The sequence below is a fragment of the Mya arenaria genome, chromosome 14 (genome assembly GCF_026914265.1).
Source record: "Mya arenaria isolate MELC-2E11 chromosome 14, ASM2691426v1".
NCBI classification, from domain to species: domain Eukaryota; kingdom Metazoa; phylum Mollusca; class Bivalvia; order Myida; family Myidae; genus Mya; species Mya arenaria.
Window position 1 is genome coordinate 38277251 of NC_069135.1, and position 72089 is coordinate 38349339.

General features: G+C 34.8%; 3 protein-coding genes, 1 long non-coding RNA gene and 1 pseudogene across 6 annotated transcripts; 1 reads left to right on the forward strand and 4 right to left on the reverse strand.

Annotated features, from left to right (window-relative positions):
• Positions 1-4879: 4879 nt before the first annotated feature.
• Positions 4880-7167, forward strand: LOC128216093 (uncharacterized; annotated as a pseudogene).
• Positions 7168-12380: 5213 nt separating this feature from the next.
• Positions 12381-36708, reverse strand: LOC128216094 (uncharacterized). The gene is made up of 14 exons (XM_052922683.1): positions 36436-36708; positions 33402-33497; positions 31991-32106; positions 31086-31193; positions 29861-30018; positions 26807-26820; positions 24721-24816; positions 22878-22993; positions 21738-21816; positions 16193-16330; positions 15237-15332; positions 14497-14612; positions 13895-14002; positions 12381-12690 (listed from the first exon to the last, which is right to left on the reverse strand). The coding sequence occupies exons 1-14, from the start codon at positions 36566-36568 to the stop codon at positions 12532-12534; spliced, it is 1533 nt and encodes a 510-aa protein (XP_052778643.1). The 5' UTR covers positions 36569-36708; the 3' UTR covers positions 12381-12531.
• Positions 20575-27749, reverse strand: LOC128218560 (S-crystallin 4-like). Its single transcript, XM_052926254.1, has 5 exons — positions 27581-27749; positions 24721-24816; positions 22878-22993; positions 21709-21816; positions 20575-20839 (listed from the first exon to the last, which is right to left on the reverse strand). Exons 1-5 carry the CDS (start codon positions 27711-27713, stop codon positions 20681-20683), a joined length of 612 nt encoding a protein of 203 aa, XP_052782214.1. The 5' UTR covers positions 27714-27749; the 3' UTR covers positions 20575-20680.
• Positions 36709-49808: 13100 nt separating the features above from the next.
• On the reverse strand, positions 49809-54019 carry LOC128218563 (uncharacterized). 2 transcript variants are annotated; one of them, XR_008258399.1, is made up of 5 exons: positions 53969-54019; positions 53621-53724; positions 52487-52564; positions 51482-51588; positions 49809-49835 (listed from the first exon to the last, which is right to left on the reverse strand). It is a non-coding gene; the product is annotated as an uncharacterized LOC128218563 (long non-coding RNA). The 2 variants fall into 2 exon arrangements; XR_008258398.1 differs by lacking the exon at positions 49809-49835 and having other exon boundaries at positions 51437-51588.
• Positions 54020-63247: 9228 nt separating this feature from the next.
• Positions 63248-66929, reverse strand: LOC128218556 (uncharacterized). 2 transcript variants are annotated; one of them, XM_052926249.1, is made up of 3 exons: positions 66432-66929; positions 65768-65931; positions 63248-64865 (listed from the first exon to the last, which is right to left on the reverse strand). In XM_052926249.1, the coding sequence occupies exons 1-3, from the start codon at positions 66492-66494 to the stop codon at positions 63482-63484; spliced, it is 1611 nt and encodes a 536-aa protein (XP_052782209.1). In that variant the 5' UTR covers positions 66495-66929; the 3' UTR covers positions 63248-63481. The 2 variants fall into 2 exon arrangements, with proteins under 2 accessions (XP_052782209.1, XP_052782208.1); XM_052926248.1 differs by having other exon boundaries at positions 65768-66929.
• Positions 66930-72089: the final 5160 nt, after the last annotated feature.

Below are 72089 nucleotides of genomic sequence, written 5' to 3' on the forward strand. Positions count from 1 at the left end.
GCCCTGCACAGGACTGGTGAGGTCGACTGCAAAAAGTAATGTATTGACTCAATCACTGGATAAACAATACCTGTGTGCATTACGGCCTTGAACAACCTCAGGGCTTATATTCAATGTAGGTCCTAATTGAATATAAGAACGATGTAGCTAATCGGATAAATTGTTATCAATTACTGACCGATATAATGAATGAAGTTAATACTGTGTGACCATAAGATTTACTTAAGTTGAATATTGAATACCACCCCTGGTGAAATTCAAGTCATACTAACATAATTATGTACAAATAAACATAAGGCACAGCTGCACCACGGAAGTGTCGACAGCTCATCTTCTTTGCAACACCGATATCTGGTGGAAGTGGCGTTTGATAGACTTGTAACTTCTTCGCATCATAGAAAAGAGGTGGAGCTGGCGTTTAGTAGGCGTTTAACTTCTTCGCATGACCGATAAGTGGTGGGGCTGGCGTTTAGTAGGCGTGTAACGTCTTTGCAACACCGATGATTGGTGGAGCTGGCGTTTAGTAGGCGTTTAACTGCTTCGCAACATCGATAAGTGGTAGGCGTGTAAATTCTTCGCAACATCGATAAGTGGTGGAGCTGGCGTTTAGTAGGCATGTAACGTCTTTGCATCACCGATGATTGGTGGAGCTGACGTTGAGTAGGCGTGTAACTTCTTCGCAACATAGATAAGTTGTGGAGATGGCGTTTAGTAGGCGTGTAACGTCTTTGCATTACCGATAATTGGTGGAACTGGCGTTTAGTACGCGTGTTACTTCTTTGCAACATCGATAAGTGGTGGAGCTAGCGTTTGGTAGGCGTGTAACTTCTTTGCAACATCGATAAGTGGTGGAGCTAGCGTTTGTAAGCGTGTAACTTCTTTGCAACATCGATAAGTGGTAGAGCTAGCGTTTGGTATGTGTGTAACTGGGTACTTCACGAAAGGAAAGTCAGTCAAGTTATTTAAAATATTAAATCATAATGATAAAAAATACGTATTTGTATTTGGTATTATAACAATATCAATCCGCATGTTTGATACCAATGCAATTAAAAACAACAAGACTAATTTTGATGCAAAGCATCAAAGACGTCGCGAATGTTGTTTAAACATGACTAAAAAGAACCAGATGCAGTTTAGTAGCTTACCATCACTTTCCAGTGATACTGGGATATTATCAGATGATAAATCTCGGTATCAAATGACCCGCTATTAATTGCCTATTGAAGGTAAGAGTTTTGGACAAAGATCTCTATTTGCAGACTTGTATTACAATAACATTATATCTAAGTGCCATCTCTTAATAGCCAATGGGCCATATAATCACGATTTCAAAAACTGGAGGGCACGAAATCGCTAGGGTACGGAATAACTTAGTTCCAATCTAATTCACACAAAAAAATATATCAAGAAACCTATATATACCTATTTGTTACCCTTTTTGCCTTTTAAGTTAACCTCACAATCACCAAAAAAGAAACAAAAAAATCTGCGTATGTATATGACATTAATTTATCGATTTTTTAATTATCAAAACTAATTTTGATTGTATTAATTAAAACATTAAGTGTCATAATAACTTTTTTACAAATATATTCCCCAAGTATAACATTAAAAAAATAATAAAATATTGAATAAAAGTTACTATATTCCAGATTTACAGTATGTTAAAATGTGTAATTTTAACCGGACTGTCTACCTATTGATACATGCGATGTATGTTTTTTTTAACATATTCAAAGTCATAGTAGATTATTGTGGACATTGATACTGGGCTTATCATTACCGGGTTTTTTAAGAGAGTATTATATTACCTACCGTGACGATAAACCCGGTATTAACATAATCTGGTGCCATAAACTGTGATACCGGCTTTTCCCAATATCGATAAAATGTACCGGGTTTTAGCCTTACCCCGGAAGTATCTTAACTGAAACACAGGTGGTTAGCGTGTGGTAATTTTTTTTTATCTATTTTTATATATAATATACTGAAAGGTAAACAACTCAATGTATGGGAAAATGATACCAACATTAATCTGACCGCTGTTTTTCCCTTAATTATGCACCGATTTTAACAAACAAGGTACTGTTACAAAGCTAACACATTTATCTACACAAAAACAATAGGCAATACTCCATTTTTTCAAACTACATACAAGTTTAAGCCTTCCAAACGTCCGAAATCGTAACTAGGAAAACATCTGATTGCATTTTGGTTCGTGGCTACAAAGGCTTAACATGCCATAGCCCGATGAATTGTAACGAAATTAGGGCGTGTGTAGATGCAAACGATGGAACACAATAAGTGTCCACCAGTAATAACTCATGATATCAACATACTAACTTTATACGGACCTTTTATTTGCAACGAAGCGATCGACGACAGCTACACCGCCATGTCAGTTTTATGCGCATGCGCAAATTTTTGTAACGAGTAATTTCATTGGTTGTCAACTGATAGCGTGTTGGGCCCGGCTTCGCTAATACATGTATGTATACAAGTGGGAATCATACTACCGGAAATAGAAAACTGAAAGTGAAAGTAGACGATTTGTTTATTGAAGAAATTTATAAACGACCAGTTGTTGCAACGGTATTTGTACAAAATGTGCGTTGTTACATGGTATGTATAAACTCAAATGCATGTGCAATAATATGTGATAAGAACAGTCAACAACCTCCACAATCGTTACAGTAAAATTTAACACCAGATCGATTAAATTTTTGCCACTTAAAATGATTTTGAAGGCCTGCACATTTACGATGTAGCCATCCATCACATCCGTCGCAGCTAATCCATTCAGTTAGATGCGGGGCCTGATACTCTGTCAATTTACATATTTTACAAGATTCAGTACTTTCATTGACATGACTGTGTTCTATTTCATTCACACTCAACACATTTATGTCATCTTCTGAACTGTCATTCAAGTCCTGTACTTTTCTTTTTGTGATACGGGATGATGCCCCGCCAACAGATCCACTGGAAGTTCCAGGCTTTGGCTCCTCATGCTGTAGTGTAGATGTTGGATGTTTAGATTTTGAGCCTTTTGAGGACACCCTGATCTGCTTTCGATGTGCCATTTTTTTCTCAACATTGAATGACTCCAGCATATCCTTCCTAAATTGATTTAGCATTACCATGAGAAAGAGTTTTATAATTTTTTTGTATATGGTTCCAATTATACTGTCATTTAATTTTCCACTTTGACAAGTTTCATCAAATTCTTCTTTTTGCAAAAAACTTTGTCTGACCACAGTACAAAATTGTTGATTAAGATCATTGTCACTAATAATGTTGTCTGTTAGAACCTGGTACAAATTGCTCCCATATTTATTCAAATGTTCATCAATTAAAAATTCTAAACACTTTTCAGTCAACCTTTGGAATACTGTAAACACCTGATCTGATATATTGGTAAGTGACCTATTTTGGACTTGCCTTCTACTAACATCTAGAAGTGACTGTGTGTTACTTGTGGTTTGTTGAATATAGTATTCTTCTACCTTTAGTGCATAACATTGACTGCTAACACAGCTTCGTGGTATTGGACCTGGCTGCTTTCATCTGTCTTGTACATATAACTAGTTTTCTTTTCCATGTACTTGTGTCTTACCTTTGCAACACAGTAACCTCCATTATATCTAACCCTTGCATCTGAACTATTAGTTACTTTTCTATCTGTTATCTTCCGGGCACTAACTGGAAATAGCTCAGCTTTTTTCCCTAGTATATATTTTCTTATCTGAACTGAGATATTAAAGCATATATGTAAGTGTTCTTCAGTAAAGATCACATTTTCAAAGAAATTTAGACAATTCATTCGAAACTCAGAACTTGTGTGATACTCATGCACTTTAGAGTAGAATTCTGTTTGCTGTTTACTTTGCACAGGTTTTGAAGGATCAATCTTTAAATCTTCAACCATTTTTGAGAGCTTAGTGTATTCTTGCTTACAGAATTGGATGTATTTAGTCTGATTTATTATTTTCAGTATATTGTTAGTGTTTAGCTGTTTAGTTGTTTGAACATTTTTACATTGAAGTGAACTCAACATGTCTTCAACATTTAAATCATTTGGTAGATCTGGTAAATCACTTGGAGTTGAATCAATCATACGGATCACATCATCAAACTCCAAGTCAAAATCCTCATCCTCCTGTACCTGCTCATCCAGTTCTGTCACTTCCTCAATAATTTCCTCCACTGTAAGGTTCTGTGCTGTCAGGGAACAGCTGTCTGTTAATCTGTGAAAATAAACTAGTTACTTTTAAAGTCTGCAGCAATTGTTAAAATGAAAACTTATTTAAACAGTTTATAGTGAACAATGGAGTCTGCAAATTTTTGCTCGATGATATGGATTTGCACTGGTGGCACATATAACTTAAATGTGAGGTAAAGGGTATCTCATATTTAATAAGTATAGAGGTTTTAACATTCAGATTTGAGTGCACAAACATGAATGAAATACTTTTAATTAGTATTTTATATAAATTGTAGAGATAAACTGTTGTATGTGCATTTTGGAGTTTTTATATATCAAAGACATGGCATAATATTAATGACATTTTTTTGGTGTCACAGACAAGACAATACTACATAAATTACATCTTACTCAATAGAAACATATTTAATGTTCATCAACCAGTGTAGATCCAGATCAGTCTGCACATTCCTCAAAATGATATTTTGTTTCTTTATTGTTGTCAATAAAAACATAACAAATATCAAGCATTCTGATTATAATCAAATACTGCATTTTTCATTACGAATCACATAATATTGTGTTTTCTATTTAAGGTTATTGACACGCATTGTGGAAGACACAAGTGGACGTGTGGAAGTCAATCATCTCTACGATGCATATCATTTTGAGATGCAGGAGTCCGGGTCAAGCCACGCAGCATCCAAACGTGTATTTGTGGACCATATCACAAAGGTTTATCCAAATGTAGGAAAGGAAAGGAAACAAAAATCCCGTAATTCCATGACAACCACATATATTGGGTTACGGTTGAAGCCAGTAGATATGAATGAAGTAGAACTATTTGATTTTGTCAAAGTGAAAGGAATACTGGAAACAACAGTGTGTACATCTATCAAAAGTGAATCAACAAGTGTTACTTGTGAAATTGACTCAAATACAAAAAGCAATGGCAACTGTATTAAAAAATGCATATTTTTCCAAAGTAATGGTGAATTTCAGCTTAGCATTAGTGGAACACAAATAGATCTAAATGCTGTAAACATTTCTAAAAACTACCAGTCCACTTCAGAATGTTTAAACACTGTTATTAAAGCAGTTCAATTAATTCCTCTGTGTGAAGGTGTGACTGTATCTAAAAATGTGTCTTTGACTAGATTTCATGTTCTGGAAAATATTACAGACAAATATGGTAACTGCAAAAGATCTGTAAGAACAAAACTTTGTAATAGGGTGATATCACTCAATGCTTTTAGCAGCACTTGTATTAAGTGTAAGAAGATGACAATGATAGGTCCAGAAAATGTGAGTGTTAATATGTCAGTGAATCAGGAAAATTGGAACAATAAAGAAAAGTTAGAATCATTAACATCAGCAACACATGACAATGACATGGAAATAAATGAAAATGTGAAAAAGCTTATACCAGGTGCAACAAAGGAAATGATCGAGCTTATTGTTAATCAAGCCAAAAATGCCGACAAAGACCCACGAGGAAGACGCTGGAGTGAAGGCATGATAAAGGTGTGTCTCCAGTGGTACTGCCGCAGCCCCCAGTCATATGAAAGTTTTCGGGAGAGTCAGTACCTGATCATGCCATCACAATCCACTCTTATTCAATACAAGAACCGTGTTAGGCAGCATGTTGGCTTCGACAAGGATATGCTAACATGGATGTTAGACGAAGCGAAACTGCGAAATCTTCTCCCAGAAGAATACTATGGGGGCATCATCATAGATGAAATGTCAATTCAAAGTGACATTCAAATGTGCAAGAATGGTGATGTTATTGAATTATCTGGCTTCACTGATTTAGGAGAAGAGGGAAACTTCTCGAACACTATGCGGAAAGGAAAAAATGAAAAGGTACTAGGTACACATGCCCTGCAATTTGTATTCCTTGGTATAAATGGCTTTCGCTTTCCATTTGCGCACTTTATTTCGGACGGTGTTCAAGCACCTGAGATTTATTCACTGTTCTGGGAAGCTGTTGACATTTTAAATTTGTATGGTTTTACCACATCTTACATTTGCATGGACGGTGCTCAGAGTAACAGAACATTCATGCATATGAATACAAGCTATGAGAAAAAATTCAAAACATGTTCTTCTTGTACATTTGGAGAAGTGGTTTTCATAATGGACTGTAAGCATGTGATAAAAAAGATCAGAAATAATGTGTTAAAAAGTGGTCAGCATAAAACCTCTACCAGATTATTAACTCTTCCCAGCCAGCACACAATTCAGTGGCAGATGTTCATAGACAGCTACAAATGGGACAAAACTAATGGCATAGCTCTTCACAGAAAACTAAGTGGTGACCATATTTTCCCTACAAACCAGCGGAGGAAGTTTTGGACAATGATATGCTTTATCTTATGTCACAGTATCAACAAACTCTGGGAGCAAATGGTTCAGTTTTAGATGGAGTAATCGACTTACTGAAACATACTTCAAAACTTATTGACATTTTTAAAGACATGCGTCCTATTAAATCACTGGATGATCAAAGACTACATGAACTTCTTGAAATTGCAAATTGGTTTCATGAATGGCAAGAATGTTCTTTAGGTGCTACAGCATTGTCTGCAAAGGAACGTCAGAAACAATTAATGTCACATCAGTGTCATGAGGACATACAATCATGCATAATTGGATTTTGTGAATTAGCAAAGGTCTTCATTACCCCAGGACTACTCAACTCGGATGTAATAGAAAATACATTTAACCAACAGAGGGCAACATATCATGGCGCAAATAGTAACCCTAATGCAAACCAGTATCGGCAGGCTCTAAATAGTATAATATTAGGACAAAATACAGTCTCTCAAAAAAGTAATGCTGGCAAAAATAAATATGCTGCTTCTCCATACAACTGTTCAATCAAAAAGACAGATACAGCTCGAAAACGAAAAGTTGAATCTACAGAATATAAGAAAATAAAAGTCATACGAGTGTGATTATTGTAGGAATTGTGTGCCACAAACTAAGTTTTGAGATAACTTTTTCATAAATCATGCCCATCTTGGAAGATTGAGTGACTGAGAAGTGAACTTAAGTGCATATGTACTGAAGTGGATATTATATATACATAGATACATCAAATGTGTTATGCTGCATGGGTAGCAAATTTCATTACATAACATTAAATCATTATGAGAATAATACATATGGATTGATAAAGGTCTATGAGAAGGCCTATGAGAAGGCCTGCAGCACTAAGTGACTACCCATTGTGTGGATACAGCCCCAGCTTAAGCAGCAAGATAAATGGTAAGTACCAGTACTTATATATTTGGTACACAATATTTACCTAGTTTCTTGACCGCAGCAACAACTTCTGTCATCATGTAGCACCCCAGACTCCTCACTCAGGAAGTTAATGACATCTGGTGGTTGAGGGATGACACATTTCTTCATATTAAAGTTTATAACTTGTAAGTTCTGTGAACTTCTGACACGTCCACGAACTTCTGCTACGCCTAGTTGTCCTGGCTTGAAAATCTGGTGACAATCAATCGCCACACTGAAACAGATACATATCATGTTAGAAATGAACAATTGATTTTATATTTTTCTTATTGACAAATTATGGTATATATATGTACAGTCATAATTAGGGGTAAAAGTGTTTTTTGGGGCAACACATCCCTGCCTAGCCAAAACGTGCGCCCCTAGGTGTTTAAGACACTACTTCAGAACTTTCTGATCTTTTCACCAAACCAAACATTATTTTAGGCCTTAATCAAGCCTTCACATTCAATGCAGTCTGATTGGGATAATGGGGACACTCAACTAGAGTGTAGCAGTTATTATGTATTACTGATTGATTAACAAACCTTTCTAGAGTCAGTCCCTGCGACTTATGTATACTAATTGCAAAACTTAGTTTGACTGGGTACTGCACTCTGGTGGCAACATCACAGTTCTTCCTTGGACTGAATACTGAAATTTAAAAGCATTTATTAGCCATTTTTCAAGAGCAAGTGAATATTGTGTACAAATATAATAATAAACTATGCGGTTCAAAGGCGCTAGGGACGTGTGTAACATAATTACTGATACTGTATTCGTACCCATATATCAGAGCAGCATTAACTTCGAAACTTTTAAGTAATTGAACCGGCTTAAAAATAGAAAATTAATTTATTTCAATAAGGTTCTTTGCGTTTCTGTTGGTAAGAAATTTTCAAGAGTTGTTGTGTAAATTAGCCATTTTCTGAAACAAAGCCATACATATTTATAATTATAGTCAATGACTGATGCTTTATTCTGGTAAATAATTTAAAATTTTGACTTTAAAAATGCTTACCGGAAAATTTCATCTTTTCAATAGGAACTTTAAGCTTGCATGAAGGAAAGTCTATAATTAGTCCATTTTCTGTGATGTCATGAACAGTTCCTTGTAGCCCATTAACAAGTTTACCTGTTAAGTTTCGAATTAGGATAATAGGTGCACCCTTTTTAAGCCACAATTTTTTTGGAGCTAGCATTTGATTTAAATGTTTTCTATCACCATTATCTTCGGACACAAATTCATACATTGCACCGGGAAAATCTTCATTTTTTTTCTGTTGTATGTGTCTACTTGGTCGTTTCTAGCAAAAAGCTTGATGGTATCTGTTCTTGCAGGGATACTTCTGTTTAAACTGGTTAGGAACTTTTCTGTTTCATTTGTTATTGTTCCAACTGATACCTCATGGATAGCTTTGATAAGTTGTGGGTCTGATTGTCGATTCATTTGTGTGAGCACAACTCTGTGAGTTAATAATCTGCTAAACAGTTCACTTTTAAAGCAAAATTCCCCAGATTCAGCATATAAGTAGTTTGGCACTGGTGGTAACTGTGTAAAATCACCACAGAGAATCAGCTGAATTCCTCCAAATAAAAGTTCAGGGTTTTTCATTTTACAGACTTCATTGAGAGAGTCAAATAATTTTCTACTTAACATTGAACACTCGTCAATTACAAGTACATCAGTTTCTAATATTGTTTTTCTCACATCTAAGTACTGGGCATTATGCTTCACAATATTGGCAATATCGTTCACCCCATACCTGCCGTCCCCAATACCTGACCACCTGTGTATTGTTGTTGCATTTGCATGCAAACAACATGCTATCCCCGTTGTTGCTGTTACCGACACATTTTTTCCCTTACTTTTTAGAGTTTCGACAATATGTTTAATGACGTGGGTTTTCCCAGTGCCTGCGGCCCCTAAAATTAAAAGATTATGTCCAATGCAGCTTATTTCGATGGCTTTTATTTGTTCTGCATTAAGATTCATTTTTGTTTACAGATTTGACATATCGCGGGAAATATTTGGTACCCCTCTACTCAACTGCACTATCAGCGAAGCCGGGCCCAACACGCTAACAGTTGACAGCCAATGAAATTACTCGTTACAAAAATTTGCGCATGCGCATAAAACTGACATGGCGGTGTAGCTGTCGTCGATCGCTTCGTTGCAAATAAAAGGTCCGTATAAAGTTAGTATGTTGATATCATGAGTTATTACCGGTGGACACTTATTGTGTTCCATCGTTTGCATCTACATACGCCCTAATTTCGTTACAATACATCGGGCTATGGCATGTTAAGCCTTTGTAGCCACGAACCAAAATGCAATCAGATGTTTTCCTAGTTACGATTTCGGACGTTTGGAAGGCTTAAACTTGTATGTAGTTTGAAAAAATGGAGTATTGCCTATTGTTTTTGTGTAGATAAATGTGTTAGCTTTGTAACAGTACCTTGTTTGTTAAAATCGGTGCATAATTAAGGGAAAAACAGCGGTCAGATTAATGTTGGTATCATTTTCCCATACATTGAGTTGTTTACCTTTCAGTATATTATATATATAAAAATAGATAAAAAAAAATTACCACACGCTAACCACCTGTGAACTGAAATGCCTACAATTTGATTGGCTGATGGGATATCGTGTGAGCCTACATGTATGTAATTGTTGGGTTATGTACAGTTCCTACATTTTATCATTGATACTGCTATATGTAATGAATTGTCCTTGATTTTTCAAGTTTAACAATTTATTGAAAATAATTTTATTTTAAGTAAGCAAAACATCCTCCGTAACTTTTTTCTGAGTTTTGATGAATCGGGTCTTAAGGTTTCTAAACCAAGCTGTAAAAAAACCCCGTAGCCTTCGAATTTGGGGGCGAGATATTAAATACCCATTAATTTTGCTCAAAGATTTGTAAAAACAGTATAAATATACTTTTTTGTATCGTGATGTTTCCTTTTTCTTTTATCAGTTTATACAATTGTTTGTTGGTAAAGTTGTTTTTTTATTAAACACATTTTATAGTGTTATTTTACAATAATTAATAAGTTGGCTGGTCCATTTTGATCACGTGATCCTTCATGCTACAGCATTTAGACCTATCCCAAACTGATTGCTTAATTCGTAATATTCCCGTAGGTCATGCGGTTTCATTTTTGGCTCGTCTGTTTTTGAAAAAAAATGACGAGCTATTGTCGTCACTTGATTGTAGTCGGAGGAGGAGGAGGCGTTCGTTAAGTTTCGCGTTTAGGTCACTTACATGGAAACTATCAAAGCCATCACTTCGAAACTTGGGGAACTTGTTCATCTAATACCCTTTTTCACATTGTACCCTAATGATCCTGAGTCTCACCTATCTGGGGGGGGGGGGTAAAAACATGAATTTTAATGAATTTTGGTTCATTTTGAAAATTTGACATAGCTTATTCAATTTGTTGTTGGATTGATTTCATTTTTTTTCACAGACGATAAATGGAAAATGCCTTCACAAAATCAAACGGGTTTTTGAGTCACACATTTGGAAGGGTAGGGGGAGGGTGGGGGATATTTTTGGACTTTGTAATGTTTAGCTAGTCTGATTTTTTAAGTTAAGTTTTGTGTTTAGTTTACTTAAATGGAAACTATCAAAGCTATCAATTTGAAACTTTGAGAACTTGTTCATCTAACACCTTTCTTCGCATTGTACCATAAAGATGCTGAGTCTCACCTGGGGTTTTTTTGTTAAAAAGCATAAACTTTGCTAGTTTTTGGTTGATTTTGAGGGCTGGACATAGCTTCTTCATTTCTTTTTTGGATTGATTTCCAATTTTTTACAGACAATAAATGGATAATGCCTTTATGAATATATCAAATGGGTTATTGAGTCTCACATTTGGAAGGGTAGGTGTGGGATATTTTAGTATTTTTGGACTCTGTAATTTCTAGCTAGTCTATTTTTTTAAAAAGTTTTATGCTTGGATCACTTACAAGCAATCTATCAAAGCTATCACTTTCATACTATGAAATACCTGTTCACTATCAAATGTACAATATAAAATAAATGAACCGAAAAAGGATAAAATCAGACGAGCGTTCAGCAACAGCAGGCAGTGCTCTTCTTTTGAGTTTATGGTAAAGATTAATTTGAATAAAGAAAATAATTTTTCATTCAAACCATAAGAAAATATAATAGGGTTATTAGTACTGCGTTTTGATCCGGGGATTGTATTCGACTCGAGTGGATTTTTGCAGATTCGGATTTCTTGAGGCGCAAGCAAAAATCCACGAGAGTCGAATACGACATTCCGGATCAACACGCAGTACTAATAACCCTTTTATTATATACATAACTGGTTAGATCAATTAAAAGCCACATGTTTTCATAATAAATGTCATTTTAACGACCACTGTTTTGTTTTATTACGTCATTTTAACATCGCGCAACGATACTTGTTATGACGTGACGTCACAAGAGTGGAATACGGCCGTATTGCACTGGAATGGAATACGGACTACCGTATTTTGCGATATGTATTGCGTGTGGATTTAAGTCGTGTTAAAAGTTTGGTGTTAACTTTATTGCTTTTAACATGTTGAAATCATTGATAATTTATGTATGTATAAATGTATATGCACTCTCGCATTTATAAATTATTACCATGCCTTGTGTTATGTTATTGTAATAACGATGAACTGTATATGTTCAAGTTAACAATACATGTTCTGTTCTGTTCTGTTCTATAATTTGATTCCCTCAGATATCATCACATAATTCATTCTACTTATACAAGAAAGTAAAGTGATCATGACAGATCATGTATATATAATAAGCAATGAAAACCTTTTTTTGCGCATTTTATTCACAGTTTTCTAAAGTACACGAGAGAAAAAGGATGCATTGAACATTACGTAATTTTGCTAAGAATATACTGCACAATAAAGTAATATAAATAACACAACAATTTGATAATAAATGGACGAAACATTCCATTACAGAACGAAATAACACGACATGGCTAGTAGGTCAGATATTTAAACAATTATCCTAGAATGTAGTGACGGGCCTCTTCGCCAAGTATTCCTTTATCTTTGGTAGCTGCTCGACCTTCTTTCTGTTGGCGTCCAACAGTTTGTAATCTTTCAAAAGTTCCACAATTTGAGAATTTTCTATGAAGGCGTAAAGCATAAGGTCGGCAACTGTTAACTGAAAGAAATATTAGGATTTAAAAATCAAACTCGATCATCGGAAATAATAGGTTTCGAGACATTTAGATTTTTTTTCGATTATGTTACCTTTCCAAAAATATATATAAAACAACATCAACATGTTTACAGGGACTTGCTCATGTTTTGGACCAATTCTTTTTCCCGGTAATGCCCATAAAACACTCATATTATGCTACTATTATTTCACTCTTTGTTACCGAAATTGCAGAAAAAATACAATTAAAGTAAAAAAGAACGGTTTAGTGGGGAGCGAATACACATCGGTACAGTTAAGAGAAAAAAAGAAAACTGACAACAAAATCGCTTGCCCACGTGGACTCTTACATACACTGAGTGCTGTGGGATAATTTAACCATTTCGATTTATGTTGAAAAACGTTAATTTACGCTGTTAAAAAATGTGGACTTCAAGGCCAATATTTGAGCATATTTTTTTTTATCAACATATTTTAAAGGTTACAGCCGTCAGTATATTAGTTTTAACACTTGTTATGCTTTGCCACACTTTATTTCGTAATAAAAAATGCATTTTATAAAACATGAGCGAGTCCCTTTACGGTAAGTTAACTGAACAATGAACTGACATTAAAGTAAAATACTATGTTGCTGGCATTACATATGTAAAGAAAATAACAATAAATACATTGCAACTGTTAAAGTTGTTGAAGTTTGTATTTTCCTTCAACTAAAATGACCCATATACATTTTTAAAGCCAAAAAACTTGTTTGTATTTTATTCATCAGATTTAACTTAAATTTAAAATGATTGCTTCGATTGGCCTGTATCATTAATCGGTCAATAAAATGCATGGATTCATTTAGACACGACTGAGTATAGATATAATTATTATTTTTAATACGACCCCTCCCCAATTTCTTAAATGTTGATCTTGAGGGCCAGTATTCCATATTGACCTCATTCATATCATTAGACATGCCTCAGTCATTCAATTAAGCCTATTGGTCAGCTAAATATACAGGCCAATCAAAACACTTAAAATTGATTTTAAGTTCAATCTACATAAGTTGTTTATTGAATACGACCACAGAGTACATACATTTTATAAAATGCCTACATTCTCACTCATCAGAGGTTTGATAATGATAAATCTACGCATAGTAACATCTCTCATGTGACAGAAAAAGCTGGTTCAGTATCTTCTGAATTTTTTTTTATCTTACCGACGATCCAACCGCAAAGCCGCTCTTTCCGCCCTCTTTAACAAGGTTTTCTAAAAATCCCAGATATTTTTTAGCGTCACCTGCCAAGAACTCTTCCCTTTTCTTGGCCTGAAATTTAAGTCATTCACAGTAAGTCTTTGCTGAGCCGAGTTGTTAACTCCACATGTAGTTACTTCCCTTGTCAATCGGATCACCTCGACCATTTTCCATGGCCTTCCAGTACTGTTTTTATTTATCAACCTATATATTGTGCACCTCTAAGCGCGACTAATGTTATCCCTACTTTAAAGGTCAATTTTGTTATTCCTGACAAGACTGGTTTTCGGGAAATTGTTTATATGCCCAAGTCTTGAAAATTCTCATTAATTCATTAAAAGATATACACCATAAACTGTCTTAACCTCGGACTTGGGGTCTATATTTACTTACATCGTGAGTCTGAATTTCAGACTCAGACAATTAAATTATCTGTAATAATTGTCAGACTCTTTAACAACACAATTAAAAATCAATAATGATTTAAGTGTATATGGGACAGGGCTTATTATGTGTTCTCTTTAAACTTCAAACCTTACATTGATATACTTAAATTATATACTAACCTTTTCAGCTTCGTCCTTAAGAAAGGCAAATTTTAAGACCGCGCTTAAGAGATCTTGGGTGGTGTCAATAATCTGGTCCACTAACGCCATTTCAGTGTTACCCTTGCCATACAAGTCTGGAAAAATAAATTCATAAATCAGGATATGGTATACTGGATACCGCCTATGAACCAGTTAATTGTAACTACGCCCCCAGGTCCGGGGAATAGTGGGGACTTTGACTTTCGGTCCAGCCAATTCCAGGTGAAATCTCCGCCGTGAAGGGACAAACTGCTGGTAAAACTCCCGCTATATGCCCCTCACACCCCGGGGACATCATAGTTAAGGCCAATTTCCCGATATTTTCGACGCGAAAACAAAACCACTTCTTTCACTCAGCACTGCGGGGCCAATTGGAAGGTAAAACAAGGAACATTTCCCCCCGCTATCCCCGGTACACCCCTGGTCCTGGGAGAAGAGGAGTCGTGGTTACAGTTGACTGGTGCACTCGCTGCTTCTTACCAAGGCGTCCCGGGACGGGTTCGATTGCCGGCATGGGCGCATTTGAGTTTAATTTGTAGTCATCATGCCGGACAAGTTGGTTTCTTCACATACTCCGATTTCCCCCACAACACAAGACCGCACTCTCGCTTAACATTGCACAAACGAGACCGATTAGTATAATGCTGTAACAACTGGTTTCACAAGCCGTAGTTAACTTTTAAGTTTAATCTAATTTTGATATTAAACAAGATACTAACCAAACTCTCGTGCGAGGTACCTCGCTATCGATACGCTCTGTGAGATCTTCGTCTTTCCACCCACTTCCAACACCGGCAGTGTTCCCTGTGGCATAACTGTGGACAAAAGTATTTTATAAAACATGAAAGAGACTCTTTACATATAAAAATAAACTTAAAATTTCAATACGTTTAAAGCGTGCGTTTTTCAATGTTCCAAATATTAAGGACTAGTTTTTGACCTTTTCATGTTGTTTAAAAAAAAGATTTTTTATTGTCAATAGCTTGCTTGTCGAAGCACGTATTGTGTCCAGTTTGTTCACTTTTTCCAATCAGTTGTGAGTCGCCATACTGGCTAAATTTGATCACCACCATTTTCAAATTGTAGCCACAAATCCAGTGTAAATTTGAGTAAGAGCATTAATATTAGGTAGCCACTTCATAATATTGATGTTTTAATTCATTTCAAATATGCTGTCTCATTCCAATATACAGTGTATAAAAAACTCCAGGCATGAAAAGTTTTTTTTTTATCTATCTCTATTATATATATATATATATATATATATATATATATATATATATATATATATATATATATATATATATATATATATATATATATATATATATATATATATACAGTCGAACCCCGTTGGCTCGAACGGACCGGTGAAAATACATCGAACACCGGAAAATCTTGAGCCAAGCGGAAATCCTTATTTTCAGTATAAAGAAATGGTCCCCTAACATTCCGTTCGATCCAACGAGCAATTCGAGCCAAACGAGTTTGAACCAACGGGGTTTTACTGTATGCATACATCAAATATATCGATAATTTACTACGATTGAAATATAATAAGTGAATGCTAAATTATTCAGGTTGAAACAATAAGTTAACGATACAATACTACGATTGAAATAAGAAGAGAATGATCATTTACTGAGAATGAAATAATACGAAATTGAACATTTACCTTTTTTGAGATCACTCCATTGCGCGGAATCAATCCTAACGTCGTCAAAGGCTTTTCCAGCAGCAGCAAATAAAAGCCGAGAAACCTCCGCTCTCCCCTTTCCATTAAAATACGTAAATTTATAAGAAGGCATATTTGCTGCCGATTAATTTAGTTAGACTCGTTTATTTAACACAAGTGCTGTACAATATGGCAACGCATAGACTGAACGATGCGTATTTATACCATGGGTAAAAGCTAGGACTCCAATGTTTACCTTTGTTATTAGAAGTTTTTAGTGACCATGAGGTGTTCGCACAGGACATTCATGGTAAGTGTTGTTCTATATAATGTTCCATATGATTTGTCAATAATGCCCAGTTAGAACTGCACTTTAGGTATACGCGTATTGACCCGTGGTAAAACTAGGAAAGCATCTGCATGGACAGGGATAAAGGTCATATACCACTAAATAAATGTTCTATTTCTTATATCGTGCATCGATGGATTTGCTCGTTCATTTTATGTGTGCAATATATAGGACATGTTGAAGTTATTATTACTTTTAAAGAATTATCAAATAATATTCTATTAAAGTACAACATTTATAAAATGTTAAATTTTTTAAAGATTCGTTTTGATTGAAAATAAATATCACAAAAGTAAGATATTATCACAGAATTATAATGATTTACAATTAAAATGGAACAAACATTACGATTAAGACATATATACATAAATTCACCTGACAGCCCATACACTTATATCCATTGCGGTCTTTTTAAATACAAATGGTCAAGGGTCAAAATATTGGCTTCATTGAAATATAATAGTTACATAGAAAATAGGTAACTCATATATTCTAATAAAATATATGATATCTGAAACGTTGTTGTTTTCCATGTACAGTTTGAGGTAATCTTTAACTCCATTCTAAAATGCATATATGTGTCTATAATTTTGTACACAGAGTGGCAGTTTGTTCCTGTCAAGATTAGCTTGATAATACAAAGAAAAATCATTTACCTGAGGCACATTAAAGTTACAATATGAGCCCCTATTATTATGCAAAGTCGTGTCAGACATCTTCGTAAAATGATTATGCATATAGGATTCACTCGAGGATTCAGAGGGGGGGGGGGGGGGGGGGGGGCGGTGGCGCACCCGGCGACAAGATTAGAAAGAGGTACAAACCTCCTGAGATTACCGTTCCGCTGACCCAACGTGTTTTTACAAATGATTGAGGAGGACAGTGCAGAGGGTCAGGTGGCCCTCAAAGAAGTTCGAACATAGGGTGGGATATGGGAAAATCAGAAGGCAAGATCAGGAGTCGAGGTAGTTCGAACAGGAGGTAAGGACACTTACTGTGGGATTCGTGAAGTAGGTCAGGACGCCCTCGGAATGATTGAGGAATAAAACGTTGTTCTTGAAATGGGGTTTCCATGTCATTTTGCTATTGCGTTTCACGTGATCTGCATCTATAATGACGTAATGCATTCTTGTATATGTATCACAAAACCACATAGATTATTACGTCAAAAACACTGTACATTACGCGGCAAATAGTGAGATGTAGCCATTGAATAAGCAATAAGCCAACCTATAAGTTGTCACCTCCTTACTCCCCTATGCTCATTTTCCACCGAGATGTCAACAAGCTCAAATGCGAAATATGCCATTGGACGCTGAGTACGCGAGATACTATGCTACGACATAACAGAACGACGACGAAATAAAATCATACGATTCGAGCGGCGAGTATGACACGAACGCCTCTAATGAAAACGAAAACGGCGAAGGCAACGACATTTGTGACTCCTCAGAGGACGAGCAAGTGACCCGTGGTATGGAACTTATATGAAGTGCCAATCAGAATACAAAGACATTTTACAAAACTACCTGTAAATTGAATTTGTTGCAGTAGATGATGTTAAGAAGCGGGATTTCAACGATATGAAAAGCAAACGATCGGAACACAATGGCGCGAATCTTTAACTTCACTATCCTATGAATCAAGTGTCTTTAATCGGATCCTATTTTAAGTCAATTAAGAATAACTCCTCCCCGTATTCTGCGTCAGGTTTAGCAGTTATTTCCCTTGGAAGACAGAGCTGAGACCTGCCCTGGGTTTTCTTGGAATAAATTATATCATAACAAATGGGTTTGCTTATCACATTTCACGATGATACTGCGCATTACATAATACATGTACATGAATACATTTGTAATTCAACGTTAAAGTGTTAAATTGTTTTTGACGCGCTTTTTTGTAGCGCGAGGGGCGGGTGAAGGGGAGGGGCCCACCTCCACCAGAACGGCGTACATAACCCACTCTACTACTTATATCGTTTGAAGACGTAAAGTTACAACAATGATTTGATTGTCGATGTATCTACCTCAAATGCATTTGTAAGAAAGCGTGTTATTTTGTTCCTAAATATTTTGGTCATATACCAGTCCCAAAATGTGTTTGTTTGTTTCTGTACTTATTGAGCATAAATTGCAAACTAATCCGAGAACTCGTACTGCATCGATTCAGTTAAGACATATCAGGCAGCATTCAAAATAAGCATTTTGACTGCAATGCTCTTAATTTAGAACCTATTGGCATCCAATAGAAATCGTTAATAGTTCCACAATTTGAGAACTTTCTTTATAGACGAAAAGCTTTACATCGGCCATCGTCAACTGATTTGTTTATGAAATGATTTGTGTACTTCAAAGATAAAAATAGTTTGTTGATAATTGATTTTTTCATAATACTGTTACATTTTGCCGTCATTATTTAAAACTTCGTAATCAAGCAAGTTATACATTTTTTTTAAACACATCGTCCTTCACTTTCTTCCGTGCAACGTGAAAAATAAACAATATTTTTTTCTGTATTTATGAACTGGTCCGTAAGTTAAGCTATATATTTATCAAATATAGTCGGCTTTCTCCTTGGATGCTGAGTCAACTAATGACCTACTACATACATATCAATTGTGCGTATTACCCAACAAACGTTTATACGCAGTGATTTTCTTCACATATCAGGTGAGCGCTTCGGGGCCATCATGGGCCTCTTGTTAAGGAATAATTCAAAAGCGTTAAATATTTCCTATAACCATTTTGGTAAATTTCATATAGTTTATGTGAGTACTTAAAATCATAAACTGTTTCTTGTTTAAGTTCTACAGAAACTTAATATAGTGAATACATTTGTTGTTGTTTTTTTTTCCAATTTTTATAGTTAAACGTGTAATAGTTATGTCAGTGTGTGTATACCGCGTGATAAATAACGTCATATATGCTACGTCGGAAGGCAACATTTTGCTTAAAATGAAGACTTAAAACAAACATAACTTTTCTTTTACTACACCATTTTTAATGAAACAAAGAGCAGTCTGTGCCGTTTAAAGAGCTTCGCCTTTGTTTCATTACCGGACTTTAATTAGGCGATAATTTTTATCAAAAACTTCGACAAACCTGTTTTCGAAATAATGTTTTGACAGTGCTCCGTCAGACGGCCGTTTTGTGAAAAGGTTTGTCGAATTGTTTTAAGAAACTAAACTCTCAATCAAACTCTGGTAATAGACCAAGGGCGGGGCTCTCTATATTTCTATCATTCTGCATAATTGGATTTCGCGAAACTTTATCGCGATATTTGCCCCACACAAGATGGATTTCGTTTTTGTTTAATATTATATCTAAAAATGTACCTGAATGCGAGTTTTATGACGTTTGTTTCTGTTTAACCATTTCCTGTTGTAACAAAATTTCACTGGGAACCTTTGTGAACAATATAATTGAATAAAATAATTGCTTATTTCATAATACTCAAGCAAGTCATACGTTTATTTCCCTTTCTGCTTTCATGAGTATGATTAATTTGAATAAATATTTACATCATCAAAGGAAAACGTGTGATTCCTCATGGATCCTTGAAAAAAAAAAAACATTGTTAAAACTTTCGTCAGGTATTGTACTTAAACAGAAAATGACGCCATGAAAACAGTCAAAACTCGCTAGGTCGAAGTCGTTGGGATCACGGGAAATACTTCGAGATAACGAAAGTTCGTTATAACAGAAGTACAAAAAGTGTATAACCTAATCATCAAAAATCGAGAATTGTTCAACATATCCAGAACATCGAAATAACAGAGTTCGACTTAGCGAGTTTCGACTGTATGATGTCATCTAGCCGTATGTCGCGTTAATCGTGTTTATGTTGTTAATGTTTGTGGATATTATCAAATAATTCATTCTTCTTAAAAACGGAATTAAAGTGGTCGTGACAGATCCTATATATAAAAAGATATAAAATCAATTTTGCGCATTTAATTTACAGTTTTCAAAAATACACGGAAATTAAAACATTTATTTGGTGCTTTCGCTCAAAGAAACAACAACTACACATTAACATAATGTAAATACCACAACGATTTTATAATAAATGCACACATGTTCCATTTCAAAATGAAATGACACGACATGGGAAGTAGGTTAGATAATTAAACAATTATCTTAAAATTCAGTGACGGGCCTCTTCGCCAAGTATTCCTTTATCTTTGGTAGCTGCTCGACTTTCTTTCTGTTGGCGTCCAACAGTTTGTAATCTTTCAAAAGTTCCACAATTTGAGAATTTTCAATGAAGGCGTAAAGCATAAGGTCGGCCACCGTCAACTGAAAAAGATGTGATTAAAATTATATTCGACCATCGAATACTAGTAGGTCAAAACATTTCGATTAATGTTTGATTATGTTATCAAATTATAGTCAAAACTCGCTCTGTCGAAGTCGCTGGACCAAGAGAGATTCTTCGAGATAACAATCATTTGATGTAACAGAAAAAAAAAGTTTATTTTAATCGTAAATAGTCGAAAAGTGTTCGACATATCCAGAACATCGAGATAACAAAGTTCGACTGTATCAACAATCATAAAGATGTTAAAAAAATTAAGTCTACTCAACAATGAAAGAACACGAAAACAGATTACTATATGTTTCTGACTTATTACATCTATGTAAAGTTAATGCAAATAAACACATGGTAATATATTAAATAATACATAATTGGCCATGGATTAGTATGATATCGAATACGACCCCTGGCCCCAATTTCTCTAAACTTCATAAGCTTAAACGGCTTAAGCTGCTTATTTCAATAAGCCAAAATACAAAGTTATTGTGATTTGATTTAATGAAAAATGGTTTATTGTGACAATCGTAACGAGAATTCTTAACTAAAGTATTAACACTTTTAAAGGAGTATATAAAACGCAAAATATTGAAAGACAAAAATAGTGGATTTATTTAGCTTAATCATGTTATAAGAGACTTGAGAAGTTTCGAGAAATTGGGGCGTTGGTTTAATAAACAACTTAAATCGTAGTTAAGTTTACAAGTAGAAAATGATTGTTTTGAATGGACTGGCCAACAGATTGAATACAGAATACTTATTTTCATATACATATTCAGTATAAATAAGGAATTTGCAAACTTTATTTTAATTCGCTGGTTAAGCATTTTCAGAATAATTAATATTAACTTACGGACGATCCAACCGCAAAGCCACTCTTACCGCCCTCTTGGACAAGTTTTTCCAAAAGTCCCAGATATTTTTTAGCGTCACCTGCCAAGTACTCTTCCCGTTTCTGGGCCTGAAATTTAGGCCATTCACTGTTAGTCTTTGGTGAGCCGAGTTGTAAACTCCACGAAAAGTAAATTCCCCATTCGGAACTCCTCGGCTATTTTTCCATCGAAAACAACCTTGGATGTGTATGTACGGTTAAATACATTGTCAGAAATTTAAACACTTAAACTACGCTGCATCGCGTAGTAACTTCAATTAAGCAGTTAAACTTTATGGCTTTACTCTTGGAAATCATAATTATTCATGCAATAATACACTTAAATGGCAATCAATTTAGACTTAGTGCGACACAACACACGTTAAAACACTACAATAAATTAATACTATTATTAAAAAAAATAACGAACTACTTCTACTGATGTACCGGCATACATCCGAGGTTGTTTTCGATGGGCAATGGGCGAGGAGTTCCCAATGTTTTTTTTCACAGTTATAAAATCATTTCTGAATCTGATTCTCTGACTCCAGAAATTAATGAACATGGACCTATGGCGCGATTACGAACAGTTGCAAGTTTAAGTCTAGAGTCTGACTTAGAAAAACACCTTTATTTAATTACATGTACATATAATCACTTTTATTATATTCGTTTTGCAAAAATAAATGTGAAATATCGTACAATTTCAAAAAGTTAGATTTCAACAAAGTTCACCTTCAAAACTCAATTAGTAAGACAGTTACGATAAAATTTAGATTTGTAGTTTTGCCATTTGAGTCTGAACTCTGACTTTAGATTGTTTGTAATCATTGCCACAGGGCCGTGTTCACTAACATACTGAGTCTAAGTTTGAGACTCAGATTTATGAAAGCAACATTTTAATTTTGTTTCTAAAATGCTATTACAGCAGCAAATATGGTGAATGGCATTGTATCTGTAACACATTGCAGGCACTCAACCAGGCACATATATTTTGTAAAAATACGTAATAGTATAGATATTTCAAAACATTTAAGAATTCAATTTTCTGATCCTGAGTCTCTAACTCAGACTTAAGGCGTTAGTGAATATATCGATCAGGGCTTTTTTGTTTCCTCTTTTGTATTCATATCTTACAATGAGATACTGACCTTTTCAGCTTCGTCCTTGAGAAAGGCAAACTTTAACACCCCGCTGAAGAGATCAATACAGGTGTCCATAATCTGGTCCACCAAGGTCATATCAGTGTTACCCTTGCCATATAAGTCTGAAAAAATAAAAGACAAATTCATCACATGTTTCTTTTTTTTGACTCGATATGTTTAAAGGGTATCGCACATACTTAACTTAAGCGGAAAGTATGCCAATATATAGAGGTCATGGCTGTTATTCAATATTGGTCTTAATTGGGTATAAGAACGATGTAGCTAATCGGATTTCTTGTTATTAATGACTTACCAATATAGTGAATGGAGTCAATGATGTATGACCCTAAGATTATCTTAAGTTGCATATTGAATATCACACCTGGATAACTGTTTGTTTAAGTGAAAGATCGCAATATATTTCATCGAGTTAACACCAAAAACAAAATTACTTATGCATTTAATTGTATATGACTTAAGTTTCGATAAGCAATATTATTATACATTTGGGTTGGGCCACAATCTATAATACTTAAGTATTCACGAGATGAAATCAATTGCGATCTTATACGGGAACACACCATTTTTCGTTTCATTAGTTTCCTAAAAGAGATACATTTGTTGTTTTTTTTCGAAAATGACCTTGTGAAGTTGTGTTCGATTTGCCGTGAAGTCGCGCTACAGTTTAAAAACAGTTTAAAGAAAACATTCGGAACTCCTCGGACATTTTTTTCAAAAACAACCTCGGAAGTATTTGGACGGTTAACATACTCAAAAAGTGGTACGTTTAAGTCCGCTGCAAGTAGATCGCGTAGTAATTTTATTTAGCAGTTAAACTTTGTGACTTAACTCTAAGGATTCTTTATTATGTTTGCAATGACACAATTCAATGGCAATCAATTTAAACTTGAATCAATAAATACAACTCTAAAACACTTCATTTAATTAAGGATATAATTCAAAACTTTACGAACTACTTCAGCTGATGTACCTGCATACATCCGAGGTTGTTTTCGATAAAGTGGCCGAGGAGTTCCGAATGTAAAGAAAAATGACATTTTCACTGATAAATTTCTATAACCCACAAGAAAGCAAATCATATTATGATAAAGAATATAGCTGAAATGCTCATGGTCTAATTTAACATATGTTGCGTGGACTATGTCATTGAAGCAAGAACAATACAATACAATACAATTAAACACAGTCGCCATATATATACATAGTTCTTTAAGCTGATGTTCCTTTTCCTCCAGACGGTTATGTCCATTCCTTAAGCAGTGCCAATTTGATTGCAAGATTAAAGCTTCACTCTCACAGATTTGTCGTTTTGACAACTTTTTTGTCTTCGAATGATCCATTTTTTTGCATAAGTATAAGAAAGCCAGTAATATAACACTGCTCATAAAAATCAGATCGCTGTTTTTCACATTTATGTTCGAAAATTAATGATATTTTGCCAAAACGCGTTACTATTAACGCTTTAAGAAAGATGCATATAACATCAAATTTTTATCATAAATATGAGAAACTTGAGATCTGAGTTTATGTCAGCAGTATTATATCACTGGTTTCCATGCATCTTCGCAAAAATATGCTCGTTCCAAGACAAAAGAAAGTTGTCAAAACATTTAATGTGTGAGAGTGCAGCTTTAAAACGAGGACCAATAACCATTCTTATTCGTCAGAGGTTTGATAATGATAAATCTAATAACGCATAACATCATCGCTCTGGTATACGAGAATGCCAATAAATAGCTCTAAGATCAAAACTGATTGGTTGGTATTACTAATCTTGGTTAATTCTTTTAATTAAGAAACGAAGTATAATCTGTAATAAGATACTAACCGAACTCTCTTGCGAGGTACCGCGCTATCGAACCGCTCTGAGAGATCTTCATCTTTCCATCCACTTCCAACACCGGCAGTGTTCCCTGTGGCATATCTGTGGACGAAAGTATAATTGTACATTAATAAGCATAATTATCCAGTAGCGGATTCAGGAGACTGAAGGGGGCGGGGGTGGTGGCGGCGGTTCCCAGTGCACCTCATGTCCCAGGCCGAACACAAATTACCTTTGGGTAGGTCCCCCAGACCCAAAGGCAAGTTTATAGCTCCTATAGAAAAAGAGAAGACACGTCCTTAGTTACGCCTCTAAGTAAAACTCAAATGACAAGTATTGGATCCGCCCCTTATAGTCTTAATTGTACAATGAAAGTTGTTTCTTTTCTCGTTTAAGGTCACTAGCCAAGGCAACGTATGCACAAATAACTCTAAACATCGGATAACTCGAGGTTTTAGGTCGGGCCCGGCGTCTTCGAGTTATCGCAGTATTACTGTTTATCATATTTTTACAATAAGTACACAAGATTGGAAACGAAAATAAACAACCCCACCAGTTCTACAATTCACCACGACACTGTTTAGAGGCCGCTCCATGATTTGACGTTAGAGGGGGTGTAACTTAGGGGTGTTTTTTGACCAGCGGCCCTCGATCAGAACCGAACCTTTTTGGTTTAAAGTGTTTTGCAGGGGTTTTTAGGGTCATCCCCCAAGAATGTTATTACAAGTTCTAGTCCGAAATGGTGCATTTTGGGAGTGTTTTATTACTTCTATTCTCATATATTACAATTTAATTAAATTAAAAGCCAACTTGGACGACTTGGGGGGGGGGGGGGCGCTACGCTCACCCCGCCCATTGTTAATCATTAAAATATAACTTCATGTCATGGGATTTCAAAAGAATTAAATTTTCATTGACAATAGCTAGTTTAATGTAAAAGGACACGGTGTCTTATTTGTGAACTTTTAATCTAACAAGCCTGACCTCAAATTGACACTTATATCATGTATTTGCGGTTATAATGGTTTGTTGGAACGCCATTAGAAGCTGTATTTGTTCAGCGCAACTTTCAAAGCATCCGAACAAATCCAGTGTAAACTTGAATAAGATTATAAATATACTGTAGCTCTTGCCGGGGCGGATCCAGGAATCGACGTTAGAGGGGGCATTACTTATGGGGCGTAACCTTTTGACTTGCTTCCCTCTCTAAGAACCGAAATTTATTTTGTTTAAAGTGATGGAAGGGGGAGGGTTTGGTGGTACATATGGACGTCTACTCCCCCTCTCCCTGTATGCACTGGTGAAAGTAGTCACGCGATTTATGTGCTTATTAAATGCAAATAAATTGCAAATTCACTGTATTAATTCAAGTTTTCAAATTAAAGCGTCAGTGTATTATAAAATTATGTGCATGAAATGTCTGCTTTATCACAATGCATTGATTTTATTTAATACGGAGCTCAGAACGTATGACCTTTTGGTATTAAAATGAAAGTTTAAAATACAATTTATATGACTTACAGTTTAAAATTATAACAACAATATTGAATTTATGTGGCGAAAATAATAAGTGGTCAACATATTGTTTTGTCTAATGAGAAGGCAGTAGCTCTATGCTTCAAATTTGCCAAATCTTTTATTTCAGTAAATCATTTTATTAGTTTTTGTTATTTTAATCAGGTGAACTGGTAGATATATACCGTATCTGGCTCACTAAGTGAGTGGTTTAAATAATAGTATTTATAGCACTAAACAGTTGAACAGAACAGAACAAAGCAATACTGAACAGAACAAAACAGAGCAATACTGAACAGAACATAACAGAGCAATTCTGAACAGAACAGAACAGAGCAATACTGAACAGAACAGAACAGAGCAATACTGAACAGAACAAAACAGAGCAATACTGAACATAACATAACAGAGCAATTCTGAACAGAACATAACAGAGCAATTATGAACAGAACAGAACAGAGCAATACTGAACAGAACAGAACATAGCAATACTGAACAGAACTAAACAGAGCAATACTGAACAGAACAGAACAGAGCAATACTGAACAGAACATAACAGAGCAATTCTGAACAGAACAGAACAGATCAATACTGAACAGAACAGAACAGAGCAGTACATATGTTTGCATATACAAGTCCATACTGTTTTAAACATAAACAAGTTTAGTGGACTCAAACCAAATACCACGTAGATTGAAATATTAAGAAAAAAATGTAAAAATACAAAAATTATTTTCCAGGCAAAGTGAAAATGATTAAATGATCAAATATTATCATTTAATTCGAGACAGAGTTAAATAAAACAATAGTTTCAAGTTTTTCATCCATATATAAAAATAAAACTAAAAATTGGCAATGGAAATAAGACGAAATTGACAAGTAACTGCGATTGAAAAAAAGATGAAAATGGCAAGTTGCTGCGATTGAAATAAAAAGAAAATGGCAAGTTTCTGCGATTGAAATAGGAAAAAATTGCAAGTAACAGCGATTGAAATAAGAAGAAAATGGCAAGTAACTATGATTGAAATAAGAAGAAAATGGCAAGTACCTACGATTGAAATAAGAAGAAAATGGCAAGTAACTGCGATTGAAATAAGACGAAAATGGCAAGTTATTGCGATTGGAATAAGAAGAAAATGGCAAGTAACTACGATAGAAATAAGAAGAAAATGGCAAGTAACTACGATAGAAATAAGAAGAAAATGGCAAGTAACTGCGATTGAAATAAGAAGAAATATGATCATTGAATACGATTAAAATAAGACATAACTGACAAATTACTAAAACACATACAAGAAGTAAATGTCAAATACTGAAATTTAAATTCTTAAAGAAGAAAATGGCAAATTACCTTTCTTGAGATCACCCCATTGTGCGAAATCAACTCTTACGTCTTCAAAGGCCTTTCCAGCAGCAGCTAATAAAAGTCGAGAAACTTCCGCTCGTCCCTTTCCATTAAAATACGTTAATTTATAAGAAGGCATATTTGGTGCCGATTAAGTTAGTAAGATTACTTAATTCAAAATAAGTGTTGTACAGTATGGCAACGCATAGGCTGAGCGATACGTATTTATACCCTTGGTAAAAGCTAGGACTCTGATATTTACCTTTGTTATTAGAGGTTTTTAGTGACCATGTTGTGTTAACATAGGTCATTTATGTGTACATGTTTGTTCTATATAATGTTCCATATATTTAGTCAATACTTACTAGTTCGAAAATGCACTTTAATAAGACGCTTACTGACCCGTGGGGAAACTGCATGGACAGGGATATACAGTCGACACCCGGTTGGCTCGAACTCACAGGGACCGGCGCAAATACTTCGAGCCTCAGAAAATTCGAGCCAAGCGGAAATGTTTACCTTCAGTATCAAGACATCGGTCCTTTACATCGAGTTCGAGCCAACGAGGAATTCGAGACAACGGGTTTCGACTTTAGTCCTAATTCAAATAATCACTTGTGCTTAAAGCTGCACTGTCACAGACAGTTTTGACATTTTTTTATTTTTTTTGCTTTGGAAAGATTCAATCTTTGCGAAAATGCATTGAAACCATTGATGAGCTTATTTTTTACAATTCTTTTTCTCACTTGAGCGATGACGATGTCAAAAGTACATACATTAAAAATCACTTCTTTGGAATAAGTTAAGTTTATATAAATATTTGCGCTTGGTTTCCCTTAAAACACTTTCTCAACCATTATTTATGCTGTCAGTTCTGTCCTAGATACTATTTCCAATGGCTCTGGTGTCGAAATTCTACATGTTTATACAGTCAAACCCCGCTGGCTCGAACTCGCTTGGCTCGAATTCCTGGTTGGCTTGAACTGAATGTTAACGACCGATTTTTTAAACTGAATCAAATCATTACCCGCTTGGCTCGAATTTTCCGAGGCTCGAGGTAATTACGTCGATCACTCGAAGTTCGAGCCATAAGGGTTTGACTGTATTGCGTAATCTGTAAAACTTACAAACACGTCTGTCGTATGTGAGGAAGAAGACATATCGAGCTGTTTAATGTCGATGTGACTAATTATAAAACGCTATCTGATTATGTTGTCGACTTATAAATTTCCAAACGGTTTGTTCAACACATTATTTCATTTTAAACTTCACATTATAAAGACGACGTAGCATATTCAACTTTTTTCGATAAATATAAGTCGACATAAGTAGGTTATTAAATCGAGGCAACATTGACAATAATTCGTGTAATTAAACGTAAAATTAACATATAAGCTGTGTAATTAATTCCACTTCTTTCATAAATAAAACTTGATGTATAGCAGTTATGCGTAATTACGGTCATGGAAGTTATACAATTTTGAAAATATAATGATCAAAGAATTAACCTTTGCTGATCCAATGTGAACTTTAACATGATATTAGGTATCGAGTTCATAGACATACTGCACGAAACGCGGATTAGCAGTTCGTCTTTTACCAAGTTTCGTCGATCATCTTATTGGCGTAATATATCATTACTCTAACACACTCACACTCCTATTTGCCACATTTCAGTTTAGCCATACTTCATAGAACCATATTTACTATTCGCCAAATTTTTACTGGCCACATTTCCTATCTGCCACATTTCCTGTCGGTCATATTTCCGATTGGTCGTATTTCCTACTGAACATGTGTCATATTGATCATATTACCTATCGGCCATATTTCCTATCGGCCATATTTCCAAATGGCCATATGTCCTAATAACAATATTTCCTATCGGCCATATTTCCTATCGGCCATGTTTCCTATTGACTATGTTTCCTATTGATCATATTTTAAATCGGCCATATTTCCTATTAGCTATATTTCCGATTGGCCATGATTCCTATCGGCAATATTTCCGATCGACCATATTTCCTACCGACCATATTCCGTATGATCGGTCATATTTCGTTTTTGCCACTTTTGTATTGGCAATATATTTCATTGAATTCGATAAATAATCAAGTCCTATTTTATTCACATTATTAAAAATATAACAGTAAACATGTAAAATTCAAAACAACGAGGTAAATGTCATGAGAATCTGTACAGAGTAGAATGCGACATAAATAGACAGTCAAGTCGATTTGTAGTTATTTGTCGTAGTTAGATATGATGATTGGACAGTTATTGCACTAGAAGGCAGTGACGGGCCTCTTCGCCAAGTATTCCTTTATCTTTGGTTGTTGCTCGACCTTCTTTCTGTTGGCGTCCAATAGTTTGAAATCTTTCAAGATGCCCACACATTGAGAATTTTCTATGTATGCGTAAAGCATAAGGTCAGCAATCGTCAGCTGAAGAAAAGTTGAGCTTTCAGATAAAAAGAAATACAGTTTATCATAGTTGTAGAGTTTAAGCAAAATCAACGACGTCATTTCCGAAATGACATTCCGTTATTTTATAATTTTGAGCGCTGTTCTGAAAAATTAAAATAAAAGTAAAAATAAAAAGAAGGGTCTTTGGTTTCAGTGAAAGATCGCAATATATTTCACCTCTTGAATATTTTAAGTATAGCTTTTGACGCTCACTCGGTTAAATATTATAAGTATCTTCCATGGCCGAGAGTGTAAGATAGATTCATTCCGATCCGAGCGTAGGGTGTTTAGCGGAAACGAGGTTTACCGGGATGAACCTATCTTACACGAGCAGCTATGGTAGATGCTTTTTCTCCTACCTCAGTTTAACAAAATTAAGTAAAAATGTATTTTTTTGCTGGAACTCTTTTGTGCTTAGTGAAAATAATTGCGTACGGATAATTCGTGGTTGTCATGGATATTCGCGCAGTGATTCAGAGTATGTAAATGGTCTGATCGGTCTTTATATAGTTCTAAGAAGAGTGAAACATTATTTCTTGAAAGGTGCGTGAAAACTGTTTATGGTGACATTTGAAGCGAGAAATAATTAACTAGCGTTCTAAATATTGCAATAGACAATAAATATAGACAAAGTTTCCATGATGCGCTACAGACGACAGTCTTCAACAAGGGAGGTAATAACAATGTGGTGACCAATAAAAGAAGTTCCATACGGGCATTTTATCTTCGCCCGTGGGCAAGATAAGAATTTCTAGCATGGTTAAATTATTGGATCTAATTATCTGAGGTGGGAGAAATAACGATCTCACACTGAAAACAATTATTATCCTCTATTTATATCGCACAACCGAGCACAAATAAAGTCCGAGTCTTCCGTCTTATGTTCCCCCGGAAGACAAAAATGTTTAGTCGTATTTTCTACATATGGTACAGCAGGAATTTGCTGATATGCATATACTATAAGCTTTAATTATTTAATATATCCAGACATTGATGTTCAGAGAAGACTGTTTTGATGTTTTGGTATTATATATCCGTCCACTTACAGAAGATCCAACAGCGAAGTCGCCCTTTCCGCCTTCCTTCACCAATTTTTCCAAACATTCGAGAAATGTTTTTGCTTTTCCTTGCAGGAATTCTTCACGTTTCTTGGCCTGAAATTGTGCAAACATCAAAATTATTACTATAAACAAATCGGTTATGCATCAAAATTATTACTATCAATAAATCGGTTATGCATCAAAATTATTACTATCAACAAATCGGTTATGCATCAAAGTTATTACTATCAACAAATCGGTTATGCATCAAAATTATTACTATCAACAAATCGGTTATGCATCAAAGTTATTACTATCAACAAATCGGTTATGCATCAAAATTATTACTATCAACAAATCGGTTATGCATCAAAGTTATTACTATCAACAAATCGGTTATGCATCAAAGTTATTACTATCAACAAATCGGTTATGCATCAAAGTTTTTAATTACCCTGAAACGACACATCAAAAGATACACACCCTAAACACATATGTAGTGGTGGTATTCATTATTGGTTTTAATTTTATCTAAGAACGATTTAGCTAATCGGATTGCTCGATATTAAAAACCCGGACTAACACAGTGACTGCAGTTAGTTATGTTTGACAATAAGATTGACTTAAAGTGCACTTTGAATTCCATCCAAGAACTTAAGTTTGTTTCCTTTTTTATTATTAATCTAAAGGTAGAGATACTTTTTTTCTTTTCTTTTTGAGGCCTCGATGCTCCCATTTATTTGCCCCGTAATAAGAACCATGGGGTCGGGCCAGAATAGAATAGCAGTACCTATAAATTATACCTTGGTTATCGACGTCTATGTAGCGCATATGTTTTATATTTTAGAGATTTATTTATTTTTACCTTCGAAAGCAAAAGTGGTAAAAGCACAGCACGATGAGATACTGACCTTTTCTGCTTCGTCCTGGAGAAAGGCAAATTTCACGACCTCGCTAAAGAGATCTACGGCGGTGTCCATAATCTGGTCAACTAAGGTCATTTCAGTGTTATCCTTACCATTCAACTCTGTAATAAGATTGTATAATGATTTAAAATGACAATTTATTATAAGTTATTGGGTTAGTAGGTGACCCGATATGGGATATACGGTAACCTCGTAACGTATATATCATGTCGACAACCTGTTTACATGTTTGAATGTCTCATTTACTCATCGGAATATTCATCGAAATCGTGAAATACACGCCATTTTGGTACGATATAAATTTGGTGACCCAATTTGGAAAAATATGGCGTCACCGCGTGACAAGTCCTGGGCCAATAGCATTGCGTCATTATTGTTGGAGGCGTGATATAAGAAGTTACTATTTGATTATACTAATTTGTTGAATTGATAACAAATACTGATTTAACTATATATAGAAGGTTAGATAATTTACCTATATGACCTTTACTCTAAGGAGTTCAAACTTCTATGTTTAATGAAATTATAATTAGAGTCGAACACCGTTTGCTCGGATTCGAGTGGCCCATATTCCTCGTTTGCTCGAATTCAATGTTAAAGACCGACCTCTTTACACTGAACGTAAGTTTTACCGCTTGGCTCGATTTTTCGAGGCTCGAGGTATTTTAGCCGGTCCCAAAGAGTTCGAGCCATCGGGGTTCGACTGTATAACCATTAACCCATTACTGTGTTACCTTGTATTTGTTAATGAGGGATAAATGTGGTTGGTAATCGCCTAAGCAATTATTATCAAAATTTATTTGATTGTGCCAATATTATGACCTTCGATATTTTGACATGTTTGTAAATACAGTCGAACCCCGTTGGCTCGAACTCGCTTGGCTCGAATTCCTCAAAAACTTGAATTGAAGGTTAAGGACCAATCTCTTTACACTGAACGTAAGTTTTCCCGCTTGGCTCGAATTTTCCGAGGCTCGAGGTGTTTTAGCCGGCCCCATGGAGTTCGAGCCATCAGGGTGCGACTGTAAGCTATTAATTTCTATTTTTTGTATGCTCATGGGTTTATAGCTTTTATGCATTGAAAGTAAACTAAACTGTAGGGCCGATTGTTTAGAACTTTGTTTAAGTATACAACGTGATGATGTCGTTAACTTTTAAGCGTGAAATGTTTGATAACGTGCTTACATCTTTAAACATATAAATGTAGAGCTGAAACAGCTGTCTCAAATCTTGATATGTGTGTGCGTGTGCGCGCGTGCGTGTGTGTGTGTGTGTGTTGTTTGTGTGTTAAATGAAAATGAACTGTAGAAAAAGTTGTATAATTGTTGGATTTGGGGGCAACAACAGCCATACGTAAAATAACTAACAAAATAGCAGTACAATCCCGGGTACTTACTGAATTCCCTTGCGAGGAATCGAGCAATCGCCAAACTCTGTGAGATCTTTCGCTTCCCGTCAATCTCCAACACCGGCAACGTTCCCTGCGGAGTATCTGAAGATACAGATATAATAATAGACTTATAGTTAGTTGGTTATTTTCTGATCTTTCTGGATAATTGTATATGACTTTCTTATCCCTCTGGTTCATTGATATGACTTTATAATCCCTCTGGTTCATTGATATAACTTTCCTATCCATCTGTTTCATTGATATGACTTTCTAATCCTTCTGTATCATTTAATATGACTTTTTTATTCGTATGATTAATTTGATATGACGTTTTAATCCCTCTGATTCATTAATATGACTTTCTAATCCATCTAATTAATTTAATAAGACTATTTAATTCCTTTCATTCATTAATATGATTTTCTAATCCCTTCGATTCATTTAATATGACTTTCTAATCCATCTAATTAATTTAATAAGACTATTTAATTCCTTTCATTCATTAATATGACTTTCTAATCCCTCTGATTCATTAATATGATTTTCTAATCCCTTTGATTAATTTAATATGACTTTCTAATCCCTCTGATTCATTAATATGACTTTCTAATCCCTCTCATTCATTGATATGACTTTCTAATTCCTCTGATTCATTAATATGATTTTATAATCCCTTTGATTCATTTAATATGACTTTCTAATCCCTCTGATTCATTAATATGACTTTCTTATCCCTCTGATTCATTGATATGACTTTCCTATTCCTCTGATTCATTAACATGATCTTCTTACCACACTGATTCATTTGATATGACTTTCTTATCCCTCTGGTTCATTGATATGACTTTCTTATCTCTTTTATTTGATATAGATTTGTAATCCTTTTGGATAATTTGATATGCCTTGCTTATCCTTCTGTTTCATTGATATGACTTTCTTATCTCTTTTATTTGATATAGATTTGTAATCCTTTTGGATAATTTGATATGCCTTGCTTATCCTTCTGTTTCATTGATATGACTTTCTTATCTCTTTTATTTGATATAGATTTGTAATCCTTTTGGATAATTTGATATGCCTTGCTTATCCTTCTGTTTCATTGATATGACTTTCTCAACTACTCTGGCTCATTTAATATGCCTACGCGATTCGTCTCGTCGATAATGGCTTATGATTATGGATTTTTAGATTGATATATACATATTAATAACCCTTTTACCAGATAAGTTTTCGAGATTATAATTATTTCATCTGATGACCTAGCCTCCGTTTTAAACTACCGGATCACCTGATTAGAATATATACCGGCTTGCTGCTTATCTAACGAATCGAATTAAAGGCAGATTTGAAAAAAATCCCATTGGACAAAAAATAATTTCGAACACTAAAACTATATTTGTCTTGCACTAAAGGTGAAAAAGCTTTGTCAGACTGAATTTGAATTTGAGAGTTATCAAATTACAGTTTGTCGTTTCATATTTCATTACGGAAACCTTCGGTAATTGAAATACCTATCCATGAATGGACTTCTTACAAGCAGCCTAATAAATGAATTGCAATAGCTTAGACCTCTAGGGTGGTATTCAAAATGTGTCTTAAGGCAATCTTATGGTCATGCATCATTGACTCCATTCATTGTATAGGTTCGTTATTTGTATCGAGTAATCCGATGAGCTACAGCGTTCTTACATTGAATTAAGACAATATTGAATACAACCGCTGTCATCCAAGCAGATTCAATTAAATTAGGTGTAGGTAGTGTTAGTAGTTTATTCTCTGGATCCCGGCGTGAGCACATTGAAGGGTCCCAGAGTGACAGTTCAACCACCGCACACCTATCCTGGGCGGTGAACCAGTACTAGGTGCCTTCACTTCTGCAAGGAACTGACAACTTCTGTACATGCCAGGGGCAGTGGTACAGTGCGAATGGTCGTAGAAAGGATTTCATAACCAATCACAACAGAAGTGACCTGGTCAGCCCGGGAATCGAACCCGGGTTGTCCGATTAACAGTTCAACGCTCTACCGACTGAGCTAACCGGGCGGACAAATTAGGTGTTGGGTGTGTAAGCTAATTTATACTCGCACTCGGGCCTTGCCCACACGGTGAGTGCTCCGTTAAGATTGTTAGTCATTTTAGGTAAACAAAAGAAATGCAGATATTTGTATATCTAAAGTAAAATATTTTGTCAACAAAACATCATTCGTTTTCTTAGTTATTATAAATTCATGACAAGTTTCCGACCGTTTGAATACAGATATTAGTCAATTTTTGTCGTAAATTAAAATAATATTTTTGTGTCATACAGTTGAACACCAATGGCTCGAACTGCTTGGCTAAAATACCTCGAGCCTCGGAAAATTCGAGCCAAGCGGAAAAACTTACGTTCAGTGAGAGAGATCGGTCTTTAACATTCAATTCGAGCCAAGCGAGTTCGAGCCAACGGGGTTCGACTGTAGTTTCATTAATTTGCTACATATCTGAGTGAATTGAACTTGAAACACAATAAAATAATTTACACAAAATTAGGGCACATACTAAAATAATTGAATTGCCACATGTGACGTTTATAGTGAAGTGACACTCTTATTCATAATCAATACAAACACATGTATAACAAACATTCATTTTGAGTGATAAACCTTCAACTACTGACTAAATAATGCTTTTATGGAAAATATCAATTACTGATAACAAGTTAATAACTGTGTATTTATTAGCTGAAAACACAAAAATATTTAATGATTGGTGAATGCTAAAAGATTTACTGTGATATAATATCAGCTCATAAGGTAGAAATTCCGTGTTTTCTGCACATTTCTTTCAAATTAAGCACAGTGTTCTTCATAAGAAACATTGTATTCTACATTTATTAATACTTTTTGGTAAATTAAAACAATTGTATTAAATATGGTAAATCCCCTTTGGGAGTAATAGTGCATCTTTAAAGATAAGAGAAGTTACGACTGAAATTTTGATTGAAATTGTCCAAAATAACAGATTACTTAGTATCCAAATAAAAGGTGTAGTTATTAAATACCTTTTTTTAGTCCACCCCAATTAGCAAATTCTATCCTGTTGTCCTCAAATGCTTTTCCAGCTGCAGCAAATAAAAGCCTTGAAAGTTCACCTCTCCCTCTCCCATTGAAATACGTTAATTTGTAAGAAGGCATTTTTTGCTAAAGTTTATATTTCACAAATTTATTTAAACTCCGAGTCGTACAGCGCTGTCAAGTTGTGAGGCGTCCGTTGACTGATGCGTTTTATATAGTATGCAAAAGTAGGACTCCGCTGCTTGTGTGTGCTAATAATAGTAATTCATAAACGATTTGTGTGATAGTTTCTGTTCTAGAATGTGTTCCAAAATGTTAGTTAATCAAATTTCAATTGGAGCACCTCGGTCATTTTCCAAAGAAACAGCTCCGGATGAAATCGGAACTTCTCTGTCATTTTCCTTCGAAACATCAAAAAATATTACGAGCTGCTGGTGCATTATATACTTAAACGCCGGGTACCATGCGTTAAATCTCATACAGGGGAACAATCGGAACACCTCGGTCATTTTCTATCGAAAACAACCTCGGATGTATATGGACGGTTTACAATTAAAAATAAGTATTTTCATTTCACTACGCTGCACGCGTAGAAATTTTATTTTAGCAGTTAAGTCTGAGGACTTAACCCTTAGGAATCTTCATGTTTTATGCAATAACATTTCTTACTGTGAATCAAGTGGATCTAAGTTATAAAAATTACATGTAAAAACACTAAAATTAATTAATATTATCAACTACTTCTTCAAATGCACCGGCATACATCCGAGGCTCGAAGTATGGCCGAGATGGCCGAGGAGTTCCGATTGATCTTTTATTTGGACACATCCTGAATCCCTTAGAAAACTGGTTTGAGAAAATACAGTCGAACCACGTTGGCCCGAAATCGCTTGGCTCGAATTCATGTTTGGCTCGAACTGAATGTTAAGGACCGATTTCTTTAACTGAATGTTATCATTCCCGTTTGGCTCGAATTTTCCAAGGCTCGAGGTATTTACGCCGGTCCCTCGAAGTTCGAGCCATCGGGGTTCGACTATAGTTGAATAATCATAATATAGTCAAACTTTTGCCCCAATTTCGCAAAACTTCTTAAACCTTAAACCTTAAAACAGGATTTAGCTTCGCATTTAGCAAATATCATTAAAACAAAACTGAAAAGATTTGCGTACAATAAAACGTTTTCAACTTGTCAAAAAATCAAGTTTAAGTATGTATATTGGCTAATTGAAATAAACTACTAAAGCGTGTTATGTTTATGAAAGTTTGAAAAGCTAGGGTCTTTCTTTGGCTGTGTCACTGAACACTTCAGATTGTCACCAAAATATTTCTTTAAGATGCACAATTACTCCTAACAAACGTTAAAACTGTTCTCTCACAGATTGAACGTTTTGACAACTTTTCTTTTTTTGTTTTTTGTTTTGGAGCGAACATAGATATAATGTGTAAATATCTGCAAACCTCTGATGAAAGACTGTTGACAAAAGATCAGATGGCAGATTTTCAAATTTCCATTTCAAATTTTGATTTTTTATGGATTAAAACGTTATAAAATATATATAAAACATCAATATTGGAGCCAAAATATCTGATCTTTGTGAATAGCTGAACTGTTCCGAATGGTTTAATTTACAGGACACCCTGAGAGTTCAATATTGGGTACAAGTTTATTTTGATATTTTATAGAACTTTAACTAGGACATTGAGATAAGAGAACGTATAGAATTTGTTTTATTTTTTAAGCATTCAACAAGTATAGTTGTATATATACAATGAAAATGAGGCCAATGAAGAGAAAATACACCGTGCTTATATATGCGTGACGATCAGCGAGTCAAGATACAAGATACAAGAATCAGATATTTGATATATTATTAAAAGAAACATAAGCTCAATGACCTATTTTCCGAAAATAACTGAAAGGAAAGAGGTTTTATCATTTGAGCACGATTCGGCTTATTGCAATGCAGCAGACGTAAATGTGGAAGTATTGGAGTCAAAAGATAATACATGTAAAAGCCATGATCTATCAAAACGTTTTATTTGTGCAAAAACATTCAACACTACTTTAGATTTCCGATACATCATAATGCACCAGTCAATTTTAACCACGCCCCCCCCCCCCCCCTCTGCCAAGTCCGGGGTTATACCGGGGCTAGCGGGGAAAATAGGCCGTGTTTTTTTGCGGTGGTTTTGTTTTTGCGCGGACAATAGTGGGGAATGGGCCTTACCTAGGATGTCCCTGGGGTGCGGGGGGTTGGTGGTTATTTTACCAGTAGTTTGTTCCCGCAGTGCGGCGATTTTACCCGGGGTTCCTTGGACCGGAAGTCAAAGTCCCCGCTTTACCCCGGACCTGGGGGGGGGGGTTGGTTACCATTGACTGGTGCATAATGAGTTGTAAACTTCAATAATAACAATACCATCAACAAACATTTTTTTAAATATAACTCCTGGACGTACCTGTGATTTATATATAGCTGAGCGATGCGATATATTTGGTCGTTCTTCGTTTTTTGCCCCATTCTGAAGGAGCGGGGGTATATATTGCATTGCACATGCCGATCGGTCGGTCACTCGGTATGTCGGTCGGTAGGTCGGTCGCCGGTAGGTCGTTAGACAATACCTTGTCCGATTGATAACTGTAGTGTTCTTATTCTTAAGGTCCTCAAACTTAGTATGGAGGTTGGTAATGACCAGTGGATGGCCCCTATTGATTAAGGGGTCAGTAGGTCGATGGCAACGGTCGTGGTTCCCTTCAACACAAAATGTCAAAGGGGACGGTCCCGCTGACATTGAACTCAAAAGCTTAACTGATAAGTAACCGGAACATACTTTGTCGTACTTTCTTCAAACTTGGCAAGAAAGTTGACCTGCAGATGACCCATATTGATTTTGAGTTCAGTAGAAGAAGGTCACGGTCGCGGACACAAAAAGCTTGTCCGATTGATAACTAGAGTATGCTCGTTTCTTCGGTCCATAAAATTGGTTTGTCATGACCAGCAGATGACCTTTTTTGTTTTTTTAGAGGTCAAAGGTCATGGTCGCGGTAACCTTCGGCACAAAAAGTTTGTCCAATTAATAACTAGAGTATGAATGAAGGCACTGATGCCAAAATGAGCTGATTCTGAGACATAAAATAAAAAGACCCAAACTGTCAATTTGTGAGAATGCAGCTTTAAATAATCGCAGTATAGGTTGATGCCAAACACCTTTTTGTAATTTTAATGTATTATTGAGTTAAATTCAATTGACTTGATGATAGAAAAACAGATGATAAGTATATATAGTTAAACATATTTTCCTTTAAATATGCTGGTTCTAATGACATTTATAGCTACTTGGCCACAAAATCCCAAGTTAAAAAGGCGCCAAAATATCGCTTATATTTTTGGTACACAAATCACATGCCATTTTTGGTTTTGGTCTTTTAAAGTCAAATGAGCGAAAGATTATAATGCATTCAAATGTCAGAAAAATATTTTATCGTGTCTCTTTGAAGCTCAATTCCTTAATTGCAATTCCGTGCGGAATAGGTTGACGGGTTGTTCTGATTTTCGTACCTACTTCCATTTTAATGTTCTCTGATTGTGATTTAACCTTAACCAAAATTGGCAAAAAATAGCCTATAAAGTCAATTAATTGCAATCAGTGCGGTATTGGATTACGGTGTGTTCTGATTTTCGTACCTACTGCTTTTGTAATGTCTGCAAATTTTGACTGCGCTCGCATAATATGTCTCTATCAATTTACATGCCGGTGCGCTAATTGCAAAATAATTGCTTGTGATCATAACTAAAAGAAAAGAAAATAATAAACAAAACAATGGTAAGCATTAAACATAAAACTTTATTCATCTATGAACAGGAAATCAACAACAACAAAAAAAATCCACCTTCCAAATTTCAAAGCACTTGTTATTAAATGAGATTTTTTGGATTGCCTATGCATACGTGACAGATCAAATTTACGCATATATTTACTGATTATTGCAACCATTCTTTTTAATAATCTAATGAAGGATATTTAACTTTATCAGTTGTTAACCGTGCATCAGTTTTTAATAAATACGTGAGTTGTAATGTATATGTAAAACATACTAAAGCAGGGTCGTGAAGTAAGGTGAGTACATGTGTATGTTATTTTAAGGCAGAGAATGACCATGTGTTCCTTCCTGAAATCATGTGTTCCCTCCTGAAATAATGTGTCCCTTCCTGAAATTATTTGTCTCTTCCTGAATTCATGTGTCAACAGCTGAACGCATGTGCCCCTCCGTAAAACCATAAGTCCCCTCCTGAAATCATGTGTCTCTTCCTGAAATCATCCGTTCCTTCCTGAAATCAGGGGTTCCTTCCTGAAATCATGTGTTCCTTCCTGAAATCATGTGATTCTACCTGAAATCATTTGTCCCTTCCTGAAATCATGTGTCAACAGCTGAAAGCCAGTGTCCCTTTGTAAAATCATAAGTCCCCTCCTGAAATCATGTGTCTCTTCCTGAAATCATGTGTCCGCTCCTGAAATCATGTGTCCCTACCAGAAATCATGTGTTCCCTCCTGTAATCATGTGTCCCTACCAGAAATCATGTGTCCCCTCTTGTAATCATGTGTCCCTACCAGAAATCATGTGTCCCCTCATGTAATCATGTGTCCCTACCAGAAATCATGTGTTCCCTCATGTAATCATGTGTCCCTACCAGAAATCATGTGTCCCCTCCTTTAATCATGTGTCACCTCCTGTAATCATGTGACTCCTCCTGAAATCATGAGTCCCCTCCTTCAATCATGTGTCCCCTCATGTAATCATGTGACTCCTCCTGAAATCATGAGTCCCCTCCTTCAATCATGTGTCCCCTCATGTAATCATGTGTCCCCTCCTGAAATCATGTTTTCCCTCCTGTAATTATGTGTCTCTACCTGAAATCATGTGTTCCCTCCTGTAATCATTTGTCTTTACCTGAGATCATGTGTCCCCTCCGGTAATCATGTGTCCCCTCCTGTAATAATGTGACTCCTCCTGAAATCATGTCTTCCCTCCTGTAATCATGTGTCCCTACCTGAAATCACATGTCTCCTCCTGAAATCATGTCTCCCTTCATGAAATCATTAATCCCCTTCTGAAATCATTAGTCCCTTCCTGAAATCATATGTCTCTTCCTGAAACCATGTGTCCCTTCCTGAAATCAAATGTCTCTTCCTGAGACCATGTGTCTCTTCCTAAAATCATGAGTCCTCTCCTGAAATCATGAGTCCCTTCCTTAAATCATATGTCTCTTCCTGAAATCATGTGTCCCTTCCTTAAATCATATGTCTCTTCCTGAAACCATGTGTCTCTTCCTAAAATCATTAGTCCTCTCCTGAAATCATGAGTCCCTTCATGAAATCATATGTCTCTTCCTGAAATCATGTGTCCCTTCCTTAAATCATATGTCTCTTCCTGAAACCATGAGTCTCCTCCTGAAATCATGTGTATCTTCCTGAAATCATATGTCTCTTCCTGAAATCATGAGTCTCCTCCTGAAATCATGTGTATCTTTCTGACATCATACGTCTTTTCATGAAATCATGTGTATCTTCCTGAAAGTATCTGTCCCTTCCTGAAATCATGTGTATCTTCATGAAATCAGGGGTTCCTTTCTGAAATCATATGTCTCTTCATGAAATCATCTATCCCTTCCGGAAATCATGTGTCTCTTCATGAAATCATCTGCCCCTTCCTGTAATTATGAGTCAACTCCTGAAATCATAGTTCTCTTCCTGTAATCAGGTGTCCCTTCCTAAAATCATGTGTCCCCTCCTGAAATCATGTATTCCTTCATGAAATCATGTGTCTCTTCCTGAAATCATGTGTTCCTTCCTGAAATCATGTCCCATGTGGTCCTTTCTAAAATAAAATGCTTCTTCCTAAAAGCATTTGTTACTTTCAGAAACTATTACCTCTCTTCTGTCAAAATGTGTCCCTTACTGTGTACCTTCCTGAAAATATGTGTCTCTTCCTGAAATCATGTGATTCTTCCTCAAGTCATGTGTCCCTCTTTGAAATCTTGTGTCCCCTCCTAAAATCATTTTTCTTTTCCTGAAATCATGTCCCATGTGTCCCTTTCTAAAATCAAATGTTTCTTAATAAAAGCATCTGTTATTTTCATAATCTATGACTTCCCTCCTGTCATTATGTGTCCCTTCCTGAAAATAATACTGTCGATGGTAAACGTGAGATCAACGTCTCAATTTAACAGAGACTGTCGATGTTACACGTTAGTTGTACGTCTAAATCAAACTGGTCTGTTATATTGTACTAGTATGTGACATGTAAGTCTCATTCCAATTGACTGTTGATGGTAAACGTGAGAAGTAAGTGTCAATCTAACCAAGACTGTCGATGTTACGCGTGAGATGTCAGTCTCAGTCTAACAGAGAATATCGATGTTATACTTGAGATGTAAGTCTGAATCTTACCAAAACTTTCGATGTTATACGTGAGATGTAGTCCTTAATCTTCCTGAAATTATATGTCCCTTCCTGAAAGCAGGTGTTCCTTCCTGTGTGTACAGAAAGAATGAAATATAAGCATTAAAGCTGCACTCTCGAAGATTGGCCATTTTTGATTTTTTGTCTTGGAAAGAGTAAATTTTTACGTAGATGTCTGCAAAACAATGATAAAAGATTGCTGACAAAAATCAGATCGTATATTTTCATTCAAAAATAAATGTTTTATGGCTTAAACCGTTACGAACAGTTTAAGAAAAATGCATAATATATCAATTTTTTTAAACTTATATATAAAATTGTTCGATTTGAATTTTTGTCAGCAGTCTTATATAACTGGTTTCCATGGATTTTCGCAAAAATTGGCTCGTTCAAATACAAAGAAAGAAAAAGTTATCAAAACGTTCAATCTCTGAGAGTGCAGCTTTAAACGTATCAAACATAATATAACAACTAAGCTTTTTGGATGTTAAAACTTGGTTATAAATTATAGAGACACTGGCCAGCTTCTGTTTTAGGTTGTTCGATTAGCGCTGTGGTTAGCCTTAGTTTGCCCTTATCATCGAAGCGACCCGGGCTCGATTCCCGGCCTGAGAGCATGTGAGTTTGGCGTGTGGTCACAAAGCCGAATAAGTATTTCCTCCGGGTAAGCCAGTTTCCACCACAACATAAGACCAAACTCTCGCGTAACATCGTGCCAACGAGAGTGATAAACATAATGTTGTAATAAGTTAAAATTAAATTAAGTTTGTGTGCGGTTTCATTTGAAGTAAATAAAACACATCTGTATTCAGTAAATGAATCGTTTCTTGGTGTTGTTCATTAACAAGTAGTTGTAACTAAACTCTATATAATTGAACAATAAATTATTTATCTTCAGTAAAGGAATAGTTGCTTGTAAGTTGTTCAATTACAAGTGTTCGTAGTCTTCTACTTCATTACAATAAATACATAAAGGGCAATCCTTCAATTTCCAAGTAAATAAATTTAAATTCGTTGCTACAAGATTATGCAATAACTTTATTTTAAATTGTTTTACTTTATTATCCACAATGGACTTATGAACAATATAGTACCAAGAGTTCCAGCAAATATGCTCTTGCAACCGCCGATCCCAATAACCATGAATGTAAGGCTTTTCATAAAATTGCTTTATATATATTTTATATATTTGCTTATTCGTCATATCTTTAAAAGGTTTATTTTGGATACTTATTAGTAATTTTGGATTGACGTTTGTTTTTGTAGATATAGCCGATGTAAGAGTTTCATTCCAAGTGTTAGAAATTGCTTGTTTTAAAATATTTACTTCTGCAATCCAATTTTGTTTATTTTTTACCTTATCAAGAATACAATTAGCGTCTAAGTTGCCCGAATTCGAAAGAATATCGTTTATGTATAGTATGTTGGAATCAATCCAGTTCTTAAATAGAAGACTTTTATTTTTTTATTTTTATGAGTTTATTACCCCATATTATTTCTTTTCTAATATTGAAGTAACTTTTGGGTGTTTTCGTTTGATTAACTGGAAGTTGCTTAAACTGAATCCATATTAATAACAAATGCTTATAGAACAGTGTGATTTTGTTTGTTTGATTTTACTCCTTGGTACTGAAATTGCAGAAATAATAGTAACCAGGTTGATTTTCTTACTTCAATTGCATTTTTAAAAAACGATTGAAGTATTAAAAATTAATCTTGTCCAAGTTGGGAGCAAGCACATAGGGGTGCAGATAACACATAGAATAAAAAACGGATCGCTGATCCACTCGCCCACAGGGACTCATACTAAGGTGTTGAATATTTTAACCTTAATGGAAGTTATTGGTTTATCACGTGATTATGTCAATCAACTGATTGTGCAACAGCCTTTTGTTGAATCGGGTTAGTAACGCATTTCCAAATATTGGACTTCAAAGACTATATGTTAGCACATATCAACATTTATTGAAGGGTTTCAGCCATCAATAGCTTAGCTTTAACACTTCGTTTGATACGCCATACTTTATTTCGTAATAACAATCTATAAAATCCAAGTAAAAGATGCATTTTTAAAACCCTTAACGCTTCGCTTATATTCACTCAAAAACTCATGTTCGAAAGATTAAAAAAGTATGTCATAATCATATCCTCTTTAGCGGCTGAGGAAGCCGGTCCAAACCATTCACATACTTTCCGAGTTTCTTAATACGAGGGTATAGCCAGAAGTTCGTGGAATTCCTTAATACAATCAACACATTTTAATATTTTTCAACGAACGTCAGCTCGCTATAAAATCTATTTCAGCTGTAAATGACATAGAAAACTTCAAACTGATACATAAAATATAAAGGAAACGACAGCGTTTTCATTAACATGAGATCAGTATAGCCCGCGCAGTTCAAACGTCAGAATCTGACGTAAACGTCATAACTTATCCAAGTAAGAGCCGTTCGCCGCAATACAACGTCGAAGTCTCGCTACCCACTGCCGCTAAATGTCACTGAACCACTCTGACTTGTAAAAATACAGGCGTGTCTGAGCTTCACTCTGTAGTGCCTGAATGTCATTGAAGCGTTTACCTTTAGTTCACATTTAAGTTTCGGAAATACGGCAAAATCGCATGGTGGTAGGTCTGGCGAATAAGGGGGTAGGGGAAGGATCTCCGCTTCAAGCTGGATTGTCGCGGTAGTCGGTGCCTCCTCCGATCTATGCACTGATGCATTTTCCTGGTGAAGAATCCACCCATCATGCAACGCCAGTGGTCTCTTAAATGCCATCGCCCTCTACAAGTCACGCCTCAAAACCTTAAATGGAGAACATAACTGAGGCTTATAACATTTGTCGCGTTTTGCGTACTTCATCAAATATAATTAAAACTAACACTTATTCAATCCCATATTTTTAATCATAAACTTTTTAAAACATTGTTTTATGCAGATTTTATCAAGTCCTAAATATTGATAAAAATGAATTTTGTTATATATCACTTTACCTTTTAGTAGGAAGCACCCGTCACAGATTGGCTCTGCGGAACTGCATGGAGTAGGATAACACCGTGCACATCAAAGAAGAAAATGAACATATACTTTCCTATCGAGCAGGATGGTCGTGCCTTCTTCGGAGGCGGGGAACTGGTAGTCTTCCATTGATTGCTTTGCTGTTTTGTCTCAGGGTCGAAATAAAACAGTCAGGTTTCATCGCAAGTGACTATCTTCTCAAGAAAACGGTTTCCTTCCTTTTAGTACCGAGCTAAGGATCGACGTGATTCCCGTACTCTTTTGCTCATCTCATCTTCTGTCAGCAGCCGTGGAACCCAACGCGCACTCACTCGACTCATTTTCAAACTGTCTTTCATTATCCTCCGTACCGACCCATAACTCATGTCCAACATCTTGCATATTTCATAAAGAGTGACTCGACGATCAGCGTCAACGATGTTTTTCACGGCCTCGACGTCACACACTGTAGTTTGTGAAACCGGTCGCCCAGACCTCACGTCGTCACAAATGCTTTCCTGCCCCTCACTGAACCGCTTGTGCCACTTGTAAACGAGCATTCGCTTCACTTGAGTTTCACTCGATGCTTCATTCATCAGTTTAAGTGTTTGCGATGGAGTTTTCCCTAGGTTTACACAGAACTGTATCACTGCCCGTTTTATCAATCTGTCTTCTGGCGTCATTTTAAACAAAATTTAACTATTCCGTTCAAGCTAAAATGTTTCCTTTGAAATAAACAAACAAACGCACTGACTTAAAACTTCACTTCATCACACGTTATTAACGTCACGTCAAATGTGCAAACCTTCGCGCCGTTTTATTGGTTTCAATGTGAGTGGTCAACAAAACAAGATATTGTCATGGGTTATTTTAGCAACTGCGGAGGAATGCGCGACCACCTGTTTCCATAGTGATCACTACGTTGTCGTTATAACATGCTTTACGATGAATCTCGCATTCTTAATTTCAAATTACCTGATTATTATTGCATGAAAGTTTAAAAGATATGCTGCATATTGTTTTCATTTTATCAAGCTTTTCCACGAACTTCTGGCTATGCCCTTGTATATAAATCTCCTATAAATTTGCCAAATAAAATTCAACATGGGTAAACAATTATAAAAAATAACGTATTTTATGTATTGTAACATATTTATAAAAAATAGTCACTTGAATCAAGTGGACATTTCATCTTACTCCAACAAGTGTGGGGTATGGTTGATTCTCTTCGTGACTGAAATCAACTTTTTTAAACACTTGGTGCATTTCAAATGTAGTCCATATAAACATCCCCTTCAGATTCTTTGACGATTGCATTTCCATGGGAGATCACTGCGTAGGATAAACATACAAGTGTTGTTTAGCCACACTGTGGTTTCAATTATGTCAGGGGCGTAGCTACCCCTCTATTCATGAGGATTCATAAATGTGCTGGGGGTTCGGGGCAAACTTGAAAATTTTGAAAACCATGTTGCAATCTAGTGCATTCTGGGCGTTCCGATGTGCATTATTTAGTACTGGAAAATAACCAGTTTTAGATTCATGTAGTCAATTTCGCATACTGCAACTTCAGTTGATTTTTTTGTCAGAATCATGTGGATTCAGCCGCGTATTCACGTATAGGCGGCTACACGCCTGTATGTTGTGCATATGAATGTATAATTTGGTTTAAATGATGCATCCTTAATATAACACCTCCTTGCTGCTACACCAATAGAAACTTCATGGGATGTTAATAGTAAAAGAACTAGCACTGACGTTCCCATTTTTGTCTGGGTCATTTAAATAATAGAAAACAATTTACAAGATAAACAAATTTGTTTTGACTTCTTTAATGAATTATATAAAAAACATTGTACAAAGATATCATGACACTTTTAAACAATAAGTATGGTTGTTAATTAAACAGTATGCTAGCTTTAAAGATTTAGGCAAACCATTGGAATTTTACAGCGGTCTTAACAGGTGTATTTAAAGCTGCAATCTCACCGATTGATCGTTTTGACTACCGGTACTCTTTTATTGTTTGTCTATAAATGGACAATTTTTTGCATAAATGTCTAGACCCAATTTTAAGTGATATAAGACTGCTGAAAAAAAATCAGATAGCAGTTTATCATATTTATGTTAAAAAAATGATGTTTTATGGCTAAAAGCATTACGAACAATTTAATGTAAATGAAATTTTCGGCACTTTTACATTTCTGATGGGTTCTATTGTGAATTATCTAATATGACTGAATTAAAGGAATGATAACCAAATCAGCAGATTTTGAGACAATTTTGTGTCTTAACTGACAATCTGTAAGAGTGCAGCTTTAAGTGTTGATCTAAAGCTTCATATACACATTGTTATATTGTCAATAACTGTTTAAAAGGTCTCATGTACTAAATAAGATAATAATTTTCATACAATATCTAAAATTGATCAAAAAAAAAAAGTACCATTATACCTATTTCTTAAAAGTGCCGTTTCTCATCTGACAATACCATTCAAAGCCATCATTTCAACTATGAATTTATTTTTAACTTTCAACTTTTCTATAGCATATGCAACAAAATATACCAAAAATACAAGCCATGAACAATATGATTGTTCAACTTGCATTATCTTTGGCCTTTTTAAACGACCATTTTCCAGTTTTGTCTATTTGTAAGTTATGCCCTGAGGAATAAAGTATGACTGTATGAATCATAAAAAGTAATAAAAACACTAAAACTATGCCCCAACCCCTGTAATTTCTAATACAGTAGTAAAATCAAGAAATTAAACATTTAGAGCTGCACTCCCACAGATATACCGTTTTCACAACTTTTTTTGTTTTTGAATGAGCAATTTTTTGCGTAATTATCTGCAAACCAATGATAAAAGATTGCTGACAAAAGATCAGATCACAGATTTCATATTTCCGTTCAAAAATTAATGTTACTAACGGTTTAAGAAAAGTGCATAAAACATCAATGTTTTTACTTAAATAGAAAAATCTGCCATTTAATTTTTCGCAAAAATTGGATGGTTCCAATCCAAGACATAAAATGAGAAAAGTTGTCAAAACGTCCAAAATGTGAGAGTGCAGCTTTAACGTTTGAAAGTAACTCTGTTTGCCTCGTGCCCCTAAACAGGGTTTAATTATATTATTATATGCCCAGTGGGTTTGTCCCTGTATATTTGATTGTATGATTGCAGTAATGGATACTGGTCTAATTATCTTCTGACAATTTTTCACCAATTTTAAAGAAACAGAAAACACATATTAAGCTCATATAACGCTGTACAATTTAATCTCATTCATTAGGATGAGAAAAATTCCCTAAAAATATTAATTGTGGAAACATATCTCATTTAAATACATACAAGAAATGGCGACATGATTTACCCTTTAGTATGAAAAATGCAGTTTCCTGATATTTGAATAGCGGTTCTTTATTTAAGCATCTCAATTCATTCAACATACACATAGTATGTATCAAGTTTCAAAGGAAACCAAATCATCGTAACGATGATTATCAAAGCAAATATTCACACTCTTGACAAACTTCTTTTCCTAGTTTCAACTTTTGAGACTTTTTGATGAGCCTGCACCTTCCCCCTCTTATGCTATGGCTTCAAGCAATAAAGCTACCAGCTCAAGTTGCACAACTGGTGAACAAGACTGCTGATAGTCGACAAACTGCACGCCTGATGCCATGATAAATCATGTCAATCGACTTCCAGAATGAAGAAATGACGCAGCACAGAATTGATTTCAATTGGACCTCTCTGTACTTTCATCCCCTTGTTGTAGTCAAAGACTATATCTAAGTGTGCAGTGCGGGATCTTGAGAAGCTTTCTGCTCCTCCGATGAAGTAAGTTTGGCAGAGTGTGAAACTCCTGTCTACTCATACGCCTGGACACATGTGATCTGTCTTCTTGTGTGTGCCCAACCATCACCTGAATTTTTTTTAGAGGAAGTTAGTGCTTGATTACAAGTCAATGTGACAAAACAAGGTCTTTCATTTATGCCACCAAGAACTAGAATTCCAAGTTTCATAACTCGTATGTTAACTCAAAGCAATTGAGCAGAAACTGTTTGGTAATTAATTTTAAGTCACTGCTTCCACTTATACTATCAGTAATATTGAACGTGAACCGACTGACCCAAATGCTATTCTAAATAATTTTTATGTGCAGAAACCTTAATCCTATTGACACAAAAGTAATCCAATAGTATGTCTTCACAAAACATTCTACAACAATATTTTGTCAATTTAACTCAAAGATTGATTATTGTTTTTTTGTCAGACAAACACAGAGATGGCCCTATATCGCTCACCTGATTTGAGAAAGGATTCTAACTTAGTTATTGTTTGGACACTAACTGGACACTTTTGGTCTGACTTTATAATGCTGCTGGTGAAAATATTAAAAGTCCCTAAATAATGGGCTTACAAAAACATGAAATAAAATGTATTTAATTAAAAATTACAAAGGGCCATAACTCTTACAATATTTAAGTTTGTATTGAGCAGAATAAAAGGCTTTGCCTAAAATACAAACTTAAAACTATATTTACAAGTAAAACAAAACAAGAGCACCGCGAAACGGAGCATTATACGCCCGAAGAAGATTCGGCTCGAGGTCCTTTTAATGTAGTGATGATTTGTATAAAGTTATTTGAAAATCGCTTTATTAGTTACCAAGTTATAGCCCGGACACGGAATTGCTAACGGACGAGTAACAAAGATGTGGCCCGGACACAGAATTGCTAACGCCCCCCATGGTGATTCTAGTCTTTTAGGTATGGACCTGGAAATTGCGCGCGACACATCCTTTTAATGTAGTGATGATTTGTATAAAGTTATTTGAAAATCGCTTTATTAGTTACCAAGTTATGGCCCGGAAACAGAATTGCTAACGCCCCCCCCCCCATGGTGATTCTAGTCTTTGAGGTATGGACCTGGAAATTGCGCGCGACACATCCTTTTAATGTAGTGATAATTTGTATAAAGTTATTTGAAAATCGCTTTATTAGTTACCAAGTTATGGACCGGACACGGAATTGCTAACGGACGAGTAACAAAGATGTGGGCCGGACACAGAATTGCTAACGCCCCCCCCATGGTGATTCTAGTCTTTGAGGTATGGACCTGGAAATTGCGCGCGACACATCCTTTTAATGTAGTGATGATTTGTATAAAGTTATTTGAAAATTGCTTTATTAGTTACCAAGTTATGGCCCGGACACGGAATTGCTAACGGACGGACAGACGGACGGACAGACAGACAGACGGACAGACGATGGAGGCCATAACATAATACGACCCTTCGGGCGTATAAAAATCTACAAATATGTTTTTTGTATCTGGTTTTTGAGAGAGAATGATCGGAAGAAAACATCACACATTCACAATCATATTAAAAAATAATTTAGTTTTTTTTTTAAATTATATTCTATTTCAAAAACACTGCAAAAGACAAGACACTTACGTTTCAATTTCTTGATTTAATACATTGATGATTATCAATTCTTATGAAGCGAGATGGGTCTTACACTCTGACCAGTGCAACGTGCATGTTCTTAGTTGCTCAGTTATTACCTTTCTTAAAATTCTCCTCTTGATCTGAGCCACGCCAAAATGATGGGAGATGCTTTTGTTGTATTTTCCATCGGAATGTATAGCACCTCTGTGTTTCTGTTTGTCTCCTGAAATAGTAAAAGTTTATTAATAATAATCACAATAATAATAATCAGTGACTTTTACTGAAATTATTTTCACCGATTGTGCCTTGCACATTGGGGAACAAAGTTGACTTCTGAGGAGAAGATTTTTTCCATATAGACATATAACAAAAAGTAGCTCCGCACCCTGGAGCAATGATTTTTATGAATCAATATCCGGTGAAGAAAATTCATACAGGGTATTGAAACATTTTTTTGCTTCAAATGAAGACTTTTAAAAAAGATAACTTAACTAGCTCTTCATCATATTAAATAAAAATTAGCAGTCTATGCCGCACAGGGAGCCCCGCATTTGATCTTTTACCATAGTTTGATTGAGAGTTAAGTTTCACATCGACAAGTCTTTACAGGTCTATTAAAGCTGCACTCTCACAGATTGAACGTTTTGAAAAAGGTTATAATTTTTATCTTGGAATGAACCAATGTATGCAAAATGCATGGAAACCTGTGATATAAGACGGCTGACAAAAAATGTCTTTGAATTCCCGTCAAACATGTCCGAACCAAATTCAAACTTTGGATAATCACTGTGATTCACGATGAAATTCAGCACTTCTTGCCCAGTATATATAAGTTTACTTTAAGCGGAAGGCAAATTAAAACAAACACATTTGTCCGAAAATTAATCAAGCTTTAAATGGTAGTAGAATTGTCATTTGTTCATGTAATTTTCAAGAATCAGGAAAGGAAATAAATGTTCTCATGTTGCCAATTTAGTCTCGATCATCTAGACGCTTGTATCCAGATCTATATCGTTCATTGACTCTAATTAGAGCGGCTTCATGATTGAGACTAGCCGGTTCTTTGATAATTGTTACGATCGAACAGTGGTTGAAAATGTAAAGTGAGACCAGTTTTTTACCTGTTATTGAACAAACTGTTATGTTGGCAGGACTGTCCTCCTCAGCAATGCAAAGAACAGCAATGACTGGCTGGCACTCTGTAAAATGGCGATTGAAACATTATGTCCAATTAAAACTGTCCCATTCTAAACAATCCATCAGCAATATATATAAATGAGCTACGCCATGTGGAAATGTGTCTTGGGAAGTTGACATCATTCCATGTAATGATGTCATAAAGATGAGCAGAAGACATTACTTACTATGCAGTAAAAGTTCTTACTTTAACAGTAAAGATATCTTTTTTTGAGGAAATTAATCAAAGTGAGCTCTTTTATGTCATGTTTCTACAGTACCGTAGGTCTTGTACACATCTATGTTACATATATAAATAATAAACAGGAATAAAATGAGGAGTTGTGTACACACAAATTCCTCCTTATGTACTGTGTAACTCAAGAAAAACAATTCATAATTCTAGTAAAAACAATCCATAATTCTAGTAAATCTCTAGAATTCCCTTACTTTACTCGCTGTACAAAAATGAAAGAGGAGTTGCAAACAAGCAGGGCCATAAAACTTTTGCCATTTAAACTGTACCACAACAGCAATTTAAAGACAGTGATACTCATTGATGGAATAGGCACTTAGACAGCTACATTTTCTGAGAAATGGAGATCAGACTAAATTCTCCAGAGATAATTTATAGCTTTATTTGAAATAAAGAACATTTTACAGTGTTTATGTTAAACTTGTTACTTATCCCTGATAACACAATCATTACCTTCAAAATGGTGATAAAATAAAAACAAATATACCTTATTAAACACTGTTTACTATCACATCTGTACCCCCCCCCCCCCCCCCTCCCCCCTTCTTACATACCTAAGCGGCTCTTACCAAAGTAAAGAATGAAAGGTCCACAAGGCCAATTATTAACCATGAACCATGAGAATCCTGTTTACTAATTTGATTTTAAATCACCCAAAAGGCTTTCTACACATAATGGTTCCTTAATTTAAATCTAGCCTCCAAAGTTGTGATTTCATTGAAAGACTTGAGATACCTTATTTAAAATAAATGACGAAAGGAAAGCTTAAACGCAGAAGTCTGGACGGGTATACGAGCCTGGAAATAAATACACAAAAGCTCACCATGCTGCTAAGGATTCTTATATAATTCCCGGCCCAAGTTCAGCTGGAGATGTTGATTCCACACGGCTGGATAACCGGCCCAGTGCACCCAAGCTTGGCAGTATCTGCAAGAGGAGGGTGTATATCTGGGAAAACGCATTTATAATCAATTTGCGAAAGTTTCTTATCCGCCATAAGTAGTGAACATGTATGTGGCTTATAGATCTGAAATGAAGTTTAATAAAGGAGACAAGGTTCGGTCTGGGATCTAAACCTGGATTTTGATGCTGAAATTGTAAGTTTTGTTCAAATGAAGTATAAACTTAAAGTGAGTACAGAGATATCTTGAAGCCCAGATTTATCACTTACCTGAAGTTTGTAGGGCTACAATTTGCTGCAAACTGCAGGAACTGTCCCCATGAGCCTTTTGTCTGTTAGGGGAATGGTGGCTTAGGTGATTGGTGGTACCACTCTGCATTTCTTATCCACACACAACACAGTGTATCTGAAAATGACAGAGAATGGCCATGCACTTATGGAAGTTATGCTAGAAATACGCCGTTATGAGTGTATCAGATGACATTTCCACACAGAAATTGTGCCACCAATACAGCATTACTGACATCAATGACGAAAACATCTATATCTGTCATGGAGCTGTGCTGGTTCTGTGGCGTCAAAACCACTGCAACTTGGCAATTCACTAGAAACATCTTTTCAGAAAAAAGAAACAACCAATACTGGGTAGCCTTTGTCACCCAGTGAACACCCAGAGCATCTTGTTACTTTGAGCATCTATTTACTTAGAAGTACAATGTAGCGTCATTAAGATCTCAAATTAACAAAAAAGTGTATCCGAAAGCTTTAAATACTGAACGAAGTGTAACTTTGAGGCGGGCTGCGAGCAAATACTTTCAAGGGCAGAAATCTCCCAGAAGTTTGAAAAAGATTATGCAAAGCTCTAGCTTGATGATTTTGGCCGAATTTCAAATTGACGCAACTTACCATAGCCGCCTTGCGTTTTTGTTCACAAAGCCGGCACACACAGTTCATTCTCAGTTTGCATGTTGTGTACTGAAAAGTTCCAGCTTTCCATGACACTCGCAATAAACCAATCCATGAATTAAAACAAATTAACAAATAACTACCAGGTAATTATGGAAATATAAATGTCATTTTTTTACTTAAATTATTGATAAATACAACTTATATTGCAGTCAAACTGGATAAAATATCAGGAAAATGTGTCCTGTTCCAAAAAGTGTGTTTTGAAGTTGCAGACAATAAACCAAAGACCAAGAATTTAAGTGTTCAGACAGGGGCAGGCAAATCTTAAAAAAAAAATCAAAATTTTAAAACTTAAATAAAACTAAAATTATACAAACCTTATATAAATCATGTGTTAACTTGAAAATACATACAAGAATACAATGTACACATAATCAAATGCTACCTCAGAGAATCATTTTTTTTCAAGAACTACTTAAAGGAGTACTGCAACCCGAAAGCCTTTCGTTGTGGGCCGACACCTTTAAACTTCTTTCCCGCACATTAATTAAACACGTCTTATGTTTTGTCAGTGCCGGTTTTGATCGCCAGTATAAATCCAAAAGCAGTTTTTCTGCCAAAATTTACCCAAATGATTTGGATGAATGCTTAACAAGAAAGTGCAGTGAACACAATCAAATAAAGTATTTAGTGTTCCAGCAATAATGAGCAATCTGAAATCTGACCCCTTACATTCCTTAAATATTCACAAAGTGTTCAGTTCTTGTGTTTGTTATCTTTTTATGATTCAAATGGTAAAAAATGGTGCAAATGTGAGAAGCCCTGAAGAAGAAAACTGATATTTTAATAGAAATAGTGATGAAATCACTGACATTATGCTTACTTAGCAACTAAAGCAACAGACCAACCAGACCTACCAGTATGCTAATCTATATTTAACTGCTAAATTTAAAAAACCCAAAACATACAGATAAGATATGTGGCGCAGTTGTTTACATTGTGTGATTTAAATGCATATATTTTTGTTGGTGATTAGTTTAAATCCAACTGAAGCAATCTCTTATCAATATAAACCTTAGTTCATCCAACAAATTAAATATTTGAATGTTAGAGGATTTGTTTTCAGAAGATCAGCAATAATGTTTTTTCTTTAATTGTCTCAATGAAAAATGTAATGTTCAAGTTTATAGGCGCTGTTTTATCTGAGAACTTCCCTGGGTATGAACCGCTTACTGTGTCCAAGTTATCCAAGCTGGATCTAAGACATTACTACAATATGGGCAATTTGCTCTGCCATTTTATAGATAATACCCGGTAGTGTATTCCAAAGGTATTCTTTTGGTAATTGAACTCACAACAATATTTGAACTCCTGACGTCCAGCACCGCTGTCAGATTATCTAATCCAACCACTATGCCATTGCATGCTCTTTACTGAACGAAAGATAAATGAATACTCACAATTTTGAACAGTATTTTTTTGGTCACAGATAGCAACCTTTTAATCCCACTTAAACCTGTCTTCCCTATTTGGCAAAAGAGAATTTTTAGAAAATTTGTTATCTGATGATCCTGTAAATTTTGTGTGGATTGACTAAATACTGTTCGAATTTAGCAAATCAAAACTAACATTTTGGGTTTATTCAGTGTAGACCCTAAAATATCAATTTTGATTTATAAGTATGTAGGTTTGTTTAAAGGCTCAGTACAGTTTACTTTACTTGTTAAGTTATCTAAATTCTGTAAAAAAATATTACTAAACTTGACTATAAAATACTGTAGGGGGGCGTGTCGTAAAGTTAAGAAAAAATCCAAATAATGCAACAGTCAATTGCAGCATGGGCCCCCCAAGGTCCTGCTAATAGCGGGGACTTTGACTTTCGGTCCAGCCAATCCCAGGTAAAATTCCCGCTCTGCACAGACAAACAGCTGGTAAAAGCCCTGTCAAATGAATTATGATCATTTCGTAACCGCTCATTGTTGGTCATTTCGTAACCATTGTGTTAGTCAATTCGTAACCGTTAAGAAATCGAATGGTCATATCTTAACCGTTGACTTCTATAATTATGAGGAATTAATTTAATACCATTTGAATTTACAAAATAAGTTTACTGTTAGTATAAAACATAAAAATAACAACATAAACAAAGTTAAATCTAGTAGTTGTATTCCTTCTTTATTCCTAATAGTGTAGTACGATTTGCCAATAAACTCTGAAACTATGACAAATAGAAACATTCACACTAGCTATTTTTTTATGTTGCGAAGGAAATATTATAAGCAGGCTGAATATTAAATGTAATAATTTTTTAATTCATAGATGTTCTACCATTGAGAGGAATTGTGACCTTAAGCCAATATTTTTTAAATATATAGACCATATTACTTTAGAATTTCTTTTTTATTAAATTGCATAGAAGTATTGTAAAATGTAGTGAGTTTGCCGAATGAGATTATGCGCTTTTTATATGCTTATTGTATTAAAAATGTGCCGATATGTTTAATTTTGTATCTTTTTATTGGAAATTAATACCATAAGGCCAAATAAAAAATAGGTGTGTTTCAGGTAACACTAATAAAAAAAATAGGGTAGGTAGGTCGGAATATATTTTTTTTTTTTTTTTTTTTTTTGATATATTGATTTCAGTAACTGTTGACTCAGAAAGTAACAAAATCAAAGTCATCAATTTTCAGGTTTATCAGTAGTTTTTAAACATGTTACATGCTTCAAAGGAAACATTCTTTATTTGTCTGGTTAAATACTTTTGACAATGATGGTTGGATTTCAACTAAGTTATGGTACACCACTCTGCTATTATTTGAGACTTTCCAGGAACGGTTTTACTTTTCTTTATGCACCCGTTTGCTTTCAATCACCCTCTGTAGAATACTAACCTCCCTGAAACATAATTACATGAAGAGTGGGACAGCACATTTACCATATAAGCCATTAGCCAAGGAAACCTCAATGCTGTCAAGAGGACCTGGGGGTTCAGGTTTGAAGAACAAGTAACATGCAGGTTTTATTGCCAAAATTGCACACTTAAGTCTTACATATCAATCCGAAAGTCAGTATCTGACACATTTGTATCTGACAAGAAAATATAGTTCAAGAATTGAAACATACCTGCCACACAAGCACAAACGTAATTCACCTTAAGAGTTCGGACATTCTATAAATTCGGACATCCATTATTATTTTCAAAAATAATTTATTTTAGGTACCTAATTTTCGGACACCCAAAGGACATCGACTGAACTTTTACAGTTACTAAGTCTCACAGACAAAAATTATTGATCTTTATCGTTACAATGCCTGGCTAGATTACCTAACCGTATACATCACTGTGATAAGTTAGTTGGTTACTACCCATCCTAAACGATTTATTGCCTGGTGAAAAGGATGTGTGATATATTCAATGGAGGATTAAAGAAACGACAAGGGCAATGCAGAGATTAAGAAAACACAGACATGACATGTTTGTAAAACGATCCGCCAATTAACTTTGAAACTTGTATCACACTTTTAATATAGACTTTATGAAGCAATAATCGTACAGTAATACTCATTGAAACATCAATCATGCCAAGAAATACCAGCCAATTTTTCCACTTTTCATTTCTACACAAGAGCCAATTTCAGCTACACATTAACCCCTAATTGACCGAGAATCTGACCATGTGTTTAATCATGTTTTCATATCTAGGGAGTTGCTGTAGTTTGGGTCAAGATTTGGAAGAATGTATTTAATTTTGCCCAGAAAGACGTGAAGAAGTATCAAGTGTTAACTACAATTAATTAAAATTACAGAGTACTTAATTTAGTAAAACTTATTATTTACTTATTCTTAAACAAAAATATGATGTTTTTAATGAGTAACATTATCGTTTTAGACATACATGTGTATGACAGATGTTAATGAAAATGGTATGCTTAACCAACCGTTTTATTTGGAATGAAAATGTAACCTATATTACATTATATACGAATCTGGCCGTCTCGTAGGTCGAATTATATTTAAGGGTATGCTTTACTAAGCGTATGGATATTGATTTTAAAATGTCAGATTTATTGGGTTCACATTTTTTAACAAAAACACACACTCTTATTGTTCATTTTTAAAGCTTTGTTGTTTTTATTTCACTGTAAAAAATATTGAGTTCGTAAGTATACGTATACACCATGGAAAATGGGAAATACAAACGAAACTTGAAAAAATATATCACATTGGCGAAACTGAATCTCCGAATGTTAAATTTACTTCAATTTTGTTCATATTATCATGAACACATGAGGCGGTTAAAATGCATTTTCGTATAACTGATTGGGATTTGTTTTTGCAATGTTTCAATCTAAAAAATTGCTTAGTTTTGTGTTCATCTGGCATTGTCTTCATACCGTGACCTGTGAAAGAACATGTTTTGACCGACATAAACTCACAACAATGGTCGCTGTCCTTGAGTGTCTCCTTTTCTGTAAAATATTGACCCACCCCCACCCCAAATAATAACATGACTCGTTACTGTAAATAGGTATTTAACCCCACCGAACAGAACCGACTATGTTGGTCATTTAATACGTGTGCTCTTAAGTCTTAGTAATACAGGTGGTAATGCTGCAGCTATTGTTGTTGATACTGCCACTACTGCTTTTCTATTGCCAATGTCAACACCACCGCCACAACACTACCGTCAGCACCACCACAACCACCACCACCACCACCACCACCACCACCGATGATGATGATGATGATGATGATGATGATGATGATGATGATGATGATGATGATGATGATGATAATGATGATGATAATGATGATGATACCCCTAAACTACTGCCGCTCCTGCTGAATTGTTGTTGTTGTTGTTGTTGTTTGCCACTTCTACAACAACAGCTACTACTATTCCTTCTACTAACTATCATATAACTTCTACTGATGCTGCTAATCTTGCGTTAATCAATTATATGTTGCTGTGAATGAAGGAACTAAGCTTTTTGTATCAATGCGAAGACCCTTCATTTATCTATTTATAATGAGCGCAAAGTACAATGAACCCTTAAAGGGACTGTACACCAGATTCGCACCAAAAAAGTTTTCTTCTGTAACGAATCTCAGGACAATTATCTAATGGACTGTGTTACGCTTTATCATAATTGTAAAAAAAAGTACAAAAATGTAAAAAACAACTGTGTCGGAGACCGGGTTCTTTAGTTAGTAAGTTTCAATGCATTGTACACATCGATGCCAAGTTTATGTCAGTTTTCGAAAATTTTCTCTTTTTTCCGCTATTTTATCATACGGAGTATAGCCCCTTTAAGCAGATTTTCGACATCCACAGATAAACAACTCCCCGGTATCATTTTATTAAATATACATGAGTCATAACATTTTGAGCCGGAAGTTGATAAGTTTGACTGGGGTTTGTGATTCTATTTGTTTCAAAAAACTTCCTCACGCCGGCCAAATCCTAAGAGCCTCTTATAGAACAATACCGTACTCAAGTTGTTAAATTAAACGACTTGATTACGGTATTGTTCTATAAGAGGCTATTAGGATTTGGCCGGCGTGTGGAAAATATTTAGCTGTCGGGGAACTAAGAAATATAGTTAGTACATTTGTACTTGATGTTTTCAATCTTTAAACATAATTAAACATAATAACAAGAGTGTGGTTTAGATAGTTAAATATTGTTATCAAGGAGATTGTTCATAAACAATATCAAAGATGTAATGCTTAGCTTAGTTAATTAATAATTATACTTTTTATAGTTAAGAAAATCATGTCAATACTGAATAATAAACTATTATTGAATTTTTATTTTTATTTTTGACAAGTGTCGTAATCAACAAAATGAGATGAAGCGTTAAATCTAAGAACCATGCACTATAGAAAGATTTTTCCGAAAAATGACCAACATTATTGCTCCCCTGAATTTCATGCTTGTCGTAATGGCCATTAAATGAAATGAATTAGCTGTACAGCAGATAACTGATAAAAATTTCATGGAGAACCAAGTCAGTCCTTTAACCCTTAGCACAAAACCACTGAATGGAACATAATGCATATGCTGCTAAAATCCAGGTATATGCTGGCATACAGGTGTTTCCTTCTTAATTGAAAATTGGATAGGATTTCTTGGCATGAAAACAATAAAGTCAACACATTCAATGATACAGGTAACTATTAAATGTGATGAATTAAAGTTATAAATGCAATACTCAAGTTACAATAAAAAAAACACCAGACACATTAATCCTGCATAACAATATACATGCTCTCCATGAGATCCTCGTGGGTATAACTGAGTTATGTGACGTCACACAATGGGACTGTTTGATCTGAAGCCGATAAAAGGTGTTTATTCATTTCAATGCATGTATAAAATGGTGTTGAATGGGATTTTAACCATCTTGATGAAGGAGCTACAGTGACTTATAGGCGTAATAACCATTGATAACTACGGATAAATTAATAAGTGGTAAAATGCAGACATGAAGAAAAAAGGCAGGTTTACCATACATGTAAATAAAATGTAAAAATGGTTATTTTCTATGAATTCATAGAGCGAAAAATTAATTATTTTAAGGTGTCCGAACTCTAAGGTGAAGTACGGTAAATACATTCAAAAAATCCAACTCTAATATTGTCAACTTTACGTACATACATTTCGTAACAAATGCTTTTCGTACCCAAATCACATTTTTTCAGGGAAAAATAGGTTAGGGTCGGCGGGAAAAAATAGGGTCGGTCGGGTAACCTGAAACAGACCTATTTTTTTTATTTGGCCTAACAAATAAATTAAGGTTGTTTTTTGTCGGTTTCGGATATAAAGTATGCAGAATATGAATCAATTGAGAAAAAAACAGAACAAAATTTTGTTCGTTTTAAACAATTCAAACAAATATAGTCAATGAAATAGGTCAAGAATGATCATTTATGTAAACGTAATTTTACTCAAAAATACATCGCGATCAGTCTTTAATTATTGTTTATAAGTAAGCAAAATGTAAGAAAATAATTAACATATTTTGGTAGTATAACAAATCATTTCTACTTTAGCATGATATATATATATCTAATAACTATTGAGTAACATAAATTATTGGCTTGTTACTAGTGAGAATTCGAGTAATGTCTCCCAATTGGTGTCTTGGTTGCTGTGCCATATACATCCAGGTTCGAACAATACACTTAACGAGGTGCTAAGTGTACTATTTATCACCTTGTTAAATGGTTACGAATTGACTAACAGAATGGTTATGAAATAACCAAGATCAGCAGTTACGAAATGGTAAGGTTGCGAAATGACCAGATCCCCGTCAAATGCCCCTGGGGACATCCTAGGTTATGCCCATTCCCTGTTATCAGCGCAAAAACAATAACACCGCATTCACTCAGCACTGCCGGTCAACCTGGAAGGTAAAAACATGGCCCATTTCCCCTGCTATCCCCGGTATAAACAAGACCTGGGCGCCATTGTTACAATTGACTGGTGCATAACTGTGGCAGAATAAGGGAAATATTTTATTGTTGCATTTATTATCAAATATGAGAATTTAAGACACATGCAAAAAGCCACAATACGAATTGGTGATAGTGTTCGTTCTGTTCTGCTATTCAAAGGTGATGAGAATGACTAATGACATGACATTGACAAACAAAATGTAAGGCATTTGTATCCTTTCGTCTTTTAATTATTAAAATCTGAGATGTTATGGGAGCAAATCACTTTTTAGATTGGAACATACCAAATAATAATAAGCGACGATGTACAGTAGTGGTAAACCAAGTTTGCTAGAAATCAATCGAGTTTCTCCAAAATACAAGCAAAAATTACACCGGATGTTGATACTAGCGATTTAGTTTCGGATGAACAAAATCCGGATAAATCATTTGCTTTTCATCCAAAGGGTGGACGATTTATACAACTGTACAAAAGTCATGAAAATAAACGAAAAAACGTTGAATATGTATTTTAAACACTTACCAAGTTACCATTCTCTTTCTGTAAGAGATGAACGCCATACTGCATAATTGCACGGAGATGGTACCACGGAGATACCCGAAAATTTCCGTTATATTCCGGAAAGTTAAATTTCTGTATACTTGAAAATTTAGATGCTGATGGTACACGAAATATCGAATTTCCTCATTTCTGTTTTTTATGGAATGAAACTTCGGGATAATATACAATAAGCTTTAAATTAAGTAAAACAAATAAAAAATGCTTAGTATATAGCTATTTTTGACCAAAATTATGATTTTTTCCCTGGTCGCCTTAATAGCTATCTTTATGGATACACAAATATACTAACACAAAAGTTTAAGAATATTTTTTTTAATATTAAAAGAGAATAATATTTAAAACAATGAAATGATCTCGTAAATAAACATTCAAGCTTATCAACTTACTGTAAATGGACATTTTTATTGACATTCGATACATCAAATCTGGACTGAAAATATTTAGGAGACCATTTTTTGTCGCCTTAATCCAGCGGTCTCCATAATGCCTAGATTAATATATATATATGGTCACCTTAATATCTGTAGTAGATATATATATATATATATATATATATATATATATATATATATATATATATATATATATATATATACACGAAAATTGAACAGTCTACATTCATCAAATAAAACATATTTATATAATTTTTCACATAGTTTGTGGGATATAAATTGTCCAACATATGAGCATTCACAAGATGCTTTAGGATTCATATCATATTACTTATAGCATGCGGTCTAAACAAAACAATTATATACATGTATGACAATACTACAATATACTTTGCAACAACAATAGGGAAGATTCTTGTTCGATAGTACCAAATCAAACTTTGAAAGTTTTAGTTTTAATTTAACTTGATAACAAGAAGTGTGTCTTTCCTTCCACCAACAATCAGAGAGGAAGTGCGGCTGCTGAAGAATAAATCACGCGGTTCGTTCAGTCCGTCTTTCTTCCTTGCCAGTATGGTCAACTTTTTCTTCCCGTCTTTGTCAACCTGCAGCACTGTGTTGGAGCCTTCGCAGCAGACGAACACGTGTCCAGCAGCTCTCACGTGTACTCCGGTAGGTTCTTCCATGTCAAGGTCAGCGAGTAAGGCCAGCTTGTTGCCTTTGTTGTCTAGGGTAATCAGTTGATGTTTACTGTTGTTTGTGATGTAGATTGTCTTCCCATCGTTACTGATGGCACATGTCTGCACCGTGAATCCCCCAGACTTGCCCTCGTACAGCTTCTTCACCTTCTTTCCCGACATCGTGTAGACGTACAGGGCGTTACCGGAGGATATGTAAAGGTGGCCACCATGATGAGCTGCGGCATAACATCTACGGGTGAAGCTTAACTTTCTCGTAGTTATGAAGTTCCCATTCGTAGCATTAATGAAATAAAGTCCTCGACTATCAGAATTAACACTGTTAATACAAACGGCCACTTCATTTCCGTCAATGTGGCACACGTCCCATGGATTACCCGGGACATCACAGTGGTCGAGCATCCTGTACTCCCTGTCCACGAGCTTCACTTTACAATTATTCAAGTCTGCTATGACAAACTCTCCACTAGGCAATTCACATACGCCACGGATAACACATTGACATTTGTCATCACTCGTCTTCACGTTGTACTCCTTGTACTCTTCAACACTGAAGACGTGGTTTGGATCGGAAAGGGGATCTTTTCGCTGTTTAATCGTAACAGTTTGTTCTTCAATCGCTCCAAACGTCTTTATTGAAGATAAAATTTCTTCGATAAGGTTATTGGCTTGAAATGTTACATTGTAACACTCAATGGTGGATATGCTATGAAGATGATCGTTTGCTTGTGAAATCATTTCCTGGCTCTTTCTGTACGCAATATATGATTTTGACTCGCTTGATTTTGATTTTGTTTGAAAAGCGGCAATCATGTTTTGCAGTTCAATAGTCATTTTATCACAAGTTTCGATATCTTTCTTTATATTTTTTTCAAGTTTAGCTATTATTCCGTCCAAGTCCTGTAAAGTTGTCTTCTCAATCTTATCAAGGATTTCGTTGATCTTCCTACGTATGGTTTTTATTTCGTCAGAAATGGCTGCCCGCGTCTTTTTCAGAGATGTCGTATTCTTCAATCGTGCTTCTTTCATCAGCTCGAATTGCTTTTGAAGTTCAGCTATTTTCTTTGGAATTTGCTGAAACTCAATATTTCTCTGAATTCCTTTTGCTACATCTGGAATGGGATGGATTTTGGAACATTGTCTGAAACAAAGAAGTTTTGAAACATTTGTAATCAGATATGCATAAACTGAAAATGAACTTGTTATGTGGGACAATGTTAATGAATATGATTAAAAATTTGTCGCAATAACATATAGATTAGTTACCGTTTTGTGTCTTAAAGGCGCACCATATAGGTTGATGCAAAAATGATTTCCTTTAATTTTTAAATGCATTATAATGCTTTATTAATTTGACTTGATTGATCAAAACCGAAAAGAAATATTTGTGTACAGATTCAGTGGGTTTTTCTTTATAAACTGGGGAATTTGTGGCCACGTAGCTATTAATTGAAATCACCATTTGTATGTTCAAAGACTAATATTTTTGTTAAATGTACTCAAAAATAAGTTTTTGTTTTGTTTTAATCATGAACAGAAGAATAAGTTAAAAATAATAATAAATAAAAACAATAAACTATTATTGCCTCAACCTATGTCGTGCGCCATTATATTGACGTTTTCTTCCTTCTAACCTGTGGTTCACGGCGACACACACAAAACAGCAATGGCGCATAATATAGGTTGGCGCGACTTTTTTTTATTTAAACGATCTTAGCCAAAAAGGCATATAATGTGTATACGGATTAAAAAATATAAATGATATTTTGTACTTTTTTATCTGGGGAATTTGTGACCACGTAGCTATTAAATGAAATATATTATATATAAAGGCTGATATTTCTTTAATATTCACAAATCGTAAGCTTTGTTTTGTTTAAAAGTCAAATGAGTTTAACCTTATAATGCATATATAATAATAATAATAATAATAATAATAATAATAATAATAATAATAATAATAATAATAATAAAAATAATAATAATAATAATAATGCATATACCCATTTAGTGCACTTTTAAATTGTCATATTTCTTACATACCTGTGGTCCACGGCGACGCACACATGGCAGCACAGCTGGTCATGGTCGGCACATACCAACTTCAGTGCCTCCCCGCGATGCATCCCGCATCTCTCCAGGGCGTCCACCGCCCCTGGGGCTGCCTCCCATTTCTTCACGTCCTTCCGACCGAGCACTGCGTGCTTCTGATATAATACGTCATGTTTTAGAACACAGTTTTGGCAGTAATATTTCGTGCATTGAGTACAATAATGGTCAGCTTCGGTGTTAAATCCTTTCTCTTCACACGGAGAGCAGGAAAAATCATGAATGAAGTCACAGCCCCTCTGAATGGATGAAGCCATTTTCGCTTTTGAGATTAAAAATGACACACAAACTAGTTCACTCAGTCAGTTTCTGTTTATTTTGTAACTTGGAAGTTAATTATTTTGTACTCCGCTGATACGAAGAAAACCAATATTTCGATCAAATCCACACTGCTATATAACACGATATCAAAATGATAAGCGTAGTCACAACCGTACTAAATTTACAATCATTTTTCAAATTATACAAAAATGATTTTAAACATGCCTTATTTTATTCCTGTGTAAACATTTCGAATAGTTATCGACTGTCCAGTGGGCCTTCCCACGAGGTTTGCCGAAAACTGCCGAGTGGTAACGATTGTCTATTCCGAGCTTACCGAAGATTGCCGAATAGTTGTAGGAAGTACTTTTCCTGTATATTTTATAGCGAATTGACCCATTTGAACGAACAATAGCACTGAGGTCTAGTACTTCTCGAACCTCAACACCATCTATGGGAAGAAAGTGAGTGATGATCCATAATTATTTTCCATTTTCTCTCTTGAGTTTCAAAAAATTCACGAACTAAATCAAATAAATGTTCATTCAGCCACGTTTGTTCATTTTGTTACAAGGAAGTAAATTGTTTTGTACTGATAAGAAGAAACCACAAATTATGATCAATGTCACACTAACATATTACACAATATCCAAATGATAAGCCTTGTTACAACCTTGCTTAATCAACACTATTGTTCTTTAAATCCGAACCACATTTTAATCATGCCGAGATTGTGTCACCTATTAATATCAATAGAAGTTCACGACTTCTGGTTTAGTAGGCCTTTCTACACTCGAAATGCACAACGAAATAAATATATCCCGAGCTTGCAGAAGACTGCCGAAATGTCACGATTCGGAATACCTGGGTCATTTTCCATCGAAATCAACCTCGGGTGTATGCCGGTACATCCATAGAAAAGTTGCTGTGTTTTAATATGCATTTTGTTAGTTCAAATTGATTTCCGGGCGTTAAGTGTACCATGGCATTCAGGGGCGGATCCAGGATTCGATATATGAGGGTGCGTAACTTAGGGGCATAACATTTTGACTTGCAATCCTCCCTCAGAACCGATTTTTTTTGGTTTAAAGTGTGAGCAGGGGTGTTTGAAAGTACTCTGCGATTTATTTTAACACTTTCCAGCCCGAATTGGTGCATTTTGAGCGTATTACATTTTTTTCTCTCCTTTATCGAAATTAAAAACTAAACTTGGACGATTTGAAGTGTGACATTATTTAACACCTTACTCAACAAATACATACATATAAACAATACCTGTGGTATGCATGGAATTATGCATTTAATTTTTACAACGGATTTTGCGATTGATGATGTAAATAGAACTTCTTACAGCGGGTTTTAAATGTCTTTTCTGTGTTAGACTTACGTATTTCTTCTGGTAAAAAATTCCAAACTTTCCCACTGTAGCATGCAAACGAGTGTTTCTTGTATTGTGTTTTATGTCGAAAGTGAGCAATGTCTTGTCGCGTGGAAGATCGTAATTCATATCTTGTGTTGCTAGATAATTTAATAATGTCTCTTATGTAACTCGGTGTAAGATTATTAATAGATTTAAATACTATAACAGCCGTTTGATATCTGCAACGGTATTCAAATTGAAGCCATTCTAATTTTTTAAATAATTCATGCGATGGCGTTCTAATAGGCTTAAAGAGAATAATTTTTGCAGCTCTTTTTTGAAGCAAGGTGATTCTTCTCATATGCGTTTGCTTACTTTTCCCCCAAACGCTACAACAATAGTCAAACATAGGAAGTATATACGATTTATAAAACAATTGTCTCATTTGATCCGTTAAAAAATAATTGAGTCTTTTTAAAAGGGCTATCTTTGCAATTACTTTCTTGCAGACAAATTCAACTTGCAGATTCCACGACAATGATGAATCAATAATAATTCCAAGCAATTTCTTCGAAGTTACATTTTCAATTAGTACTTTGTCTACGAATAAATTGAGTGCACATGCATTTCTTAATTTTGCATTTGAACCCAACAACATGCAATTAGTTTTTTGTGGATGTATTGCCATGTTGTTTATTTTGCACCAATCCGAAACCATATCTAAATTTATTTGCAACGTACGTTCAATTTCTTGCGTATTTGAACTTTTTGCATATAGTGTAGTATCATCAGCATATAAGTCAATCATGGAATTTTCAATTTCAAAGGTTTTTTTTTTTGTTTTGTTTTTTTCTTTTTGGAACTGCTAAAGTATAACAGTCCGTTTATTAGATAATAAAAGCAACAATGTCACAGGTAATAAAGTAATACATAGACAAAGATTTAAAAAAATATATACACTCAAAGTATTTATTGAATGTACTTAAGGTTTTTTATAAAGTCATTTAGGAATCGGTAATTGACATTTTGTATTCGTAGGTATGTTTCTAAAGCAATCAGATCGTAATATAAATAAGACAATATGTTTATGGGCTTCATTCTCCGGTCGCATATGAAGTATGTTTTATAAATACAGTAACATATTTGACTTAAAACAATATTCACACAGTTGTATTCTTTTTGGTGTATCTTATATCCTATTACAATATATTTGATATCATTAAACATTTTCTTTATACCACATTTTTTAAATAAGGCATTTATCGTCGACCAACCATTTGATAATGAAGAACAATGGATAAAAAAATGTTGATAATCTTCAACTTCCTTGCAACACATACACAGGGGACTGTCTCTCAATTTCCATGTAAATAAATTTAAGTTAGTCGCCACTAAATTATTTAATAATTTAATTTTGAATTGTTTAACTTTGTTGTCAACGATAGATTCATGAACTATATAATACCATGATTTCCACTCGATACTTTCTTGTACACGTTTATTCCAGTATCTATGGATATACGGTGTTTCGAAAATTTGCCGGACAAAGAGCTGATATATTTCCTTGTTTGTCATTTCGTTAATTAGTTTGTTCCCAAACCTTATTAAAAGTTTTGAATTGACATTAGTATTTATTGATTCATTTGATTTCACAGATATTTTCCATTGGATCGAAATGGCTTTTTAACTATATTTAGTTCCGCTATCCAATTAGTTTTGTTTTTAAGTTTATCTAGAATCAGATTGGTGTCTATAGCGCCAGTATTTGAAAGTATGTCGTTTACGAATATTAAATCCGATTCAATCCAATTCTTATACAGTAAGCTTTTATTATTATGTTTTATAAATTTATTGCCCCAGATAATTTCTTTTCTAATATCATAAAAGGTATTGGGTATTTTAGTTTGGTTGGCATTCAGTTGTTTAAAATGAATCCACGTTGAAAGTAGTTGATTATAAAATTTGGTTAGTTTATATGTGATAGGTTGTAAAGATTTGATAGATTCTATGTTCATGTAAAAGATGAGGAAATTCTTTCCGAAAGTCCAAAGTCTGGCATATCTAAACCACCCTCAAGTTTATTTCCAATAATTGTTGTGCGCTTTATTTTGTCTCTTTTTCCGTTCCATAAAAATTCGAAGATCATCGAGTTAATTGTCTTAATAATGAAATCGGGTGTAACTATATTTTGGGCTAGGTATACAAGTTTTGGAAAAATTAATGACTTTATAACAGTTATCTTCCCAAAAAAGGTGAGTTTTCGTTTACTCCATGAATTAATAAGTTGTTTACATTTTTCGATTTTTTCAGTCCAACTTAAATTTACACATTTATCTTTATCATTGCCAAAGAAAACCCCCAGAGATTTTATGTACTCAGTTGTAAAATTAATACCATGAATCAATTTGATACTTTTGTATTTTGATCTACCTATCCAAAGACCATGCGTTTTTGTCCGATTAAGTTTAAGACCTGAATGTTTTCCAAAGGTATCTATTATTTCAAGAACAATAGGTATTTCATTTCGGTTTTTAAGAAATAATGTTGTGTCATCAACAAGCTGTGTAACTTTTATATGTTTTTCCTGTATCTTTATACCTTCGTACATTTCACAACTTTTTAATTTCATTGATATAACTTCAACAACTATTATAAAAAGCTAAGCAGATAGAGGACATCCTTGACGGACTCCACGATGTAGATAGAATGAGTCAGATATCCATCCATTATTTGAAATTTTTGATGTTATATTGCAGTAAAGGGTTTTAACCCATTTGATAAAAGATTCTTTAAAGCCAAATTTAGTCAAAATATTAAGCATGAACGGCCATTCAACTGTGTCAAAGGCTTTTTTAAAATCTAAAAATAGTATTGCTCCTTCTTGATTGAGAATATCATTATAGTCTATTACGTCTTCTATTAATCTAATATTAAAACATATATTTCTATGTTTTATGTACCCTTGCTGATCAAGGCTTATAATACTCGGAAGAACCAATTGAAGACGATTTGCTAGAATTTTTGCTGCGAGTTTATAATCTATGTTTAAAAGAGATATCGGACGCCAATTCTCAAGATTTTCTGGATCGTCTTTTTTATACAGTAATGAAAACAAACCTTGTTTCTGAGTATATGACAGTTCGCCTTTATTGTAACTTTCATTTAGTGCCAAAACTACTAAATTACCAATAATATCCCAAAAGGCTCTATAAAATTCGACAGTTAGACCATCTAGGCCAGGGCTTTTGTTTAGCTTCATGTCATTAAGAGCTGCTGTTGCTTCTTGGAGTGTTATTTTACCTTCGCATTTGTCGGCTAAATCAGATTTTAAAGTAGACTGAATGTTGATACTATTTAAATAATGCTCATATTCTACATTATCATTTAAAACACTTGTATATAAATCATTGTAAAATTTTACTTCTGCGTTTAATATTTCCTCAGTTTGAATGATTCTGTCTCCGTTTATTTTTAAGGAATTTATAACTTTTCTGCTTTGGCGAGATTTTTATTGATTCAGAAATAATTTAGAATTAGTTTCGCCCTTTTCAATGAAGTCAACTTTAGAACGTAGTTGTGCACCTGCGGCTTTGTGTTTATATATATCATTTATTTCTGATTCAACTGAGTTAATTTGGCGTTTAGTGTCTTCATTTTGATTTTGAGTATCATACAGAAGTTTGAGTTCTTTTTCTAAAATGTTCAAATGGTTATGCTGTCTTCTTGAAAATTGTTTAGAGAATTCTATTGTTTTTTCCTTAATTTCAATTTTACAAAATTCCCATTTAACTTGCGGATTAATATTTATTTTGATTAATTGGGTAAGGAGAGTTTTAATTTTGCTTTGGTATTCTTTATTGTCGAGAAGGGAATTGTTGAATTTCCAATAACCCGGACCACGCGTATTTGGTATTTTTATTTTAAGTGAAATTGCCATATGGTCTGTTGTTTGTATAATTGCAGGTCGGATGTCAGCTGAGAATATTTGTGGCGTAAAATTATCGTCGATGAGCCAAAAATCTATTCTACTTTTCTCTATATCATGTTTTCGTCTCCATGTAAACTGGCTTTTATTTGCGTTAAATATTTTCCAAATATCACACAAATTGTACGTTTTTATCAGATTTGTTAAACTTTTAACTGTATCAACTGAAAGTTTGTAATTTTCTTATTCTATCATTTATGTTTAATGTATCGTTATGATCCCCGCCGATTATTTTTATACCGGAACTTTTCTCTGAAATTATATTTAATAAGTTGGAATAGAAAGTATTCCTTTTTTTCTATTATTAGGCGAATATAAATTTAGTAGTGTGTATGTTATTCCTTGTATTTCAGTATTAAGTAAAATATATCGGCCGTTTTCGTCACATAATTGGTCTAATATGCTGTATTGAATATCTTTTTTTAATAATATAGAGCAGCCTTTACTATTTGATTCACCATGACTGTGTACTAGTACCCAATCATGAAACTCATCTTTAATAACATGTTCAATATCTAGTGTAAAGTGAGTTTCTTGTAGAAAAGCAATGTCAGCCTTTTGATTTTTGAGCCATTGAATTAAGCGCATACGTTTACCTCTATCTCTTAGACCTTGAACGTTAAGGGATATAAGATGAATTATGTGCTGTT

Coding starts and splice junctions, on each gene's coding strand:
- LOC128216094 (XM_052922683.1), bottom strand. CDS start 36,568: ATGCCTTCTTACAAATTAACGTATTTCAATGGGAGAGGGAGAGGTGAA. Junction 33,498..36,435: donor TTGGGGTGGACTAAAAAAAG/GTATTTAATAAC, acceptor CTGTATCTTCAG/ATACTCCGCAGGGAACGTTG. Junction 14,613..15,236: donor GTACCTCGCACGAGAGTTTG/GTTAGTATCTTG, acceptor TTATTTTTCCAG/ACTTGTATGGCAAGGGTAAC.
- LOC128218560 (XM_052926254.1), bottom strand. CDS start 27,713: ATGCCTTCTTATAAATTAACGTATTTTAATGGAAAGGGACGAGCGGAA. Junction 22,994..24,720: donor GTACCTCGCAAGAGAGTTCG/GTTAGTATCTTA, acceptor TTATTTTTTCAG/ACTTATATGGCAAGGGTAAC. Junction 21,817..22,877: donor TCAAGGACGAAGCTGAAAAG/GTCAGTATCTCA, acceptor CCTAAATTTCAG/GCCCAGAAACGGGAAGAGTA.
- LOC128218556 (XM_052926248.1), bottom strand. CDS start 66,090: ATGGCTTCATCCATTCAGAGGGGCTGTGACTTCATTCATGATTTTTCC. Junction 64,866..65,767: donor TGCGTCGCCGTGGACCACAG/GTATGTAAGAAA, acceptor TCTTTGTTTCAG/ACAATGTTCCAAAATCCATC.